The sequence below is a fragment of the Pholcus phalangioides genome, unplaced genomic scaffold (genome assembly GCF_987345545.1).
Source record: "Pholcus phalangioides strain wild (caught in Gottingen) unplaced genomic scaffold, Ppha-v1.0 ptg000028l_1, whole genome shotgun sequence".
Lineage (NCBI taxonomy): Eukaryota > Metazoa > Arthropoda > Arachnida > Araneae > Pholcidae > Pholcus > Pholcus phalangioides.
This window is the reverse complement of record NW_028301618.1, coordinates 2,424,128-2,484,093: the sequence shown is the minus strand read 5'-3', so window position 1 is coordinate 2,484,093 and position 59,966 is coordinate 2,424,128. Positions and strand designations below refer to the sequence as shown.

Genomic DNA, 59,966 nt, shown 5'->3' with positions numbered 1-59,966 from the left:
CATCAGGGAGCTTACACAAGCCCTGGGTGTGGTGAGTGGGTGAGTTGGTCGTATCGCATCTCGTTGAGGGGTTTCGGATTACACCAGCATAAAATGTTGACCGGTGGAGCGTGATCTGGTAACTGGCGGGTCAAGATCATCCGTATTTTCGCTGTCAGAGTCGCTAGACGGGGGGTCAGACATGGTATCTTGACGTAGAAGGTGCGAAAAAGCTTCCAAGAAGTTAATTAGTGCAGCAATTTTGTTGTAGTTGAAGGGGCTGCGCATCATACGTCGTTTCCATGCATATTGGTGCACGCTCCAGTCTCCCAAGAAGAAGGAATGGTACGATTCCGTAAGGGTACATATGGAAACGTAGTGATGGAGATCGCCGATTCCCCCGCAGGCGCAGAAGTGGTTATTCGAGGCCTTAAACCTCTTCAAGTACGTCGGGAAGGGACCATGTTCCGTGTAAAAGATGATTTTCGTCCTTGACCACACCTCCCGACCACGTGAGACCGTTGGGACAATGAGGTTAACGTTGGTGGAAGTCTCCTCCGCATTCCATATGAGTTGCCACCTGCGGAGGACCAGCGAAGCAAAATGTGACTTCGCGTGCGAAGCTGGCAGCGGGAGAGTGATGGCAGAAGTGGCTGTCGTGGCGCTTTTTGCTAGGGTGTCGGCCTCCTCGTTGCCTTTAAATCCTTGGTGGGCTTTAATCCATGAAAGGCGTATGCGTGGGTGCAGGAGGAGGGTATTGCGAGTGTCGTTCACCAGTTGGGTTCGGTTGAACGGGTTTGATATAGCGTGGAGGGAAGAGAGGCTGTCAGTGAAGATCATAGAAGGTTCAGAGCATGATGAAGCGAAGCGGACCGCTTGGAGAATGGCAAAGATCTCGGCTTGGAAGATCGAGTTGAAATTGTTGAGTCGGGAGCTCCAGTCTTGTACTCGGACATGGTTGCGGAATGCCACGAATGCAGAGGCCACGCCGTCGGAGTTCTTGGAGCCATCTGTGAAGATCTGCCACTGTTGTTCGTTGAATGGCGCCTGGAAAAGAGCAATTTGGTTCGTGGGCAGCTCCTTTGACGGGTGCTGGGGAACGCTGGGGACCGGGCGTTCAAACCTGTCGGCCAGGAATCTCGCGTTAAAAAACGTGACGTCTTCCCTGAACCTAAGCAGCCGAACCTGGCGATTCTCCGCTTGCAGAACGAGGCCCAGAGGAGGGTTGTGGGTGGCCAGCTGGAGTACCTTGTTCGACGTGGACCTGTATGCTCGAGTGATGAACAGGAGGTGCGGGCGCTGAAGAGCCTGAACCGCCCTTGAGAGCCTGACGCCGGGGTCGGAATACCATGTGGATGCACCGTAGGCCACTTGCCTGACAATTATCTGACGATAGAGGGTATTCCGGAACTCCTTGCCGTAGCCCCAGTTCGAGCCTGAGAGGCGCCTGAAGTCTTTGAGCATCTTTGCCGTCTTCTTCTGCAAGTACGACACGTGCGAGAGGAAGTTAAAGTTCTTATCAATAATTATCCCTAGAACCTTAATTGATGAGGCATGCTTTAGCCTGACGTTGTTCAGTTTGAATGAGGGCTTCTTCAGGCGCTTGTTTGGCCACAGGACCAGTGATTTGGATGGTTCCACCTGAAGGTCGTTTTCCTGGAGCCATCTGGAGATCGTAGGAAGAACGATGCGTCCCAGTGACGTGACATTCTCCGGTTGGCGAGCGGCTAGGACTAGCACCAGGTCGTCGGCATAGGCTTGAAGGAACGCCTTTGTGCCAGGGGGAAGGGGGAACGATGAGTGAAGAAGAGGATCGAATGCGAGGTTCCAGAAGGCCGGACCGGTGCATGAACCTTGCGGGCAGCCACGCACTAAAGTGCGTGATACCTCGCCCATGTCCGTAGACAGGGTGACCTCTCTGTCCGGCAGGATATCCTCTAGTAGCGCACTAAATGGGGCTGGGACATCAAGGTTACGGATGGCGCTGATGACTTTCTCGTGGCGTACGTTATTAAAGGCTCCCTTGATGTCCAGCGATATGACTGCCGTAAGGAGATTCTCCCTGCGGTTTGCCTCGATCGAAGTCAGCAGGTGGCGAAGGGCGTCGTCTGCTGATCTTCCTGCCCTGAAGCCGAATTGCATCGGATGAAGCGCCTCTCCTTGCTCCAAGTAAAACGTCAGCCTCTGTGCGATTAGTTTTTCCAGTATCTTGCCCAGATTCGAGGTCAGCGTGATAGGGCGGGATGACGTTGTTAGTGCGGAACCAGGTTTAGGTACAAGTACCAGGCGGCCCTTTTTGAAGATGGATGGGAACAGGGAAAAATCCAGGCACTTGTTGCACACTCCTGTCCAGTAGTCCAACATTGTCTGGACAAACGTCTGTACAATTCTGTTGGAGAGCCCGTCTGGACCGTACGCCTTGTTGAGTTTCAGTGCCTTTGCTATGCGGAGGACCTCCTGTGGGTGGAAAGGCGGCTCATGGTGTTTGATCATTTGATCATTTGATCATTTTTGTCGCACCACGGTCATTTTCTGCACACGAGGGCTAATTAGACCGGGACCTACAATTTATTGCCGATTCCGAACGGCAGGCTTGTTTTTTATACTCGTCGAGAGGTTGGTGCGCTAACCCCTCGATGGGGGACTCCCTGCGGTAGCAATTTTTTGCTGCGGTCAAGTCGCCGTTTTTTTGTTGTACCCCTGTGTCATGAAAGTTTTCTGACGAGGACGAACCGGGTATCGAACTCGCGACACCTCTAAACATCCTTTGGTACTTTAGGCGAGTATCTTATCGACCGGGCTACCGCGCCCCCGGCTCATGGTGTGTATTGATTGTCGATGCTTGGATGTGTATGTTTGTCTCCACGTCGGGAAAAAAGTCCCTGAGCTGCATGGCTGCCAGTTCTTTTGCTGAGAGATGGGGATGAGCCGTAGGAGGCGATGGCGGCGGTTTCTTTGAACGAAAGATAGCTTTGTAAGGTGTTCCGAATGTTGTGTTTGTCGTCGTGCAGAGCTTTCTCCAGGATTCGATCCGAGTACGTTTAACCAACCGTTTGAAATTGGCGCGAAGTTGTCGCAGGGAGAGAGTTTCTTCCGTCGTGTCTTGTTGGCGCCTTTTGCATCTGGAGATGCGCCTCTCCAGGGCTCTGATGGCCCTTTTCTCTGTCGAAAGTTGGGGGGACCACCAGCGTATGCCCTGCGTGAAGGTTGGGGGTAACTTGACTCCGAGAGTGGATGCGCAGGACGCTTGAAGAGCAGAAACCAGCGTGGTAACGTGCGTGTCGAGATCCGCTTTTGTGGAGATGAAGGGCAATTCCCGGCAGAGTTGATTGAGTGCTGCAGGGAGATGAGCGCGGAGTCTGAGCAGGCATCGTTGCGTGTCTCTATACCGGATAGGTCCTGGCAGGTTGTGTTGAAGATGGCGATCGTGGACGTGAATGTCGATGTACTTGTGGCTGGAAAGGGATTTATTTCTTGTGTCCACGGCCCACTTCGTGCGATCAAAGATATGCTTGGAACTTGTGAATGCGATATCTGGCCAGCCGGAGCCCGTTCCATGCGTGTATGTGGCAGGTGAAGAGGGGTCATTCAGCAGGAAAAGGTCAAAAGACGACAGGAAATCCAAGACTTTTCTGCCCCTGTCATCTTGATTTCTATAACCCCAGACAGGGCTGTGGGCGTTGAGGTCTGTAGCAAAGATAGTGTCTGCCGGGCCTGCTGCCTGGATGAGAGAGTCCAGTTCGGCAATGGACGCGTCAATGTCCGCTAATGGCGAACAGTATGCCGAGCAGAGGACCACCGTAGAGGATGGGAGGGACAACTTGATGGCAACTGCCCCTTGGCTGTGGAACAGGAAAATGGGGGAAAAGGACTGGTTGATTTGGATGATTGCCGCTTTTGCGTTTCGGGACTGCCAGTAACGCCAGTTATTGGGGCAGTCCACTCTGTGGTGCAGTAGGGCTGGCTCTTGCACAAGGAGGAAGTCGTATTCATGTTTCCTGGCGTGGACGTAGGCGTTGGAGGTGGCGGCATGTGCCTTGTCCAGATTGATCTGTAGGATCTTAAGGCCTCTCCCAGAAAGCGAGGAAGGGTCCAGTAGGGAGTCTGAGTCAGAGTTTGAGGAAGAAGTTGTTGATGAAGACATATAATGGCTGGGAGGAGAACAGAAAAAAGTTAGGCAATGTAGATGTTATGCTTAAGCTTAAAGTTGTTTGATATCTCCTGTACCACTTGGCGACGGAATGTTGTGGTCTGTCCCGTGATGGTGATGCCACTTGAGGTAAGTTTAGCAGCGACTAGTGGTTTGGCTTCCAGCGAAATGATGTTGGAAAGGAGGATTTGCTCCATGAGGTCGTCGTAAACCTTCCTATTGGTGCCCTGTTCCGGGGAGAAAAAGTATGCGTGGAGGGCCCACTGCCTGGAGAAGTGCGAGGTTTGATAGGCGTTGCCCACTGCCCTTGCATACGTGGTATAGCGAGGAGGATCCATTGTAAAAGACTGTTGGGGGCGGCTGTTCAGATGCGGGGCGCTGGAGGGGTGGTCAGTAATGCGAGGGCGGTCCCTCTGGAATTGCGTCGCTCTGGTTGGTTTCGGGCGCTGCCCATGCGTGGGTGTTGTTCGGGCCCAGTCGTTGCCTCTCACCATGTTGGGGCGCCGGTTGGGGTCAATAGTCCGCTCCTGTTGCTGACGCCTTCGGTCAGGGTGCTGACGAAGGTTCTGTTCTTGATGAGGGGTTGCCGTGTATCTATTGCGAATGGGGGGGTTCCGAGGGCAGGTCGAGGGGTGTTCCTTCAGGTATCTGGGCGTTTCGAAGTGGACGTGGCGGGATCGCTTTGGCGCATGACGCTGTCGACGACGGAACTTTTGGCTGGTGACCTCGGTCCAAGGGTTCTCCCTTCGGTATTGTAAATCCGGTGCCGATCTGTCGGCCAGTTCCAAAAGTCTCAGTTGAAAGGCGGTCGGCTGAGGTAACACATGGCCCTGTGTACTCGCTGGGGGATTGTCCTGTCTTGTCGTGTCCGCGGCTCTGTTGGAGGTCTCGTCCGCTGCTGTCGCTTGCATGATTGTCGGCCCTCTAGTGGTGTCCGCAAATTCCGGGGGGGGGGAGGGATGGGTGCATCGTCCTCGTACGCCACTGGCGAGTCCGCTGGAGGGTTTAAGGCGTCCTGTGGAGGCGTGCCAGTTTTCTCCAGAAGTCCCAGGGCCCGGTTTTCTCGCAAGGGGGGCGTAGGGTGCATAGTTGATACGTTGCGGCCCCTAATGCGATTTCGTTGCAGTCTCTGAGGCCTGGGTGATGGAACGTTTTCCTTGAGGGTGTTATCCTGTAGGCGGGTGGCAGCACTGAAGATTCCATCTCCTTCCATGATGTCCTGGATAGTTCTTTCCCTTATTTCGTCTGTCTGGGTCTGTTGGTTGCGCTTGTACTCTTTCGGGCGGGCGCCAGAGTTCATTGACGTTGGCGAGGTGGCGTAGTACCCTGTTCCGGCAGGCGGTGTCGCTGAGCTCGTGGGGACAGGCATCTGGTCCGCCTTGTCGGCCCACAGAGCGAGGGTATCTAAGTGCCGGAGGGCAGTCTTCCTATGGGCTGAGGGGACGCCGTAGCGGAGATTCTTCCCCTTCCCTGAAGCGTGCAAGACAATCTCCCTGACTTCTTGGATGATATCCGAGACGTTGATCAGCGTACGGCGCGTAGGGGAGGTCGCAATCTGATCTGGGCCCGGCTTGGGAGCGTCAGAGTTCGCAGTGATTTTCGATTGCCCATTATGCCTTTCCAGGGGGGTAATTGGGTCAGCTGGCAGCGTTGTCCGGCGTGTTCGTGCCATATCTCTGGGGCTGGGGGCGTTCGCTGCAGGGGGATCTATGTGGGGGAGCGTGTGACGACGAGGGGGGGGGAGTCCGCCGGGGGGGATCAAAGTCTTCTCCGGAGTCCGTAGCGGAGTACGGGATTCCCAGATTGTTGTCCAGGGCTCTCCTTCTCTTGGCTTTCTTGCCTAGACTCTCGCCCCTTAGACTCCCGGCGGCGGGGGAGCATGACGGGTCTTCGTGTATCTTTGCTGCCAGGAAGTCCGATGACGAGGCTTCCTGCGGGGGGGCAGACACATGCTTGGCTGTGCGAACGCACAATGTGGGCGGGGGGAAAGATGACGAGTGTTCGTGAGTTTCTCCTTCTGATCGTTCTTCGTCGTGAATGTCGAGCGGCGAAACGAAGAACGAGCTCACATCCCCAGTGGGCGTTGTTGGTGAAGCTGATTCCTTCTGGGGTCCGCCCCTTGGGTCGTTCGACGACTCCCGAGGCTCGTGAGACCGGGCCTCGACCTTCCTCTGGGTCTCGGAGGTCGCAGGTGCTTGGGAAGTGTTGGGGGGCCGGGACAGGATGTCCTCCATGGCTGTTGAGACAACGGCGGCCACGTCTTCGGTGTGTAATCTTGTTTTCTGACTCTCCGGGAGAATCGGGGAGGATGCCAGGGTTGGTGAAGTGCGTTTCGAGGGTAGCTTACCCCCGGGCGAAAGGGGGGTTGAGCAGAAGAATTGTTGCAGGCCAGGCTCGTCCAGCTCTCGCGAGAGATCCAGTGATCCGCTGCTATTGTCTTTCGGGGAGGCCTGGCACGGCCGGGCGTCCGTAGAGACTGGGGAAAGCACGATCTCAGCGATTGTATTGGTTGGTGGTGCGTCTAGGAGGAGGGATCCATTGGAGCTCGAGATCGATGAAATGGAGACGACAGTAGCAGTTGATGACTCACTTCCACTGTCATCCTCGTAGGCTGTGGGGATGTGAAGGGAGTCCTTCAGCTCACTGGGCCACACCTGTGATCGGATGCGTGCCCGCATGCGCTTCTTCATCATCCTATAGTCCTGATTTTGCTTGTTATCCGCGGGGGCAGGGGTCTTCCCCTCAACAATGCTCAAGAAGCGCTTAGGGTACATGCCGTTCGGGCAAGAGGAAACTTATCGAGCAGAGCAAAACGGGGGTGGAGAAAATACGGGCTCGAAAACAAGGGGGCGGGTACACAGAAATGCACAGAATGATAGGTGTGGGGCACTAGAAAATTATCACAATGCAAAAATACCCAATGCAAAATATACACTGCAAAAAGACACGATGCAAAATATACACTGCAAAAAGACACGATGCAAAAACACAGAAATATGTACAATATCACAAAAAAAAAAAAAGAAAAAAATAAAAAAAAAAAAAAATCCAGATAACTCAGGAGCGGGACGAGCAATCTGAATGGGACAACTTTGACAGTCCCTTATACGATGTGAGCAGTCTCCTCACCAAGTACAGGGATGATCGGATCAGCCGGAGAGAAGTTAGCTCCTACAGCCCCAGGCGGAGGGGGAGGAGTAGACCATGTCAAACAAAAAAACAAAACAAAAAAAGAAAGAAAAAAATGTTCGTATAATACCCAACTATCCGATGAATACACACGCACAATGTAGACACTATGATGACACTTACTCACAATGGCCGAGAAGAGACGCTACGAAACTGGTGATATCCGGAGAGGGGACAATACAGTCTTTGTGTGAAGAGAGCGAAGTGGCGTGGGTGGCCGATGCGCACAGGATTCCAAAGCGGAATATTTGACGAACCATTGGTCGCAGCAGGAAACGGAGAACGGTAAAAAATACGGGAGCAAATTTTTTACCTTCAGTAGGAATCACAGGGGCGGTCGTTCTCGGGAAGGGACGCAGGCGGAGGGCAAACTTCATCGTCCATAGGAAAACATTGAAATCCGCTGAAAAGAGGCGATCCGGGAAAATACACGTAGCTTTTTCCACGTTGAACGCAGGATCACAAACTTCGACACGAAGATGGTCGGAGGATCACTTTACACACTCGCGAAGGAAGAACGAGGAAATATCCAATTGGCGACGAGTTATTACGTTAAAAAAATCACTTCGCGAAAGAAGGAAATTTATCCTTTCGTTGTCGAGTAGTTCACGACGAAGTTAGGCCAATGCCTTAACACCACACGTCGGCAGAGTTAAAAAGGAAGCCCACGTCGGCGGGAGCTCATTTTAGCATGACCTCACTCCTCAAAGGTCCGAGTCGTTGCGGTCACTCCGACAAAAGTTTTTCGAAAATATTCTTTGTTAAGCTGCTCTGGGGAGCCGCTGGAGCTCGCGGATAAACATTGAATAGGAAACAGGCGCCGCGAGTGGAAAAAGTTTGAGAACCCCTCTGCCATGGAGAAATGTGTACGAGGTGCATGTACGGTAGGGTAGTAGTAGTAGTCTTCGAGTAAATACTCTATTCGACTTCTAAGATGGTCCGCGTCACCACTTATATTGTTACGTGTGTGGTTACTGAAGGAGTTACGCCCCGAACATCAAGCCGATAAGATGTCTAGATCTTCTGCTCCTGCTATAAGACACGACATAATGACCATTTTCATCGCGTCAATTTTGAGACAAATTATGACTTGCCAAAAACGTTTTATTCACGCTAGGCGAATACTGGAGATCTCAGCACTACCGAAACACAAAGCATCAAGTTTGGGCGAGATATCTTCTAAATGCCGAAAAGACGGCTAACAAAAGTTTAAAGACGTTGCGAAACTTTTCAAGCTATTTACAGTTTAACCTCCATTATAGCGCCCTCGATGTCATACCAGGCAGCCCCACTTATCGCTGGAAATTTTAAGTGAACAGATAGAAATAAGTGACCGTATTACATGGGACTATTTTTTACCTTACCCCCTCCTCCATACCCATTCCCTGGCATTTTGTAAGTGTGATTGAAAAGGTTTTATAGCACCAAACTAGAATTTTTATTCACCTCAGCTTAGAAATACACGGAGCATTAAAAAAATCATCCATTTCCTGTCAGTTTTGAAACTGTTCAACATCATCAACCCACACGATAGTGGAGCAGCTAAATTTCAGTTACGAGCACAGTGACCATATTTAAAAAAAAAGCGGGTAATTTCATTGACCCACAACTAAGGTGACCATACATCCCGTATTTCCGAGGACAGTCCCGGTTTTTTTCCTTTTCCTAGCCGTCCCGACTTTTTGACAAAAGTGTCCCAGTTTTTCCCGTTTTTTACATGACGCCTACTTGGAATTTTTATTCTTTATTGAAGTCAAAGATTGAAAAATTTTTTGAACTCATAAATTTTATTATGATAATTACAACTACAAATAACAACATTATTCTCCCACATTTGCCTTGGTTTACGTTTATTTCGTGGAATCCACAGCAATTTGCAACGTTTCCCGCCAGCGTAATTCCATACCGTACATAGGATTTTTAACATGGAATGTGCCTCATTGGCTAAGACCACTATTACGTCACTAAATCGTCACACCCAATCAAAGCCGCTTGAAAGACTCTTATGCAGCTTTGCACCCGATCGTGACTTCGGAACTCGATGTAATGCGCATGCGCGACATAGTTATTGGCGTGCGTTTTACCGGCGACTGTTGGTTGGCGCCAATGTACTTCCTGGCAACGTTTAATAATACATATACCTAATTTTAGCTGCAATCGGCGTGTGCTAGTCGTGTAATGGTTAGAGTACAGGGTTGGTGTATCGAAGGTTGTGGGTTCGAATTGCAATGTAAACCCACTCGAATTCTGTTTTTAATAGTGTTACCCGCGGTCTGTTTTTGGAATATCTTGTTTCAACTTACAAGTTTCGCCATATTTCCGGTTGTGGTGACAACATAGTTGATAGTTTCAGTCCGGGTTCAGGGGCCCCCTGTAACGGCCGGAGGAGCGAAGCAACGTCTGAGCGCAGCGAGGCGGCAGAGCCAAACGTAACAGCCATAGCTTGGAATCGGTAATGTTCGGCTAGTACGTCACGAGAAAGTTTCGGAGTTAGAATTTCCTAAGACGCCTTCATTTTCCCTCATTAGAGGGAATTTAGAGTTCTAGAATTTCCCTCGATCTTAAATGACGCCATTGTGATCTTCGCCAATGAGCGTATCCCATGTTAAAACCTATGTACATAATGGAATTGTGCTTCCCACCATTACGATTGTTCCGAAATTTCAATATTGCAATATTTGGCAACATTGTTCATTTTTGGCGTCGTTCTTTGCGATAATTGGCGATGTCCCGTATTTGGAATTCCAATTTCCCGTATGTTTTCGAGGAAATATGGTCAGCCTACCCACAATCAGCATGAGTTATTCCGAATTCATGCTTGAAAATTTTAAAAGTGAACATTTTCTCATTATACTTGATAAAGTTAGCGTTGGCACAAAAACGATGAGTTGACAAGAATACCACGAAATAAATTATTTTGTCCCGGAAAATACGGGATGTATGGTCAATAGAGCATGTTCGCGAATTTTTATTTTACATCCGAAATTTAAATCTTTGATCGAAACTTAAAGTAATGAAAATGATTTGATTTTATTAAAATATTTACCATCAAAATCATTTTTAATCAAGGCAAATAAAGAGCCTGAATAAAAATAATAATAATGATGATGATGTGAAAATTTTATCGAAGTTCAAACCGTCCTCACTCTCAACAAATAAACAAAGAGGAGATTATTTTAGCTTCTGAACTTATGGGATCCAGTGGGAAGTTTCCACAAGAAACCGTCGCAGAGACGAAATTCTCGAATTTGATTGGTTCTCCGGTTCTTCTGTGAAGTTCAAATTTTACACGTGGTTCTTCCGAAGTATCAGCTTCATCCAAGCTCTTCAATACTCTCCTCACCTAGTATTTCTCGATGAAGTAAGAGTCTGCAATATTTTTCGATATAATAGCTGGGTTAATTCTCTGAAATTCGGTAAAGCTTTTTGGTGCCAAGTTTTCGACTAATACCCAGGGAACAGCTTTGATATAAGGTGCAACTTGGCGATTTTTGGTGACATTTTTCGGCGCTAAATATGTCTGAGGACTCGACCAAAACCAAAGTCGCCAAAGCCGTTAGACATTACCGGTGCCGAAAACAAAAAAACCGCCAGCATATAATAGTATTAACCCAAGTATGAAAAATATCATGAAACACAAGAAAAATATAATAGTATAAAAGATAAATATAAGCTCTGGATTATGATAATATCTGGATTATAACTATGATCTAGATCATAGTTTTCCAACCTTTTTTGTCCCATCGCCCCCTTCTTCAGAAATCTTTCTCCCATCGCCCCGAATGCAATCTAACCCATAGAATCCTATGCTATACCTGTAGCTTCTACCCCCCCCCCCCCGGAACATTCCATCACCCACGTTGGGGGGAATCCCTGCTCTAGATGCTTGTGGGCCTTCCAGCAATCAAAATGACTAGTTGTGCTCTTCTCTATCCATGTCTCGATAAGCCCAACAAGCTTTTCCGCAGATCTGTCATGAACAGCTACCAAAAAACATCTCCTGATCTAATGTATATATGAATTGAATTGACATCATCGTGCCCCTCCCCGACTTTCAAGTCTATCTCCGCCTATGCTTTTCCTACTTTCTCGGTTTTGTCTTACTTTTTAGTTTTTGTCCCACTCTTTTTACCAAATCCTGAGTCTTTCTCCGCCTATGGCTTAGTTTGAGGTTTCAAGACGTAGTGAAGTGATTAGAAACTTCGACCTGGTTGAAAAAAAAGTAATTCTGTATTTACTACTTCATTGTCTTGGACAGTAACATTCATCATGCAGAATTATGGTGCACTTTTTGTGTCTCAGTGAAACAACAGTTTGCATTACAAATTCAAATACAACGCCACAACAGCAGGAAAAATACCGAACGAGGTGGCTGAAGAATGGCCAACGAGGCGTACTTACAAAGTAGTTGGATACATAGGCCTATACTACATTTGTAGCATTCAGTTGTCTTCGGTATTTTAGGGCATGCAGAAGCATAAACAATGTATACAATACTCAGCAAAGAACTAGAAATGAAAGTGCTTCAAAAATGTATCGAACAGTGAAATGTAAAAAAAAAGGATGGACAACGGAGTAGAACCATCTGGTTCACCTTGAGTTATTTACATTGGACTTTGTAATTTATATATTTTGCTGGCACTGTGCTTTCGAAAGTGGTCTCGAAAGAGCATCATTCTTAAAAAACGTGCATGTCTTTATAATTTTCTGTCTGCATTGAAGAGAGCTGACAGACTTTGTACTTTGGAAGAATCCAAAAAATATATATATATATATTGTGACGAGAGACAGAAAAGATATATCTGGTTGATAGTACACTGTTTTCGCCAAAAATTGTTTTTGTAACCAAGTCATTTCTGTCATTCCGCTTTGGCGTGAGTAAATCCTATAGGACAGTGGTTCTTAACCTCTTCCAGCCCGCGGCCTGATTTCATTCATTTTTGTGAGTCAAAGGTCCGGTCAAACATATGACCAACGGAAAATGAATGAGGAAAAACGAAATGGCTAATCACTCGCAGCTCGGTATGAATGATATCAGGGCCCGGCGGTTAAAAACACTGCTATAGAAAACTATGAAAAAAATAAACTTTGTTTTTTAAATATTTATATGTTTTAAATGCTATGATTATGTTGTCTGGGGGGGGGGGGGCGGTGGCTCCCCCGTCCTACTTTTCTGTCTTGCTTTTTACTACTTTTTATAATTTTTTTGAGTGGGAGCCCTGAAGTCCATATTTTGAGGAAAAAATTTTTTGCTGAATTTTTCAAGATTAATGTAATTTGCAGTAATCAAAATGGTCTCATGTAAAATCTTCTGTCGTTTTCAGGTACTTTATTCGCCGATGTACCATCCTATCCTTGGTTCTACATATCAAGCAATTCGGAGTGAAATAAAGTGAAGGTTGTGTTTTCAAATGCCAATGTGAGGGACGAGAAATGGGAATGATTTTTATAAGAATTTTGAATAATATTCATGGGGATAAGCGCCGTTTATTTTGGACAAGGAAATTTTACCGAACTGTAAGTACTCTGCTTCCCCAAACCACTTAAGTATCTGCATTGGACGCTGTTAAATTTTGTTGTTGTTTTTTTTTTAATTATTACGCGGCAGAGAATTGTAAAAATGAATAATTTACAGACTATTTCCGTCAAAACAAATTTTCAAAGCAATTGCTATGAGGATAAGTTTCAGAAAAGAGTTAAAAATGTTAAAATTTCCATGAAAATCCTACCAAAACTGAAAACGCTACCTGTGAAACTGTCGCCTATCTGGAAAGAAATTCCCATCAACGAAGAGACCCTGCCAGTCTATGGCAAAGACAGTTCCGTTTTAGGTAAACCATACATATGTGAACTCTGCCTCACTTCTCTCTCGAACGAGTCTAATTTCACTTTGTACAAGAGCGTGAAATGCTCTGGATTAAGTGGCACAACCCAAGACCCTTCCATGTGCAAGTTCTGTAAGAAACCGATAACTTATGAGCAGATGTCTTTGAATGCTACCAGAGTGACTACTTATAACTGTGAGATCTGCCAAAAGTCTTTCTGTAGGAATGAGAGGCTCAGAAGGCACAGGAGAGTTCACACCGGCGAGAAACCGTATGAGTGTGAAGTTTGCCACGAACTTTTCTCTCACGTCACAAAGTTAGCCAATCACAGGAAGAAACATGTTCTCACTAGTGGTGGAATATCGAAATTGATATTGAGCTCGCGAGATTCTTAAGATATTCTGCATTCGGTACTGAATAATATTTACACATGCATGTGCGTCTATTGTTCTGTGAATTGTTTATTTCATTCCGACTGTATTTCATTTTACGAATAATGAGTATATTGGTGAATTGTGAAGCCTGGTGGTGTCATTGTAAAAAAATTGTCTTAAAACTTGCTTCATGAAACTCATTCTTTGAATTTTTTTTCGTTTACTCTTGGTTTTGCCTGCATCATTAACTCTTTATCAATTAAATGCAGTAGCATCTAAATATTGAGCGATGATTATTCATTATTATCATTGACCGTTAAATCCCCATAAACAACCATTACTTTACCATGAATGTTGATAGCTTGAATTTTTTTTTTACACCAAGGAATTGAGTTACACACGTCTGTCTAGATTACAATGTTCTATATTTCACTGAGTGTGTGGGACTGCATACAATGCAGCCATGTATTGCATATCAATTACACCTGCTGTAATTTTATCACCAATGTTTCTTGGAAAAGCCGAAAGAACTTTCAAATGTTTAGTATTATAGTAAAACTCTCTTTGGATTATGAGTGTTTCACGAAACAGCAAAAATGTTTTAACAGATTTTGACTCGATAAACAATGAATTTCTTGCAATACAATTGTTTGTTTATCAGAATTCTATGCCAGTAATGAGTAACCAAAGCCACCTAGATAAGGACCAGTCTATAAAAGGCTTCGTGTATTGGCATTGTTTGTAGAGGGTCACATGATCAATATTGTCTGAAGGAGTTGGGGCCTAAGCATTCTGCAGAACTGGTTTCATTACTTCAATGAAAGACAAAATTAATAATATATATATTATACGACATATTCATATGCACCTTACTAGAAACCCTAAAATAGTTTTGGGTTCCTTGTTTGACTTGGACTCTCAGAGCCCATTTAACAAGTTGCCATTGACTATGTATACAACATTCATAGCACAAACCCTGTCTCACCCTCTTGTGTGTTGATGCAGACTGGGATATCATAGTAAAAACCTGCCGCTCTTTTGCATCATTGGGAAGTTTCTATGCACATTCTTTTAAATACCTATGAGGTCCAAAAAATTTGTTTTACTTTGACAAGAAAGGTTCAGGTTCATAATTATTACAAATAATCAAGAATGTTTTTTTTTTGTTTCGATTTTAACCCCTTTCATGCATAGGCTTTTGGCAACAAATTCTCATGTTCTATAGTTGACGTATCAGTGATAAAACTAGTTTGCATGTTAGAAATACAAGTTGGGGGGGGGGGTGCGTAAAGTAGTTTTCTTTCTCACCCTCTCATGTGCTCTCTCTCATATATATAAAGTGGAAAGATACGTTGTATGTGGGGGGGGGGGGGGATCAGTCAACAGGAGTATTAAAAGAATGGGGAGGACAACTTCCATCCATAGGGTTGCAATAACATTTCACGGTGATAAAAAGAGAACAAAACTGGATATCTTGAATGAATTTCTTCTGTGTTACGATGACATATATCGTCTGTGATCGTTGAAGGGGATTGAAGAAAACAGCTTTATCATCCTACATGAGTAGGATGACCATACATCCCGTATTTCCCGGGACAGTCTTGGTTTTTTTCTTTTTTCCGGCCGTTTCGATTTTTTTGCCAAAATGTCCCAGTTTTTTTTACACGACGTCTACTTGAAATTTTTATTCTCTATTGAAATAAAAGATGGAAATCATTTTTCAACTCATGAATTATATTATGATAATTACGACTGTTAATCGAAGAATGATTAATCATCTCACATATTTGCCGTGTTGAACGTTTTATTTCAAAGAATTCTTTTTGTTCACTGCCAATTGCAATAGTATAAGGGGACGTCGCGTTGAAGGTGCGTCTCTTTTCCGGGAGATGGCGGAATATTTCTAAACCCTTGATATTGGAGGGGTGTCCAATTAAAGCACGAAACTGCGGAACTTAAAGAAGAAGCCTTTATTTCGAAGCACACTCAAAACAGACAACCGTACAGAACGGAAGCCACATTCCAACTCACGTTCTCTTCTCTCGGAAGATAGATTTTCTCTTCTCACCTTCTTTAACAACGTATAAACAAACAAAACGCATTAGGTGCTGTAAGGCCACAGAGAGTTAGTAAAAATATCCATACTGGGAAAATAGATTCGTTACAATCTCCCCCTCTGGCTCCGACGACGTCTCGGCGAGGAGCCAGTAACAGCCATCTTTCCTTTGGGAGTAGTTCCGGACGGACACAGCGGGAAGTTTCGGGCAACCGCCGACACTCCCGTCTCAGGTCGAAGTTCAGTTTTCGAGTCACACCGGTTCTGGGGACGTCGACTAGGGTTCGGATGCACTTTTGAAGGACGCCACTCTCCTGGGGTCCGGGCAACCACGGCCGTGGTCTCAGCATCTCGTAATGGAGTCAACTCTCTTTGTAATCGGTACTGCTTTACGGGATTCAAGACGAGTTCTTGTTTCCTCCCGTTCAGGAAATCTTCAGCTTCCGGAGTAGATTCAACGTTTTCACTGATCTTATCCAAAACATCATTCCCATGTTGGGAGTCGTGGAGAGTCCGTGAACTCTTCTCCACTACAATGAAGTTCAACAGCTCACACTGCTCGGCTCCCTTACCAATTGGGCTGGATAGTTACGGGCAATATGACCACGATTTTCACACTGGTAACACACTATCTGATCCCAACATCTTCGAGCAACGTGTCCACGTCGACCGCAGTTATAGCAAGCATCCCTTCCTCGCAAGGTCGAGCGAGAATTTGAAACACGACATTTTTCGTAGCCTTCTCCAGGGCCACCTTTACAGCGGTATACCCTGTCATCACCACTCTTGTTGATCTGGTGCTTGAGGAAAGGTCTTCCTCCCCCTAACTTGGAACATCTATGAGATTCTTCTGAGAAGGAATAAAGTTCTCGTTGCTCGATGAAAGATATCGGGCCTCCCCCTGGCTTGAAGCATCGCTTGAACTCCGCCGGGGATGAATCAAGTTCTCGTTGCTGAGAAGTAAGGTGGGTACCTTTATCTTCACGAAGTCGACACGATTGTGACTCAGCAGGTAGTGCCAGGAGGGCACTGCTTTCAGATGGGCCTTCGACGAACGGATGTCGCTTCTCAGGAGCTTCAGAGAAGTACCACTTTCCTTGCTGAACATCCAGGACGATACCAGCATCACTGAGAAAGTCGGTACCGAGAAGGGTTCGGTTTTCTCTGGCCTGTGGTAGCACCATCATCTCGGTGGGAATCACTTTACCTTGGACGTTAATGTCCACAGTCGTAGTTAGGACTTCGGCTCTACGAGCATATCCATCGGCTAGTCTCATAACGATAGTCTTGCGGGAAAAGGGCAAACCATGTTCTTGTAGGAGATGATATAGCTTCTCCCCTGCCACCGAATGTGTGGCACCCGTGTCAGCACACACTGCTCCGCGCCTGTTACAAATCATCACTTCGATAGCATTTTTTTTGACGTCTCTCAGTTGAGAAACTGTAAAAGTCCAACTCGTCGACACTAACTTCTGGGGTGTTCGTGGCAGGATTGCACGTTCGACATCGGGACTTGACGACACCAGGTTCTCCGCACCCGTAACATCTTAGGATATGACTGCTACTGTCATCTTTCGATTCCGTATTAGGATGGGATGATAAACTGTATAACTCCAAAGCGTTGACACTGGGTCCTGGTCTATCCGTTGGAGGATTACACGTTCGGCATCGGGACTTGGTAACACCAGGTTCCCCGCAACCATAACATCTTAAGACAGGATGACGTCCTGCATCTTCCGATTCCGGATTCGCACGTTGATTAGAATGAAAGTCTCTTTGTCGCACTGGGGACCTAAGGGGTTCATGTTGCTTTGACTGCAACTTCTTCCTCTCACATTGGATCTCGCTCTTTTTGTTTCGAAGGTTATCATAAGCATCCAGCTTCTCCACGATCTCTTCAGGGGTAGCCCACTCGCTCCAAACATCCAGAAAATGTTCTTTAACTTCAGGTGGGATCCTCTTCTTCATCTGATCCGAAATCATCAAATCTTTCAGCTCGTCAAAGTTTCCAATGTTCAGTTCGGACAGCCAGCCTTCAAAGTAACTTTGGATCTCAAAGTGATAGTCCTTCCAGGTACTTTCAGGTGCTTTTCTGTGAGTAGAGAAGAGCTGCCGGAACCTTTCCGCACTCAGCTTGAAACGACGTAAGAGAACCTCCCGGATGTGGTCGTAATCATGGGCCTTATCTTCAGGTTCTCGAGCAATGAGCTTAGCAACTTCATTCGGCAAAACTCCCAGCAGATACGCAACCCAGTTCACCTTCTCCACTTTCAAGAATTTTAGCTGTCTTTCAAACAACTTTAGGAATAGCGACATATCATCTTCATTCGGATTGAAATTCGGGATCAACCTCTTCACATCGAACTTGGGCTGATGGATGAGAGCGACGGATGGCTCTTCTGCCGGTTGTGAGAGTCGTTGAAACTCAAGCTGCAACCGCATCTTTTCAAGTTCAAACGAACGTTCTCGTTCCTTTTCTTCGGCGATCCTAGATTGTTCCTCAGCTATTCTAGATCGTTCTTTTTCTTCGTCGATTCTAGCTCTTTCCTCAACTATTCTAGCTCGTTCTTCTTCTCCCTCTCTTTCTCCGATAATAGTAGCCAGCAGGGCTTTCACGAATTCTTCCTCATAACCGGAGGACTTTGTTATTATATGCTTGAGATCTACTACACGCGAATCATTCGGAACTTCCTCTCCTAATTCTAGAGCGAGTAGGATCAAATCACGTTTCTTACCTTTGGCCAAGTACGCCATTTCGATTTTAGGAGCTATCAGGAACCTCACAGTTGAGATCGAATGTCCGTTTCGTACTGCCTTGAGTTCGAGCCACGACGTTGGGCGCCAGTTTTATAAGGGGACGTCGCGTTGAAGGTGCGTCTCTTTTCCGGGAGATGGCGGAATATTTCTAAACCCTTGATATTGGAGGGGTGTCCAATTAAAGCACGAAACTGCGGAACTTAAAGAAGAAGCCTTTATTTCGAAGCACACTCAAAACAGACAACCGTACAGAACGGAAGCCACATTCCAACTCACGTTCTCTTCTCTCGGAAGATAGATTTTCTCTTCTCACCTTCTTTAACAACGTATAAACAAACAAAACGCATTAGGTGCTGTAAGGCCACAGAGAGTTAGTAAAAATATCCATACTGGGAAAATAGATTCGTTACAATAGTACTTCATTTTCCGCCATTGTTGGTTCCCCCGTGATTAAAACTTTGCGTGCTTTTGGCAGCATTTTTGGAGATAATTGGTTCCCGTGTTTCTTTTGGGGAAATATAGTCATCTATAACCCCTTTACGATTAGGGATGTCCGAATGTAATATTTCATCCAAATGCGTAGAATAAATTCATTCCAGCTGACTGTTTCCCCTCCACGCATATACAATGTATCGTTCTCATAACTAATCTTTCTATTACTTACTGTACGTGGGGCGAGTGAGAAAGAGACGTGTAGGTGAGGGCAAAAAAGCAAGGTCCTGTTCAAGGTAAATTCATTTCTCTTATCTAATTATCTACTGTCTCCACTGTTCCTCCCCACCCTTATTGCTTTTTATCCTTTCTTTTAATCTTTTTTGACGTTCGAACAAGGCTACCGTATATATCGCCTACACGTCTAATACATTCAAATCTATCACCAACAGCTTGTACGCGGAGGGGTTAATTTTAAAGGCCTCCGCTCACGAAGATACTAAATTCTGGCGACTGATAGTAGACTCCGTATCCAGAAAATAGAACATGTATATTGCGACGATCTCTGATCCTAGATTGTACGTCTCCTGGGGGTGACGTCATCCTCCTTACGTCAACGGACATGTTTTTCGGCTACGCCGCTGCACTAGTATGCAGAGGGAAATTCTTCCTACTATGCAAATTGGCCTGGACGGCGCTTGGAGTGCTTTAACTTGTCTAAGAAGGCATAGTTCCAGCATTTGTGAATTCGCTGAGCGTGAGTGCTGCTGGCAGGGGCGTAGCCAGAAATTTCGTTCGGGGGGGACCACTTTCATTTCGGGGGGGGGGGACCAAAGTGACAGAACAATGGATTTGGCCATCTTTTTCCCTTTTTTCGGTCATTTTCTCACATTTCGGGGGGGGGACCAGACCCCCCAAGTCCCCCCCCCCCCCTGGCTACGCCCTTGGCTGCTGGTATGTTAGGAGTTCTCCATCCCTAGAAGCGATCTGCCAAGTCATTGACGAGATCTCTGAAAAAACATGGTTAGAACTCTCTCTTCTTTGAGGACCACCTCCACCAGAAGTTACCTATGCTGAGTTGTCAGATAGACTCATTATATCGATCTACTTCGTTAGACTAATCTACCGTTCCTGAACACCCTTGCCTCGTCATCAGGTGGACTAACCAAATCAGCGGGAGCCTACGCATCCATCGCCGCCGACTGGACCCTACGAGCTGCTTCAGTCGACTGTAACAAGATCATTAACATATTTGCTGCAAAAAAAAACTCGCAATGTGACTTTTTGGGTACAACCAAAATCATTTGTTTCTATTACTTTCTGTCACGTTACAGTTTATATTTTTTGTGTTTTTTATTTACTGTTAATAATTTTGTGTGTGTTGTTTTGCTCCGATTATTCCATTTAACTTATTTCAATTGTAAGTATTAAGTATCATGGTGCAATGTTTTGTACATTAAAAAAAAAATTAATTCATAATATAAATGATGACTTTTACTCCAAAAGATAATGGGAAAAGAAGCACTTTATTACAAAACTATTTTTCAAATTGAGGGGACAGCAAAATTCAGTTTCACTTCCCCCCCACACACACGCGCGCCCGAGAAAGCCGTAGTTCCGGCCTGCAGCGGTGGCAGTGTCGTCTTAACGCATAGGCCTACCCGGACACGGCCCTCAAGAGAAGAAGGGAGCCTTACAAAAATAACTGGTTGAAATTCTCGAGAGTTTGCCAGGTAGGGCCTCAGAAAAATCAGTTGGCCCGGGCCGCCCCCCCCCCCCCGATGCTCTTAAGACGGCCCTGAGTGATGGTCGGCTGAAGTTGGTTTTCTGAGGTTTTTCAACTTTGAAGTGGAATGCTAGCCTGTCTTTCCGCAGACCTACAATACGATACTTACATTAGGGCCGAAACTAAAGGGAGGCAGCAAATTTTTTAGTTAGGAACAAAAAAACTGTGATAAAATTAGCGAATTTCAAAGTTGTAGGGGCGGCGAACATCCTAGTTACGGCCCAGTTGGAAAGAATAATGAATGAGCAATTTAGTAGTGAATGAGTAATTTAGTGAGCACAGTAGTAGTGAATGAGCAATTTGGTGAGCAAGTGAACACAGAAATAGTGAATGGGCAAGTTAGTTAACACAAAAGTAGTGAATGAGAAAGTTAGTTAACACAAAAGTAGTGAATGAGAAAGTTAGCGAGCACAGAAGTGTGAATGAACAAGTTAGTGAGCATAGAACTATTGAATGAGCAAATTAGTGAGCATAGAACTATTGAATGAGCAATTTGATGAGCACGGAAGTAGTGAGCACAGTAGTAGTGAATGAGCAATTTGGTGAGCATGTGAGCACAGTAGTAGTGAATGAGCAATTTGGTGAGCAAGTGAACACGGAAGCAGTGAATGAGCTAGCTTCTGGTGAACACGGAAGTAGTAAATGAGCACGTTGGTGAGCAAGTGAACACAGAAATAGTGAATGAGCAAGTCAGTGAACACAAAAGTAGTAAATGAGCACGTTGGTGACCAAGTGAACACAGCAATAGTGAATGAGCAAATCAGTGAACACAAAAGTAGTAAATGAGCACGTTGGTGACCAAGTGAACACAGCAATAGTGAATGAGCACGTTGGTGACCAAGTGAACACAGCAATAGTGAATGAGCAAGTCAGTGAACACAAAAGTAGTGAATGAGTAAGTTAGTGAGCATAGAACTATTGAATGATCGATTTGGTGAACAAGTGAGCACGGAATTAGTGAATGAGTAAGTTAGTGAGCACAGAAGTAGTGAATGAGCAAGTTAGTGAGCATAGAACTATTGAATGATCGATTTGGTGAACAAGTGAGCACGGAATTAGTGAATGAGCAAGTTAGTGAGCAGAGAAGTAGTGAATGAGCAATTTGGTGTGCAAGTGAACACAGAAGTAGTTAATGAGCAAGTTAGTGAGCGCAGAAGTATCGAATGAGCAAGTTAGTAAGCACATAACTAGTGAATGGGCAATTAGTAAGCACAGAACTAGTGAATAAAAAATTTGCTGAGCAAGTGAGCACAAAAGTGGTGAATTAACTTGCTCATTCGCTGGTTCTGTACTCACTATAGTGAATGCAAGTTAGTAGCTCACTATATAGTGAGCACAGAACTATCGAATGAGTAAGTTAGTGAGCACAGAAGTAGTGAATGAGCAAATTAGTGAGCATAGAAATATTTAATGAGCAATTTGGTGAGCACAAAACTATTGAATGAGCAATTTGGTGATCACGGAAGTCGTGAATGAGCAGTTTGGTGAGCAAGTGAACACAGATGTAGTGAATGATCAAGCTGGTGAGCACAGAAGTAGTGAGTGAGCACGTTGGTGACCAAGTGAACACAGAACTATTGAATGATCGATTTGGTGAGCAAGTGAGCACAGAACTATTGAAATAGCAATTCTGTGAGCACGGAAGTAGTGAATGAGCAGTAAATGAGCAAGTTAGTGAGCATAGGAGTTAGAAATAAACAAAAACATAAATTCGACTCGAAATATGGAAATCTCGAAATCCAGGGAGGCAGGGCCGTCCCCTGAGAGTATCATGTGCCCCCGGGCCAAGTGGTTTTTCGGAGGCCCTACCTGGTAAATCCTAGAAAATTTCAACCGGATCTCATTTTTGTGAGGCCCCTCTTCTCCTGAGGTACCCGGGTGGGCCCATGCGTTAAGACGGCACTGCAGGGAGGTCGTCCGATTTGTCAAAAATGTCCTCGCAATTTAACCGAAACATGACGGTAATCAGACTGACGAGTTGGATTCTTCACTGCGCCTGATGAGTGTGAATCAAAAGGCTAGCAGAGGCAACATCTTTTTCATCTGAGACGAGGCGGGAGCAGGGCCGTCTTAAGAGTATCATGGACCCCCGGGCCAAGTGGTTTTTCGGAGGCCCTATCTGGTAAATCCTAGAAAATTTCAACTGGATTTCATTTTTATGAGGCCCCTCTTCTCTTGAGGCGGCCGGGCCCCGGTGGGCCCATGCGTTAAGACGGCACTGGGCGGGAGCCGTGACGGACGTGTGTGTGTGACACAGAAGTATAGTCCTCCGACCACGAGATGAATTTTCGCTGCGTCATGTCACGTCGGATGATTTTATTCAATTTTTTTTTTTGGTAAAACGATTGCACATCGAGAAAAGTTCATCAGTGACTGAGCTTTCACGATTGCATGTCCTTCTGGGATAAAATGGAATCGTTTGACGTGACATGACGTTCCGTAGCCAAATCTCATCTCGTGGTAGAAGAACTATATATTGTAGTATATGGATTTGGCATCAGTTACGCTGTCGTCTGCATGCTCCGGTTTAAAGAGAAGGGAAAGAAAACAACAAAAATATATGAAGGGAAAATCAGTGAAACGCGTGGCGCACGACGCATTTGACTCCTCCAGAAGCAGTCAGCCAATAACGCCCGACGTAAAGCGCTGTCGTGAGCCGCGTTGCGCTCTGTAGGAAAACAGTCATACTGATTTTCTTATTGGTGGGTGGACGGATCGTGCGGCACAGGAAACCTGCTCCTAGGAAAACCCGGCTTCATACTGCTTGGTGGACGGCGTGTCGCGATGGGTGATTCACGTTGCACGCGGCATAGAAAACCTCCTAGGATTCCCACGTTTTTCTATAGAGATATAAGGCCATACGGTTCAAAAAGTGGCGTCATTTGTACTCTCTCTCTCACATCTGAACCACGATCAAAATCGTAAAGTCATCCGGAAATCTCGCATCTTTTACGACGATATTGGTTCGTGCGGTTTTTGTTCCAACGTTGTTAACTTCTGAGTATTGCTAGGTATGTTGACGTTAGGAGGGGAAAGTATCGCAAACTTTCGATCCCGATGACGTTAAATAGTGACCTCCGTTGGTCAGAATCACTCTTATTATTCTAGTCTAGAGCGAACATAAGTGAAGTATAGAGCAACACTTCTCCCCCCCCCCGTTTCATCTTTCTCGAGGTATCATTTCAAGGTATTTTATTTCATCAATTCAATCTCAATAAATAAAATTTATTTTATAAAATGTCTTTTCGAGTATTTATAACACAAAGCCGCTGGTGTCGTGTTATCAAATACAAGTTCTAAGACCATGTCCTCCCTAAAACCACACTTTTAATTTGCTCTTCTTTGTGAATTTATAGCGTAAAAAAAAACAAAAAATTATGGGAATCGTCTTTGGTCCCACTAGGGCTGGAGCTTTGACAGCCCCACCCTTGTGGGGACCATGTCCAAGTGATAGCCTGGGGTTCCTAGTTGAGGCTCAATTACATTGAGGAGAGTTTACTAGCTGTTTTCCGCGAGTAAAGTAGCTGGCAAGGGAACCGGTTTCAACTGCAGCACAACAAATTTCGATTACACAGGACTATGTATAGTAAAATCGCTCACTAGTTGAGCGAGCTACTTGTTTTATTTCCCTTTTTGCGTATCTTTTGCTGAGAGGTAAAAAAGTAGCCACACCCATATTCCACCCGAGACAACAAAAACACCTGTGAGTAGTAAAAAAAAAAAGTAGCCTACCCTTCAACTTTCCTTGCACAAGCAGAACGAGCGGTGAGTTTGCGTGATAAATTGTAATAACACAGAATGACTCTTCGGTATCGGCAAGTAGCTAGTAAACTCACCCAATGTAATTGAGCCTCTGTGGGGTTGAAGTTACTGCCCTCTCAAATAATCATGATGCAAACTCTCATTCCCACGAGGGCTTGGGTGGGCTCATGTATCATAGCCCTATCTATATGAGAAAATGACTCGTAATTTATGTAATTAAATTGGTAGCTAAAGTACAACATTAATTTTATTTTTGTTCATCTCCAAGTAAATTTGCATAATTTACCGCAACTAGATTAATTAACACAACCGCAACTAGGTGAGGGCAGGGCCATCTAAGGAAATCGTGGGCACTCAGGTAAAGTGATTTTTCTGAGGGCCCCTACCTGCTTAGAAATGCCTGCTCACAATTTACATGCTTACTGTTGAAAGTTATGAACAGAACTCACACATTTTATAAGCTTCACTCAAGGGCCTCCCGGGGCATGATGGACCTGGGTTGGCAGGGATCTTGTTCCCTGGACACTGGAAGGATGCCCAGTTCACTCTTTTTGGTAGTTAAAAATTACTGGGGGAAAGGTAGGGGGCTGAAGACTAGGTACTGGTCTTGAATGACAGAGTTAATTTTTTAATTTATAGTAGCAACTCTTAAAGTGGACTGCTACTAAACCAGACATGCACCTCATCCATATTCCTCTAAACGGAACTTAACAGAAAGGGAACTACAACTTTAATATTTTACAAGTTGACCACAGAGGCGTATTTACAGGAGGGGCTATGGTCCAGGTCGGTAAATTTTAGCAATTGGTGGTCAATCCCATTGGTAGCAAAGCCGTAAATCTGCCACTGTGTTACCAGGCAGTGCAGTCAGGGCTGCAACTAGTTGCTTGGTTTCCCTTGTAATGTTGAAGAGGCTAAACACTGAAATTTGCACCCACTCTGGTCAGGTGCCCGGGGTACCAGACCTGCCAGCTCATACCTAGTTGCAGCCCTGAGTGCAGTGGGCATTCATATAGTTGCTCCTTTGCTAAGAAAAGAAAAATAATGGTATCACCAATAATGGTAAATTATGCCGTAGCTGCCAAGTCTCCCGGATTTCTACTCTATCTCCAGGAATCCCAAAACAATTCTGACGTTGCCCAATTTTTGGCCATGATTTTAGAAAAAAAATCCCCAATTTTAAGGAAAAATTATTCCCAAAGAATTTACTTGGAAGAAAGACATGCTTTCATTTTTAATCCTCCGAAATGACATCACAAGCGTAATGTAAATTGTCACACCATTGCATCAAATAGCAAAGAAAGTATTTCATTTTCAGAAGGGGAGAAAAGACAAAGTTTGCCAAACAGCCAGCGTCAGTTCGACCTTGTGACATTCAAAATTGGTGAAATGACTTGTATTTGCTTTGACACTGTGTCCTGTTGAGTCTGTATGTCCCTGTTTGGAGCCGATGACATTTTTTTTTTTTTTTTGGCGTGATTTGATTGCAAAATAGTAAAGACGGGTAATTTAACTTACTGGTTGGCGCCTTAGCGCTCTTGGGTGATGTTTTAGTACAATGTCATGTTTTTACACAAGGGGAAAATCCCTTCATTAATAAAAATTCCCCACATTATTTTCCTAAAAATCCCTTTTATATTAATTTTTATACAGAATTTGGATCTGCGTAAAAACCTCTGTAATTCTAATTCTCCAAAGTTAGCATATGCTAAGTCATGCTTTTTCTCATCCACCTTGGGAATTTTGCCTGTTGTGGCCTTGTATTTGTATTTTGCGGGAGGGACGGGGTACACATTTTGAATGGTACAGGGAGCCAGACTGCCAAAATCTACATTAGCTCGCAGCTGGGAACACCTATCTCGAGAATTAATCGGCATGTTCGAAAGATACCGACAGTAATAATAGCACTCGTTCTTGACAATGCTGTGGTGGCGTAACATTATAAGGTTTAATTCTAAATTGATTGCATGAGAGATTGTTCTTCCTTTAGGCCCCAGGGATGTTCTATCCTCTCTCCGATATTCTTCTGACTAACGGGACAGAATGGGGCCAGAGGTTGGATAGCCGAACATGCCTGAAGGAAAAATGATCTCCCACGTAATTAATTTAGAATTAAACCTGATAATGTTACAGCAGTTGAGTGGTCAGTGATGGACTCTCATCACTAGGTCCTGGGTCAAAACCCCACTGGGGCCACAGTTAGTGCAGAAGTTGGTTTTCTGTCATTCCCAACTTCAAGGCGAGAATGCGAGCTGGTCACCCCATTAAAAAGTCTAGCCACAGACAGCAACAATCCTACAAATGGTGCAAATATTCAATCATTGCACTTCACTTCTGAAATATAGATGGCAGCATAGAAAAATCAGACACAACACTGGGTATGCGCTCAGACTGTTAGGTGAAACCCACTCTGTAGTAAATTGCCTATGGCGATAGACCTGAGTTTTGCTTGGTTTCAAAGAAAGAAGGAAAGAAAGATCTTGACAAAAACCAAAAAAGAATTTTGGTGGCAGCAAAAATTTCATGGATGCCCAGCATTTCATCCCCCCCACAACAAAGTCGGTCCAAAATAATGTATTGGACCTGATATCACGTACACCCTTTTCATGCTAGCAGACACTTTGACGTAACTTCTAGTAATTTTGTGCTGTCTTCAGACTTCAATCCAGTCACTATACACTGAAAAAATTAGGCGGCAATTTTCCAGTCGCGAGGAATTTGTCATGCAAATAACGGGGCAGTCATTATTTGAAATGAACACCTAATTGCAGTAAAAATTATCTTTTCTCCCCACTCGTCCCTGCCAAACTGAAAATTAAAAAAAGATCACAAATACAGTTTGAATATTTTTTGGACCAACCCTCGAAAACGCTGCAGAAACGGAAGGAAAAAAAAGATTTTTCCCTCACTTTGCTTGCGACCATCTGTACATGCATTTATGAAGGCATCTAAATGAAAATGCATTGCAAAAATATCATACTTGATCCAATATGCACTCAGTGGCCAAAAAATTAGGAACCTCACCTTTCACTCAAACTTCAACTCGTGCCAGGGGTGACTGTGTGCTGCAACAGAAGAGCTGCAAATGCTACAAATTGTAGTGCAATACAACTCAGGATCATCGCAAAGCATATATCCATATGCTCTACAGGACGGATCTTAAAACGAATCGGTTTTAATAGCCAGCGACCGACAAGAGTCCCTTTGATTTCGCTGCAAAACCAAAGAAAGCATCTCCGAAGAAAGCATCTTTTGGGGGCTAGAGAATGCCGAAATTGTGACACTTGATGAACGGAAGAAGGTTGTCTAATCTGATGATTCAAGTTTTTTCCCCATGGCGTTGATGGCAGGATCCATGTGTGGCACAAGTGGCACGAAGCCATGGATACGGCACGTGACATGAGAACTATTCAAGCTGGTGGCGGCCGAATCACTATCTGGGGAGCATTTTTCTGGTATACTCTTGGTCCCTCATTTCCTTTGGGAAAATCTGCCACTGCCAGCGCTTACCTTCACGTCGTTGCTGAGCACGTGCTGATGACCTTTCCAACAGGATGATGCACCCTCCCACGGGGCTGGAATTATCTCAGATTGGTTAGAAGAGGGACACGATTCAGAGTTTCAATCACTTTGATGCCCCCCCTCTCCGTCACCCAATCTCAACCCAATTGAGTATTTGTGGGACAAGGTTGAATGTCTGTTAAAAGCTCTGAAACACCACCTTCTCTAATCTGAGGGAATTAACAGCTGCCATTTCATGAGCATGGGGTAATATTCCTCCTCAATGGTCTTAGCAACGTGCAGAGTCCATTCCTAGAAGAATATCTGCTGCCATCAAAGCCAGAGAAGGTCGAGTAGCAGGGTGTTCCTCAGGGTGTTCTGTGCAACAGTTTTTGAGAAAACCTGCAAATTAACTGGAAAAGTGACCTTTTTTTGGCATTTGTGCGAGAGAATCACTTTTTTTTTTGTGTTGAAAGTGGTCTAAGAGTGACCAAAAAGTAGCCAAAGAGCAACCATTTAGTATCAAAAATGGCGAATGTACATGATGTACATTGGTACTGTGATATACTGTGATGAAAGAGTGACCATTTAGTGTCAAAAGTTGCCAAAGATTGATGAAAGTAACCATTTAGTGTCAAAACTGGTCAGATGGTGACCATTTTGTGATGAAAAAATGTCCTTTATATGTCAAAAGGGGGAACTCGATAAGTGAGCATTGTTTGATTTCAGCCGTTTTTTGGGACCAATGTGGTGATTTGGTGTCAAAAGTTACCCATAAGGGCTATATTGTTATGGCCTAAAAACGAAAATCTTGTGACAAATGTCATTTAAAAGTGACCATTTTGTGACATAAACGTGGGCTCGCGGACAGGCAAGCGGTCAATGTATTACATGTCGCGTCCTCCCCAATTTGTTCCTGTAGAACCAAACGAATGGCATAGGAATAGAATCGTATCACACAATGTATAAATTTTTGTGTTAATGAAAAAAATTAAATGCAAGCGAATTTTTGATAGAACAGGCTTAAAGCCTGGAATTGCTGAAGAGAAGTACAAAAACATCTATAGCAACTCCGCACAATCTTTCCCCCCTTCGTTAATATGTAAACAAAGAAAACGAGGCTGCCGCTTTTCAGGAACTTTCTGCCAGGAAAGAAAATATACAGAAAATAATCTTTTATCGTTAGAGCTGATGATGATGGAGCGAAACGAGTGTCTAGTTAGAGGGTGTCATTTTTGGCTACTTTCTGAAGGGTTGTAATGCACGCGCAACCCCTTTAATAACTATATTTGCCATGTGTTTTGCGTTTCCTAATGCTATGAAAATTAGATTCTTGTTTGCAAAATGTTCGTTTATTTATTCTCTGTTATTAATTCATTGCAGTATGAAGGGAGGAGATCGGTGTTCATCAAAGGAGCAAGGTGACTCTATCTGCCGCTTCTTTAGGCAATCAAAATCTGTCACATCAAGCAGCCTGGTTCTTCAGGATTGATTAGAGGCATGAAAACGAGGAAAGAAACCATGGCATCTTCGAGCAATTTTTCTTCGATGACGTCGTGGCTGTCGAGCAACTCTGACGAGGACCCTCTACCGGACGTTTCTTTCCTGACTGATTGCTCCGTGCTCGACTTCATCAAAACTAAACTTGAACCCGATGAAGAGATAAAACCACAACAGAGCTCAACGTGCAAATCGCCTTTTATAGTGAAAATCGAAGTTAGTTCCCCGGAACAGTCTTCTAGTAATTCGGATTTATATTCAGATGAAATAACTATCGAGAATGTTCCTGATGATTGCATCGACGATCAATTACTTTTGGATGATGAGGAAAAGCCAAATGTGGACAGCTCTGGAGTGGCGTTGAGTATAGGCAAGTCAGCGATCCAAGAGAAGGTTCCAAAGAAATTGTGTGAAATCAAGTGTGAACCTCACTCCGACACTGAGGACGCAAAGCAGCAAAATAATCATTCATATTGTACCAAAGAGTTGCTTGACGAGAAATTCGTCCCCGCTGAAATCAAAAAGGAACCCTCTCCTACTTCCTTCAAATGTGAGATCTGTCATAAAACTTACTCGAAACTATCCTATTTAGTGTGCCACATTAGAATCCATTCTAGGCCGAAGCCATTCAAGTGCGATATCTGCAACCGGAAGTTCCCTTGGTTGTCTCGCATGATCAACCACAAAAAGAAGATCCATTCTGGTGAGAAGCCTTACAAATGCGGAATCTGCAATCAGTCATTCAACGATAAGTATAACATGACCAGGCACGAGAGCAACCATTCCAAGAGGTTGCAGTGCGACCTGTGCGACGAGTCTTTCTCGCTCAAGAGTGACTGGCTAGAACACAAGAGGAACAACCACGTAGAACATTGTACCTGCGAACTTTGTGGCCGAGTGTTCTCCAAGAAAAACAATTTGACGTATCACAAAAAGGTGATGCACGATTTGAGCGACATCAATAAGTGTAAATTTTGTGATGAAACTTTCCAAGACAGATTCTGCCTATACGAGCACAATAGGATGAGGCATGTGAACGACGGAAAGTTCAGGTGTCAAATCTGCAAGCGCGGGTTTCCTGACTTGTGGAGCTTAAACAAACACAGAGCAGCGAGGCACACGGTCGGCTTCGCCTACGGTTGTGATTTGTGTGATATGACATTCTACGAGCAAGGTCACTTGATGAATCACAAGCGATACCACTTGTCGAGAAATCTGTCGGAATGATTTATTTTTGCATGACATTAAAAATCATCATGCGAATTGAGAATCTGCGATACTCTAGGAATTCCCCCCCACCATGTCCTGGGTTCATTCGTTCCTGAAATTCGTTACATGACACAAATCTTGTATCACAGATTATGTTTATTATGATTCCCATCAATTCCTTCAACATCACCGAAAAATTAGCTTTATACAGTGAACAGTTGTCTGCTTGAACACCCAAAGTTTTTATGCACGAAAGCTACTCAGTTGTCACAAGTTTTTCTAGCACGTCTCATACTCGTTAATTGTATATGTACTGGATCGAGTTGGAGTGTTTCCAGCAATTATTGTCCTCTCTTGGATCACTTGTCAAAATTCTCTTCTCTGCAAGAAAATTGTCCCGCACTATAAATGTTGGATCTGTTATGCCTAGTCCGTTGGAAATTATCGCAGCAGCTGCACTCTTGTGTGGCAGTGAAATTTTGGAAATTAACTTACCTAGCTAACATTCGTTATGAAGCTGAGGGATGGATGCCAAGGAAACAGTGAAAACGCTCTATCATTAATGATCCATTTGAGTGATAAGGAATGAATGGTTACAGGTGTACGATTAACAGTGTTTCAACTAGGTTTATCCTTGAATATCTTTTTTTCCAGTAACAGCCAATCATTGGGTCAAATTGGCATGGTTTAGACCACTGTTTCTCAACCTCCAAGTCGCAGCCAGGTGTTGGGCCATGGGTGATTCACCGTTTCATTTTCCCCAATTACTTCTTATAGGGTTGAGTGTATGACCAGGCAGGACCGCAGCTAGATTCTTCTTCAGCCAGAGAAGTATCACTCATTTTGGTAACCCCCTTGTAATGTAGAAGAATCAGTTAAAGCAGTGATCCTTAAATTATGGGTCCCAACCAAAACTTTGGTCGCAGGGGCTTCAGCGGTAGGTCATTCGAATCTACTTAAAGTCAGAGATGAAATGAGTCATACAAATCCACTTACTGTCTTGTTATAAATGCACCTATTTCTTCACTTGTTTCAATAATCTTGTGAAAAACTAACAGTTTCATTGATTTCGAAGCTGATATTGTTGCTGATTTTGGGTTGCAGCTGAAAAAGTCAAGAACCCCTGAGTTGAAGGGTGAATTCGGTGCCCCCTCGGGTCCAGGGGGCACCAGACCCATCTGCTTCAGCCTAGTTGCAGCCTAATAAAACCGGGCCGCGAGCTTCTAAAGGTTGAGAACCAGTAGTTTGATCACTTGATGACAGCACCTTGTTATTCTTATTTGTGATTAAAGCTACAACCTTTTTTTTCCCACAGTCAAAACTAATCCCAAGGCTTGGCTGTCCCGATAACCGCCGATCAGTGACTAATTTCCTGACATGAATGACTTTTTCCTTCCTCTTGAGGGAAAAAAACGTGTGTCGGATGTTTCTAATAATAGTAATATAATTCGGCACATTATACAGCTCCATCTCTTGGAAATCAGCATAAATTTTGGAAAATAAAATATTTAGGAATGTTTTTCTTTTCTTTTGCTGCGCTTTGTTCATTTCAATTTTCCTAAATATTGCCAACATTGATGTCGAAAATGGAGCTTTATGGAAAAAGACGTGTATAGATAGACAGCTTTTTTTCAACCTCATATATCAAGGAAACATACTCGAAACCAGGCCCTCTTGCAAACCTGGGAATCATGCTGTTATTCTTATCTCTGTTGCGTTACACGGAACCCTACCTTCGTTATTTCAATGCAAGACGCTGAAGTAGAGGCGTTAGTAGCCTCTCTTAACTTCAGGGAAAAAGCTGTTTATCTCATTTCTACCATCCCACCTGGGGGCCATTTGCTGAAATTAAGAGAGGCTACTGATGCCTCTACTTCATTGCCTCGTTCCACAGTGCGTGAAATAAGGAAGGCAGGGTCATATCTCCAGTGGTGTAGATGGTGTTAGTGGTGGTAATGATGTTAATGAGATGGGTTGGAAAAGAAGGCGCTGTCTCTCGGCGAAAATGAGCTTGAGGTGACCACCGATAGAAAAAAACAGCACGTTCATTTCCAACCCATCTCATTAATGGCAGTAAATTGCAATATATAGCAATATGGCCAAAGTTGTTGAAGTTTATGGTAGCATGCTTGCCCGGTTCGCAAGAGGGCTTTGGTTCGAGTCCCAGAAGAGACCAAATGACTTATCTTTCCGGGCTCACCTCGGCATATAATATCCAGGAAAGTATCTGTTTCCCAGTGTTGTATGTATGTATGTTCTTGATATTGTTTGAAAACAATGTCGAGTGTGATTGCCTCATATATAGTGATACCTCGGCTAACAAAGATGATCCATTCCGGAATTGCATTTGTTAGCGGAAACGTGATTTTTCCTATGGGAAATTGTTTAATTCGTTCGAAACACTGCTCAAAATTTGAAGATAAGTCTTTTAAAACACCCAAGAAGCCCTATAAGAAAACCGACCAAGTCTGAAAGGAGCAGCTTCAGAATTAGATTTAAGGAGGATAAGGTACAGTCAACGCTTGTTATAACGTTCCCCCCCCCCCAACGTTTTCCGCAGAGGTCATTATATCGGAAGGAAAACGTATATATCAGTCTATATAAGAAAACATTTGGAACTTTTCCTGGCGATTTTTGTAATGGAGTAGTAGCTATAACATGGGGTGTTCGTTATAACAAGCGCAGACTGTATTCTGCACTAACCAACACCAGCTTTAGCTTACTAATACCATATAGCGAAGATGAATTTAGGAAAGAAAATTCAACTACCTGTGCAGGAAATCGAATCCACATGCTCTCACTTGCCGGATGAGTGTGCTAAACCACTATGCTACAAAAGGAACGAACCTTTTTCCTTAGAGCTTGTGTGTGTATGCTGAACAGAACTGTACATGGAACAGCCAGACCTAACCAAGGGCGATTCTAGAGAGACTGTGTGGAGTGGGGGGGGGGGGGAAATGGTAATTTTTTTTTCCAGAGAGGAGCTTTGTAATCCCGGGGTGGTCGAGAGCCATGTTTTATGAAGTTTTATTTTAGTGTGGGGTTTTCTTTCTCTATCCCCCTGGCAATTGCCCTTCTTCCCATGAAACTGCTACTTGACCTAACTCAAGCCAAAGTTCACGATTGCTGTTGCTCTCCCCTATTCATATAAAGGGTTCAACAAACAGCTGGCCGATGCGAAGACGAATTCGGGAATGAAAATTCAACTGTCTCTTAGGGAGAATCGGACCCACATCCTGAGTTAATTCTGACTGTCCATGTATGGTCCCATTCGGTGCGCACCAGCTGTAAAGAAAGGTTCTCTTCCTTTGTAGTGTCTAGTGAAGCGTTTTTTAACCTTTTTCAGCCCTTGGCCTTTTTTCAGCAATATTTTTTTGCTCGTGACCCACCCTCCCCTCTCCTTATTCCAAGAGCAAGACCCTTTCTACTTATTAAATGGAATTTATCGAAACTAAATTTGTAATGAAGAAAAAATTTATAAATAATCTATATCTGGAACCTTGAGCTGGGGGCACAGATTCTCCCAAAGCAGAATGTTTTGCATTGCACAAACGGATAAGGCGCCAACTAACACTTTGGGATCTATAAAAGATATAAGGTGGGATGTATCTGGTCTATTGGTAAAAATTCACGTATACAGTTGACGCTCGTTATAACAAACCTCCCCCATCATTCCGTTGGAAACTGACATTATATCGAAAGGAAAAATATATAGAATATTTCTTAAGTGAGGACTTCATTCAGGCCTTATCCTGCCAGTCGTTGTAGTGGAATGGTCGTTATAACGAGTGTCGACTATAATAGGCTTTTCTTCAGATTCTTCCAGCAGCACTGATTGTTCTACGACCAGGGCCGTCTTAAGAGCATAATGGGCACCCTTGGGCCAAGTGATTTTTCCCGAGGCCCCACCTGGCAAATTCCTGAAAAATTCAACTACTTCTAGTTTCTTTAGGTTCCCTGGGCCATGCAATTTAAGACGGCGCTGTCTACGATGTGAGTGGTCACAGTTTTTGTCACGTTCTGCTTCTGCGGTAAGAAACCATGGTACCTTTTGCTAGTATCACACAGACTTATGTACAACACTGAAGCGTTTTTTCTTTTCATCTGACTGCAAAATGGGAGAAAAAATATTCAAAAATTCACAATAACAATACCGGTGATAAGAACTGAAAATGGTGCTAATAGATAAGGGTACAGAGTTGGCTTGAGAAGCATTCTCGTCAACAACGAGAAATTTCTGACAAAGCCTCAAGGTAATCTGTTGGTGACAGAAAAAAATTGCCGAACTCGCCACAACCTCGCTTAAGGAATGAGCGCACGTCACATCACAGTTAAAGCCCAAAAACTGGCGAAACCTAGGTTATAGCAAGACGAGTTGTCGAAAGACCAATATACGCTTCTGTCTCTGACTTTAACCAAGTCAAAGCCCCGCTTTCAATGCATCAATTAACCATCACGAACCTGTAGATTATTAATTATTTAATGATGAAAATAATTCATTAACACTCATGAACTTATTTGTTCCTGATGCTAAGTAAATAATTATCATTTAATTTATATGGGGTCATTCAAGTATTATGTCAGCATCGATGGGGGTTTCCAGTTTGATGACAAGAGGGAGAGTTGGATAATGTTTACGCCATCAACCACACCCTTTATGAAAATATGAAATATTCTTAATGGCATCTTACTCGATGTGCCAGAAATGAGAAAAAACTTTTTTACGATAGTTTGTGGGCAACAACCTGAACTAACATTCTCGCTATTGATAAATCGCCTGCAGAGCCACTTTAGCGATCTCTAAATATTACGCGTACCCAAGTGATCTGGAAATGTGTCCGGGCCGCTTAAGTGCTATGTGGATCGCTGAAGTGTACTGGATTTGTGACCATATTTGACCCGTGGGCCAAGGGTTTATCTTATACGAATTAGAGGATGGGTTGAATTTGCTGATGTAAAAACTTGAACGGCCGCTATGAAGTTTATGCTGTTCAGAGTTGACTACCTCGAACAGTAAAAGCTTGTTATTAATGAAGTTAAAATGAATAATTATCATAATTTATTAATAATTAATGGTTAAGTAATTATAATTTTTTACAAAGTATAATTAACTAATAAATTAACCATCATTTGCCAATTACATTAATGCTAATTAAGTATAGATTTGGGGGGTTCATGATGTGATTCAAGGGCGTAGCGAGGGGGGGGGGGACTTGGGGGTCTGGTCCCCCCCCCCCGAAATGTGAGAAAATGACCGAAAAAAGATGGCCAAATCCATTGTTCTGTCACTTTGGTCCCCCCCCAAAATGAAAGTGGTCCCCTCCCCCGAACGAAATTTCTGGCTACGCCCCTGATGTGATTGTTGCGGGAGATAATTATAATTGTCAAAAAAATAAATTATAATTAAGGTACCTTTAATTATCAAATTATTTTCATTGGTTAAAAAATTATTAATAAGCATTAGGAAGTAATACATTTGGTTCATTGAAAAAAAACGATGCTTTTACAATCGAATCCTGTTGTAACGAACTCTAATAGACAGGAGAAATCACTTCGTTATATACAACAGAGTTATGGAATTTCCATTAAGAAGGGGATAAGAAAAGTTTTTGTTAAAATGGGATTTTTTTTTTTGTTATAATGGTGTCGCTTAAAACAGGAATCGACTATTTATTGTTCGGAGTAACTTAATTGAAGTTAATTAGCATAATCATGGTGGTCAGAGGCACAGACATGAAGAAAACATTGGAAGGGCTGAAAAAGTTTCTGGTTGTCCCGCATATACGGGACTCGAGTGTGTACGCAAGCGAGGGAAGGTGCATTGCATTGTTTTTTCAGAAAGTATTGGAGCTCGGCCCCTACACAAAATTTATTGGGGGGGACCTCAAATGACCTCAGCCCCTAGGTTGCTGCGCCTATGATGGTGGTTAATCAATTTGTAAATTAATTATATTAACTAAATTTTTTATTATCAATTAATTTAGCGGCAGGAAGTATGACAAGATTATGTTCATGATTTTTCATTGAAAACGGGCTTTGACAGGTTTTACATCTGGCTTTTATCTATATATATAAAATTGATTTTCTGTCTGTGTGTGTATGTTCTCTATTCGAATCTCCAATTTTAGATCGATTGTCGTCAAATTTTGCATATATACCAAATGGGACCCGACTTGAACGATAGGCTACTTAAAAATTTCGTCAGAGTAGGGAAAATACCCCAAACGGACAAAAAACTGTCGGGCAACAATGGTTTTTGGCCTCAACAATCACTTTCGGAACGTTTACTTTGGTTAAAGTGGTTCCCTAGCAATGTGCTTCAGACGTGTTTTATGCCTTTACAATGGTTTGATTTACAGGATTACTCTAATCCTATTACTATATTAATTTATGCCTTTATAATGCTTCCCAACATTTTCAATACTCTCAGTAATCAGGCTTTTTGAATAGACGTCGTAATCATCACTTTGAGGGTCAGGAAAAGGGTGATCCTCATAGAAATCAGTGTTAAAATTGCCAATTTTACTGTAGAAATGCGAAAATTTGGTGTTTTCTGTCACATCAATAATTTTAAAAATTGTATTAAATACTCCATTTTTGAAATATTGAGTTCGCTTAGAGATATACGAAGCCCAGAAGATTAAATATGAAGTAATTTGACGGACGTACTTTTGAGTTGGATATCCATGCAAAATAACATTGATTTCAACTTTTTATTTACATCTTCTCAAGCATGAAAATTCAGTTCTCCGTATTGTCTTTTTATTATTCAACTGCATAAATTGATATAGTTTAGGTTGTTTTAAAATCAATTATGGGTCCGTAAAGTACATAGAATAAATTCCACAGCTTTAAGCATTTTTGGAATCAGAAACAGATAACTTGAAGTTCGGGAGGGGGATCGAAATACCTAGCGCCCCCTTAAAAAAAAGGGAAAAAAAATATTTGTTTCTATGTATCTTTAAATCTAGATTTGTTTCTCTCACGAGTCGAACAGGAAGTCGCCATATTGGTTAACTTACACACGGTTTGCATTTCCCTCAAAGAAAGAGGGAGATATCACTTGATCCAAACAGCCTCATTGAAGAAAACCCGGTCAGCGCCGGGTATTATAGCTAGTATACTATAAAACATATGCCAAGGCAAGTCTTTTTCTCTAGGTGGCGTACATAAAACAGTACAGTACAATACGTGTGTGATAAACATTCACATTATGTATACTTTATATATATATATAGGCCTGCCTAAGGCAGAAGTTGGCAGCTTCGCAAACTGGCCGGCACAGTTGATCCAGCCAATGTCCAAATTTCATGCTTTGACACACTCCTATATATGAATCACCAAGCTATCGATATTCAGATTCCTTTGGTCATTAGGGTTGCTGCGGCTAATTTTAAATTGCTATAATTACCACGTAAAAAAATATGCCAATGACCCCCGAAATTATAAGGATGTATAGGTTTCTGTCAAAAGACCAAATTTCGGGCACTGGCAGGGTCACTTTGCGAAGTTGCCCACTTCAGCATTAATGTATAAAGTACTGACCAGTACCAAGAGATCACAAAATATAAATAGGAGCAGTTTTTGGTATTAAAACTGGTGGGGAGGGGTAGGAAGTGAGCATTTATAGAACTCCTTCTGCTGTAGTTGCACAGTTTTCTGTGAGTTGATAATTTGAAGGTAAAAGACAAACATTTTGTCAAATACAAGTTCAACAAGTTATTTATTGTGCACCATTGGCAGATGTGAAAACGGGTAACATGAAATTGGCAAATATTTTTGTACATATTTTACAACACTTGTTAGTATAAGCATGTGTCACGAAATTGGCGACGGCCTCAACAAATCGGTTATTCTCACAGCGTCTCTCAAACCGCTCATGACAGCACCAAAAAGCGTGTTTGGCATGTCCCGAAAAGTCCCCTCTCCGGCAAAGAAAAGTGTTCCGCCGATCGGCTCTGCCACATCATCAAATGCTTTGGGCGTGGATCCTTGTCTCTGAAAAGTGCCGGATGTTAGAAAGTTTGGGTCTTCTGACCAATGGGTGACACAGTACTGGGAAGGCGGGACAGCATTGGGGAAAATTTTTTTCAACCCACGTAAACACAGCAGAACGATTTCGCCATCCGTTTTCCCTTTCACTTCATCTTCGTTGGACTTTGTTATGAACGTGACTAATGTAGGCATTTTGTTAGTCATCGTTTCTGTGATATCTACGAAAATAGTAAATGGACCCAAATATTCATCCGGATTCTCGCTGATGATGGCGCGCTTACGATGCCCGTCATTCGGTGTGTCCCAAAATTTGACTTCAAAATTCAATATGACTTTCTCAAACCGAATATCACCCAACTTTCTCAAGCTCTCTGTTTTAAAGTCCGGCAACTTTGGTTTGAATTCTATTTTGCCGCGTAGTATCGGGATAGGGACTGTAATTAGAGCCTTTTGAGCAACCAGAGAATCTCCCCGACAATTGATTCTAACACCTTCTCCACTTTTATATTCTATCTGTTCCACTTTTGTGTCGTATTTGATCATCAATCCCTCTTTGAACTTATCAATGAAACGATTCAGACCTCCTATGACATGCAGGTCTTCTTCGTAAGCTTTCGGTAACACAAAATGTTTAAGAGAATGTTGGACGATATTAGTCCTCGCAGAAATCTCATACAGTCTCAGCAGCAGGTCAAACACGGCCGTGTCTTCATTATTGGTCTTCAACATGAAACCCAACTGATGGCAATATACTCTTTGGTAATCTCTAATGATGCTTGCAAGAGGAGAATCGCCCTTCGGGAATAATTTCTTCAGCAAAATATCTCCGACGACCAAATTTTTTATCGGGCCTTTCTGAGCAAAGGCGACAGCTGCCTTCAACGTGCCTCTCAACTGACAGGCCATACTATGCAAGCACTCGGTGGGAACAATGGACTTAGAACTCAAATTGATTATCCTGGGATCGGAGGGTATGCTCAGCATCTCCAAGCAATCATTGGCCGAATGACACATGATGATCAACGGGTTACACATATTTTTAAATACGTTCAATGCTTGAGCTCCTTTGTAGAAAGGACCGTCATCCCATATTCTTCCGCCAGCTCTCTTGGAAGCCTCAAGCACAACATAACTTATACCCATGTTATGAAAATGCTTCGCAGCAACCAATCCAGCGATGCCTCCCCCGATAACTATCACATCAGGTATGTTAGAAATAATAGGCAGTTCCATGCGAGCTGGACACCCGTAGTTTATCACACTCCTCGCAGTCAGAAACGTGAAATACTTCTCAATCATCCAGCACAGGTGGACTCTGGCGAGCCCGCGGCAACACACATATCTCGACACCTTTTCGATCGTGTAGGTCTGATCAGCCGTATAGTAATACACCGAAACAATCAGGTTACGCAGTCCCAAGAAGGTAGGCTTGTGACCGAAAGTCTGGGCGTTCAGCGCTTCCTCTCTGGCGTCAAGCACTTCATTCGGGTTGACATACACTGCGACGTTCCTGCTGAGGCCCCTGCAGAACGGGTTCATCTGGGGCAGCATGTGGCACTCGCTGCTGAGGATGGGATACACCCCGACGGCTTCGAAGTCCCAGCTGTTCAGCAGGTTCATGCCAGGGAAGTTATGGAGGAGCGGCTTGTGCGTCATGTCGCTGATCATGTTCGGAGTCCGCCTCAAGACTTCCACGGTGTGGTCCTGGGCTATCTTGCAGGGGTCGCAGCCCGTGATGACGCCGGCGTTGGAGCACTCGAAGGCATCGAAATCAGGCGGGAAGAGGGGAACGCGGCAGTGCAACTCCCTCCACTTGCCGCAGAGATTGCATTTGACCCAGTAAGGGATCAACTCCGAAGCCATGTAGAGCGTCACGGAGGGTTTCGTTTTCGACACTTTGGTCCACTCCCTTTCGAACAGCCTGTACTCGGCGGAGTCCTTGACGCAGGCGTGACAATCGCCGCACACATGCTCCAGCGGCGACAAGTGGAAGACCTTCACTGCGTGGCTGCCGTCCAACACGGGACATCCGCGGATCGCGCTGAACACGCATTTCAAGCTGTTCGAGTCGCATTTGTTGCAGGGACGTTCAGCATCATTCGTCAGACGATGATCGCTCATCATCTGTCGATCAACACCCGACGATACGGCCGACTTTTTACGGTGTTAGATCAATATGTGTGGACAATGCTAATTTTTCTGTCCATTTATTTAAAAACATACTTTCCTAGTTCAGTTCGAAAGCTTGAGGGTCTGCTACCTATATGATCAATATATCATCACAAATACTCTGCTGACCATATTTCTTTACAATTATATAGGATATTTATGAATTGACCATATTTTCTCTGAAAAAAAAATGCAAACATTTCCGCATTCCAACCACAACAAACTTTCATTACTTAGGGGTCATTCAAGTATGACGTCAGCTTCAAGGGAGAAAGGGGGGGGGGGAATTTTGGAATTGATGACTTTCGATGACAGGGGGGGGGGAAGCGTTTGAAGGTTGCTTACGTCATCAACCACCCCGTATTGAAGATATGAAATATTCTAAGCTGCTGACGAAATTTTGCTGACAGAGGGAAATGGGGGGGTTCAGTGTTTTGCTGACAAGAGAGGGGGGGAGGGTCAAAAATGGCTGAAAATCTGTTTACGTAATACTTGAATGGCCCCTTATATCTCAGTGGTGATTCCAACAAAAAATGTAGGTTAAGACGCCTCCATAATAAGTGTATCAAGGAGTTCTAATGTAGGTGTGTACTCAAACTAACCATATTTGAGCTTCAAAATACGGGACATTGCTAATTATCGCCAAAAATGATGACAAAAACGCCAACTCGTGCTGAAATCACAAAAAAGTGGCCAATCACGGAAATGAAGCGCCACTTCAAATTTCAGTGAATTAAAAAGAAAAAAAGATGTGTGATAAATGAATTGTCTAGTGTATGTATTCGTAATTATAGTAATGTAATTTCTGAGTTGGAAAGGTAATTTTAATCGTTGATTTGAAGAATATAAGTCAAGTTGGCTTCGTTGAAAATACGTGGAAAAAAAAGAGGCATATTGTGGCCCACATTTGGTGCTGTGGGACCAACTATTGAATTTTTTTTTTTTGTCGTACATGCATAAGCAGCGAACGAATTGGTATTGTACCTGTCTTGATGTAACACACGTGCATTTTTCTGCACGACTCTTGGACAATTGTAACCATGACTATCGCACCCGCACGTAACTCCTCAGGGAAAAGAAGCAGATAGGCCCACAGGCGCTATTGAATTGATAGAGAGAAACGATGTCACTCTCCTCTGTTCATACGAAGTACGAAAGTCACCAAGCGGAGATCGAGATGTAGTTCGGAAAGAAAATCCACGTGCAGTCCCGTTCAGCATTCATACATATGCTCTAAGGAATGAAAATGTCTGTCCTCTGTAGTTTTTTGGTTAGAACACTCTCCCGGACAGTGAGAGATTGGTGGTTCGACTCCCCACACAGAGGAATGTGAATTTTCTTTCCGTACTACATCTCAATCTCCGCTTGGTTATCCAGGCTTTCGTACTTCGTAACTATTGAATTGTTATCGCAAAAGTAACAGAGCCTGGCGTGCTCGGTTCTAAACTAAACTATTGAACAGTTATGTCGTACGTGCATAAGCGGGGCACGATTTAGTATTGGTTGTTACAATATTGTTCTCTCATTTGCACAATCAATGTTCTCGGGGGGGGGGGACGATTGGGGTGGCTTCTCTTCGGGTGCAGTGGGACGATGGCAACGGAGCCTTGTCACGGATGTCGAGACGGAAGAGGAGTAGTACTTGCAATACCACCCTGACTTTGCCGAGTGGTGATGTGGCCGGGAGGTGGGGTGGGTGCCCCGGGAGTGTTGTCTGGCAGGGTTATCTTTTCCAGCCAGTATACCGGTCTGAGTTCTATCCGGAGCGCCCACGATCAATGAGCTTATATCGCAGTAGCGACAGAGCCTGGGTGCGCTCGGTTTTAAAATGGTAACCAATATTTTTTCTAATTTAAAAATTTTAAACGATTAAACATCGGTTCAAAACGATATTTTTTCAGTATTTTTTTTCAAAACCATAGAAAAAATTGAAATATTCTGCATAAAGGATCACCGTAAACCTCCGATGTATGGGAACTATATTTTGCGGCGAAGGAATACACTCTCTACCTTTCTCTTCACTGCAAAGTTAACCTGAAACGAACTATAGATGGGTATTTTTCCCATCCGAATGGCCAAGAAAAAGGCCTGATCTAGTTAGAAAAATAGCCAAGTTGTCAACACCATTCTAGCTTGAGCAGGCACTAAAGCAACACATGCAAACACAAAAATTTTAGAAAATAAAAACAAGAAGAAAAATTCTACCCTTTTTTCGATGTTAAAGTGTAAATTTTGATTTCTATCTTTTTCAATTATAACAAGAAAATAATCAAAAAAGAACACGAGAGATAAAAAAACAAATATTCAATTTAAAAAAAAAATCTGAAAAATAATAATTTTACGCAAGAATCCGCATTTGCGAATAATAAATTCTCAACATGACATTCCCGGTTATAATCATCTCAGATTTTATCTTACACACACACACGTACTCCGAAAAAAGCGTTGATATAATATTTAAATTATATGACAATATCATATTATGATACCCCAGGTCTTGATTGGTTATTACTGTATGGCCCCGCTTGAGAGTGGCCATTGGCTAGCTTCATCACAAAGAGATACTGTCACCAACACATCCCCTAAAGACAGACGACATGCCACTCTCTCCTTCCCCCACCCCTTTAATTTTTACAAACATTTGAGAATCAATAGTGACGTAATCACTCTTCAAGTATTGTATACTCACATAGTGGGGATAAGTATACACAGAAACACTCATAAAACCTCGATACAGTGGAACACTCGTTAATACGACTCTCACTTATACGGCATTCACTCATTCATTATACACGTTTGGCTTAGGTCGCAGTTTATTCCTATACATATTAACGTTGAAATATTAAATTTATCAGACGCACAACATCAATTACAGTGCGTTTTCATTTCAACTGGAACCCCCGAAAGACGGTAAAAATTTCATTTCTGTCAATAGAATTTCAATTTTTCTTTTGCAGGTAGCAAAAGACGTCACTAATATTAAGAGAATGTATGTGAGTGAATGAATGTACTATAATATTGTGAGAATGAATGTTATACATTCACCATATTGCGAGAAATGTAAGAGGAGATATAATTTTCGACAAACTTTTCATTACATGTTTAATTCGTGATATCCATTCGAAACAAAGTATTGAATTAATAATTTTCGACATAATTCCCATTCCTTACATATTTATAATTAAAGCGTTTCTATTTCCATTCGTTCCTTTACTATTTCACTCGCTCGCACGCTCACGCACTCTGTAGCTCGCTCGCCCACCCACTCACTCGCTCACGGACTCAGTAGCTCGCTCGATGAATCACGCACTCACCCTCTCTCCCATTCACTCGCTCCCTCACTCATCCGCTCAAGGACTCGGTACCTCTCTAACCCACCCGCCCACTCACTCACTCTCCCACTCAAACGCTCACTCACCCGCTCACCCACTCACTATTTCAATCCCTCACGGACTCAGTAGTTCGCTCTGTCCCTCCCTCACTCACCCACTCGTCCACTCACTCGCTTGTTCACTCTTCCACTCTCAAATCTGCTCACGGATTCAGTAGATCGCTCACCAACTCATTCACCCACCCACTCGCTCATTTACCCATTCACTCGCCCACTCGCTCGCACCCTCACTTACCCATTCACTCGCCAACTCACTCGCACCCTCACTTACCCATTCACTCGCTCACTCACTAGCACGCTCACTCACCCCTTCACTCGCCCACTCACTCACTCGCTCCCTCACTCACCCATTCACGGACTCAGTAGCTCTCTCTCCCACTCATTCGCCCACAAACTCGCCCGTTCACTCATTCAGTCACTCATCCACTCACTCGCACCCTCACTCACCCATTCACGGACTCAGTAGCTCTCTCTCCCACTCATTCGCCCACAAACTCGCCCGTTCACTCATTCAGTCACTCATCCACTCACTCACTAAGTCACTCACTCGTTCGCCCCCTCACTCACGGACTCAGTAGCTCGCTCACTCGCTGCCTCACTCAAAATTTCGCTCGCTCACGGACTCGGTAGCTTCGCGACGAACTGTCGTCAGTGAATTGTTGTCGGTGAATTTTCCGTAAACCATTCGGCTCGGCCAGTGCCCCGGTTGCCCCAGACCAGTTACGGCCCAGGGTCTTATAAATGTCTGATATCAAATCAAACTTCTTCACAGCCATTCAACCCGTGTTTTAATTTTCGTCAATAGATAACAGCAGCAGCGGCATTTTGATTTCATTTAATTACTCAGGGGCTCTTCCTCCTGTGGCGGCCACTGTGGCGGCTCTTTATTATTGCTTTCAGATTCTATTTAAGCTCGAGATCAGAAATCAACATGTGGTGCTATCGTCTCTTTATTGGACTATGCGGCGGAACTGAAATACAAGTTCACAAAAATAAATAAAAACAAATAGGTGAACAAACATCCGAATACATACCCAGCTGGCCAGAATTCCAGGGTCAATATGAAATTTGATCAATTGAGCCAATATTTAGCTGAGACGAGTGCGACGCCACAGCAGGATCAGAGCGGTAACACAGATGCCCCCAGTGCCAGCGTTTCAAGACTTATGGAGGCATTAGACTTACCCAATGTACCCGGGGAATCCTCTTCTGATGAACGATGCCACCGGCGATCGATAAAGGTTTCCATTCCTCTCTACAAGATGGTCCTGAGGAGAAATTTTCTTAAAGCAACAAGCAAATTGTCCGATGTCTTCACTCCAACACTGCCTTCTCTCGTTCAAGCAAACACCAAACCGATCTGTATGAAGACAACTGTTCCGGCCAGCCCCGATACGGAAGAGACTCCTGTCAGGGGTCCATACACTTACGACGCAGCTCTACACATCTGGACACTTTTGACCGATCCGAGAAGAGATTCATTGAACCGACCCCATTATCGTCTTCCTGTCAGTGAGCACACCAACCTACAAAGCTTACTCAAAGATACAATAGATGCTGTTAAGTCGACTTGGGAAATTCTCAGTGCCACAAAAAAGGTCACTGCAAAGAAAGTGCGACACAATGTGCCGTTGAAAGATCAGAGCACCGTCAGACATTTGTTAATTGAACTTGTTAGGGAAATTGTTGGTCTTCCAGATGGTACTCGAACGAGAACTGAGCAGGTTCCACAGCCCCCATTGACAAACGGTGCGGAAGACAAACAACCTATATTCAACTCTGTGATTGCGAGTAATTCAACCAACCAAACCCACAGTTCTACACAAAGACACAGTTCGGTCGACACCGAAACTAGTACGTTCTATACGAACGCTATGAGTTCTTTTCGAATTGCGCACAAGTGTACGCAAGTGGATCTCTCTTTGCAAGATCCTTCATCTACTCAAAAACGGCAGCGGAATCATAGGAAAAAAAGGAATCAATCTAACAACAACGAGGGCAATAAGACAAGTTTGGTAGTGATGTCGAGCAAGAAAACCGAGTTGAATCTCTCATCTGTGGTGCCTCCGCTGATCCTTGATACAAACTTATACGGTCAGGACAGAGTAGAACCAGAAAAGCAAGAAGTTTCTAAAGCTCTGGTGCCTGAGCGACAGAAAAAATGTTTCCGGGAGGCGAACAACAACGACTTGAGGGATCAGAGTTCCCTAAACGGGTACGTAATAACGGACGCCTGGCCACAGCTACAGTGTGAGACGGAATCAACCGTAAACCAAGAAAAAGTAACCGAAAACCCAGTATCGAACAAAGTGCTACCCGAATCTAATGCACAAAAGCGATCCTGGTCGGAAGTGGCCAAAACCAGAACCCCTAATAAAAGACAGTACGGCTATCGCGTGCTATTGGGTTATAAGAGCGCCCAAAAGATGGCCAAGAATTCACGTGAGCCTCCTAGGTCCGGTCAGCCAATATGCGACGACGTTGAGTCAAATATGAACGGATTGACTCCATCAGACTATAATATCGTTGATGTATGGCCAACGCATATAAAGAACTGGGCCGACAGATGCGGCGATTTTGAACGCAACCTAACTAGAAATACTTCTGCCAATCCGGTCCACAGGAGCAGGCGAACTGTGGATGCTGGTAAAGAACCTGCTAAATATCATCTAAATAAAGCAGAGGAACGGGAAGAACGAGAGCGCAGCGTGATCAGAAATACTTGGATTAATTCTATACGCAGGAGTAAACGACCTGATGATGTTGGTAAGCAGTCTGCCAAGAGTTATGTGAACACCCTGAGTAAACGGAATTATTGCGAGCGCAGGTCCCACAGAAATTCTTCGGACAACTGGACAATCAGGAGCAGGCAGTCAGTCACGACTGGTAAACAACCTGCTAGACACTACGTGCATAATATGGAAGGAAGGGATTACGGTAGATTGAATGGCTCAATGCAGGCACAACGGAAAGAGTATGCACAACACAATTACGGAGCATTTCATTGCTCGGAGCGCATATGGGGCGAGAAATAACACATTGAGGATACAGGATGGAATAACCGTAGAAGAAGAGGTAACCCACGAAACACCTGGAACAGACAAGAACGACAGACGCACCCAGTATATACTAGGACAATCCATTGGGGTACGACTGATACCACTCATGAGGCGGCGGGGACTCATCCGAGACCTGATAGAAGATCAAGGAATCGCTGTATCAATTGCGTACTGTATCAATTGCGTACAGGGACTGAATTTAAGCACTAATCACTGTAAAACCAGCGGAGAGTGCCACAGCAACCTCTTCATTCAAGGCTTGCGATATCAGAAAACTGCTTATGGGAGACCAGATAGGTTTCCAGGACCCCAGTGACGACAGTACCCTGCGGCTCCTTCAGCTCAATATGGATAAATCAAAGGACTGCACATATCATTTGGTGAAGTTTTCCATAGAGAATAAAGTAGATATCGTGCTTGTTCAAGAGCCGTGGAGCAACAAAGGTTCCTTGTGCGGCTTGCCACAACGATGGTCCACCTGGACATCCTTGGACGGTAAGAGCGCTATCTTAGTTCCATCAACACGCATTCACCCGGCTACTTTTCGAGTAGGGAGGCATTTCGTGGCTGTGCAAATCAGTACAGTGAGCAAAGCGCTCATTCTGGTTAGTGCGTACAAGTCACCTTACGAAGACATAGAAGAGGCCATCAGAGAACTGGAAGACGTCTGCCAATCCTCCCCAGAAGTCGAAAAACTGTTTTGCACAGATCTAAATTGTCATTCATCTCTCTGGGGCTATAAAGACACAAACGACAGAGGAAGAAAACTGCAAAACTTCCTCAGTGAATGTAATATGTTCCTTTTTAATACTAGCCGCACAGGATCTACATATGAGTTGGCAAATGGCCGCGGCTGGCCGGACCTGACTTTCACGACCTCTCCGTCGCTATTTCAGAATGTCACTTGGTCCATTGGCGAGGAAGATTCCCACAGTTCGCATGAGTATATTCACTTGTCCTTGCGTGCGGAGTGCGGTTCAATCACACAAAGTCGTTATAGAACAACAACTAGGAGGCTGGCAGCAGTCACAAGGCCGCTGTTCAATGTGCTCCTTAAGCAAATTGGGACGGTTTCAACGGAAGACGGTGTAAATAATACCATCGACAATTTTATGTTGGAATTACAGAGAAAATGCGCAGATACTCTTGGGTACGGTCCAAATGAGACCAAACCGTCTTCCAAGCTGGTGGACCCAGCAGTTGGCCATTGAAAGAAAAAAGGTTCGGGCACTGGAACGGAGATTCATAAAGGCCAAAGAGGACAAAAATATAGCTAGAGCGCAATACAAGAAAGCAAGGGCGGTATACAAGCGTTCTGTTGAGAAGGCTAATATCACCAGTTGGACGAAGTTTTGTGCCGAGGAAAGCAGTCCTTACGGTGGAGCATATCGTTCAGTATTTAAATGCAAACGTATACCGCCTCAAGTGAGGATGAGTTTCAATGGTATGTTCAACTCAACCATTCTTGAGGCAGCAGAATACCAGCTGAACCTTATATATCCGGATACAGTAGAACGAATTGCTCTAGCGCAGAGACGAAGCGACGTATTCGAACATGATTTACCAATTACGACGTCAGAGATAGCTCACATAGTGAATAACCTCAAAAACAGAAGCGCACCAGGCTGGGACAATATCAACCTCCCAATTCTGAAGAAACTTTTTGAAGAATATGCTGAAGTCTTTACCTTCGTTTTCAATAAACTGCTAGACATATCGGTGTTTCCTCACCATTTAAAAAAAGGGAAGATTCTTCTTTTTCTGAAAAAGGATCGTGACCAAGAGTCCTTGCGATCATATCGTCCAATATGTCTTCCATCCACAATAGGAAAAGTTTTTGAAAAGGTTCTGGTCCAGCGTACTGTGTATTATTTAGAACAGGCTAATTGGTTAAGTCCTCTCCAGTTTGGTTTCCGCGCTGGAAGATCAGCGGAAAAGGCCATTGAGGCTCTTCTTCGTGTCATCAGACACAAACACGCCCATGGTCTTCAAACAGCTGTCGTGTCGGTGGACATACGTGGTGCTTTCGACTCCCTACGCCACGAACTCATTATAAACCAGTTATGTCGAACGCCACTTCCGTGGTCTTTGGTAAGAATCGTGGAGAATATGTTGCGAGACCGTTACATAACAATGACTACTGATGGAGGTGTAGGAAAAGAGCAGCGTCAAGGATCCTGCAGTGGTCCTTTACTGTGGACGCTGGTGCTTGATACGCTGTTAAAACTTAACTGGGGTCCTCATGTCTACATACAAGCATTCGCAGATGATCTCATATTTGTAATATCAGGGGACGACCACGACGACATAACTCTGACAGCACAAAATGCATTCATGTCTCTGTCGAAATGGTTGAGTAATAATAAGCTGCAGATGGAAGTGGAGAAAACCACGTTTCTTTGGCTTCATCCCAAGAAGCAGAAGCCGAGGATCGTTATCAATGGATTACGGATTTCGCCTTCCAAAGTAATTAAATATCTAGGGGTGTACATAGATGACAAGCTCAGTTTTATGACACATATCGCTAAGCAAGCAATATTTTATACAGATCAGTTGTGCAGCGCCAGCTTTCCTTTGGATGCGCCTCTTGGTTTCGGTATCCTAGGCAAACGCAAAGGAGAATTCTGGACATAGTCCACCGCCCGTTCCTGTTGTATGTATCCGGGGCCTACTCCACCACTGCAAATGAAGTCTTATATGTCGCCACAGGGAATCGCGGCTGAGCAGTTATATTGAATATGAAGCCCGCAAGACCAGCATTCTTCATTTGGATGAAGACGTTGTCATTAGTACTCAATCACTGCAAGCGCAGGCTTTTGAAAAGCAACACAAGCTATGGCTCATGCATCCCAGCATGGACATTGACGCAAATCAGGTCGTGCTGAATGCATTAAGCTGGCTCCTGGAACAGTAAAGATCTATACAGATGGCTCGAAGTCTTCTGACGGTACAGGGTGCGCTTATGTAGTTATAAAAGAAGATGGATCCATCGAGGAACAATGGAGCAGGCGGCTCGCAAAAGAAAACGGTGTTTTTCAAGCTGAAATATATGCCATTCTGAATGCCGTTTCAAGGGCACACGCCTTATCGAAACCAGTGCTGATCCTCTCAGACAGCGCTTCGGGCCTGTTATCAATCAAAAACCCACGTTCTGTGCATCATAATGTACGGGAGATTCGCCGAATTTTATGCGCCAACACGAGAATCCGATTGGCCTGGGTTAAAGTCCACGCAGGCATCTTTGGCAATGAAATAGCCGACAAACTTGCCAAGGAGGCCACAAAACTTCCGTCTCAAGACGACCACCTTTGGCCAAGGAGTTTGGTCCATCGGGTGCTTAAAGAGGACGTGTTGCAGGAGTGGCAGACAAATTGGAATACATGTGCAGCAAAGGACGCATACAAGATACAACGACGAGTTCATTGGCGTTTGAACGTATGGCCTAGAGAGAAAACGATCGCTATCACCGAGCATGGCCCTTTTCCGGTGTATCTTCTGCGTTTTAAACGTTCTAGTAACAGCGTATGCATCTGCGGTTCAAATGGTTCCCTATGGCACTATATAACCACGTGTCCCCAGACGAGAGACTTCCACTTTGGCCAACTGCCAGAGTCCAGAATGCTTGCTTGGAAGATGAGAATTCTAGACAGCCCTCTGAACTTTCAACGTTTGCAGAGGTTGATTCGATTCCTGGACCGCAACCTACATCTACTCCACAATAAGACACGAGCTGCGGGATCAAGGGGACGGCATTCGCGCTCGGAGGACCCGTCTTACGAGCCAACAAGAGAGGTAACACGGTTACCTATTAAAAAGTATAATTTACGGCCAAGAAGACATGCATCGGTTGTTTCACCAACACCTAATAATCGATGCAATTTACGCCAAGAAGACAAGTGTCAACTGGTTCATCCTTTTCCGGCGGGTGGGAATGAAATGGAGATGCCGGACATATAGACGTCAATTTCTATCTTATTACAGCCTGATTGATGAGATTGGTACATTCTAGATTGGATAAACTCACTTCCACATTCTATCACATACAAGACAAAAATTATTCTTTGATTATTTATATAAGGACTATTACGATTACGGACTGATTATCTGTGGATGATGCTATATGATCACAATTTGTACGATTATTTATTCCAGATTATTTATTGTATATATGTATATCATTGTTATTTTCACATAAATTAATAAATTTCCGGATACACCCATCCACCGGGAAAGCTTCGATATCTCTCTGAGATGGGAAACGGGGTGTGTCCGGTCCTTCAATGTTCAATGTGGCGGCCACGGCCCCTACCCCTCATATTTTCTCTTCACAACATATCTTGCTTATTTCGCCTCACCTTATCAGAGTGCTATGGAAAGCGACATGTCAAAGCACCAGCTTACTGACGAATTTTAAAATAATAAACGGGGAAAAAAAAGCAAATGTGATTCATCAGGTACCCCCAGAAAACTTCTCCATGAGACTTCCCCAGACTGGAGCTCTGTTGGACCAAGAAAAATTTTCATTTCACCACCATATAAATTTTAAGGTTCCCAATCGAGGACCCGGGACCCGATTCGCAAATTTTAGCGGAGCCCAGATTGAATTTATCTCGGTCTTCTTCTCTTGTTGCAAATTTTACAGTGTAAAAAAAAAAAACCAATGCGATTCATTCAAGGGCCCCAAAATGAAATCTGTCAAATACCACATGGGGTCCCCGACCTGGAAGCTTGTAGGACATCTCCTCCGTGAAGGCCACGAAAAATTTTCACTTTTGTATTCAATTTACCAACAAATAAATTCCAGGGCCCCCAATCAAGGACCCGGGACCCAATTCGCAGAATTTTAGAATGCAATTCATCCATAGCCCCCAAAATGAAACCTATCAACTTTCACATGGGGCCTCCGACCTGGAAGCTTGACGGACATCCCCTCTGTGAGGGTCACGAAAAATTTTCATTTATATACATTTTTAACAACAAATGAAATCCAGGGCCAACCAATTACCCGGGACCCAATACGCAGATTTTTAATTGGGGGAGCCAAACTGGATTTATCTCGGGCTACCGCTGTCGTAAATTTTACAATGTTAAACAACAAAAATCCTTGAGATTCATCCAAGGTCCCCCGAAATTAAACCTGTCAACTTTTCCATGGGAGGGAACGACCTAGAGACTTCTCAGACATCCCCCCCCCCCCCGTGAGGGCCACGAAAAACTTTTATTTGTATTTATTTTACCAATCAATAAAATCCAGGTCCGCCCAATCGAGGAGCCGGACCCAATTCGCAGATTTTTATGGGTGCCCACAGACTGGATATATAATATCTTGGGCTTCCGCTATTATAAATTTTTCAATGTTTAAGCAGCAAGAAAACATTTAGATCCATCAAAGGCCCTTGGAAATGAAACCTTTTACTTTCCCCATGAAGTTATATGTGCAATGCCACGCCCTGGGTACCCCGACCTTGTGTGCTGCGAGCGCAGGTGATATATGTATACTATACATATACATACCTCTCGACATGGCCCCCACAAGGGCAGGGCTGACAGAAGCCGGAACGATTCTTAGAACTTTTTGATTTATCACACCATAAATTAACCACAGAGGAGCCCCGTGAAAAAACTGGTTTGGGGGCCCGCCAACTATCCCAGCCTAGGGGTCTTGCTGCAAGATGGTGGGAGTGCAAGCCTCTCGGTACATACACATAATTTGGTCCCGATGAGTCATACGGTTCCCTTTATACTCAAGAGTTAAATGAAAACTTCACCAAAAAACGTAGCTGATTTCTGTTGCATAAAAGCCGAGTTTTCCTAGGTAATAGGTTTTTTACGCTGCGTCAACCGAACTGGATCATTTCGCGTCGGCAGAAACGTGTTACATAATCACTCTACGCGTTTGTGTTTTCCTAGCGGGGAGTATCAGATTCAGGGCGGCTATATTATAGTATATGGCCTTGGCATCAGCTAGGGAAGGAAAATACACAAGAGTGAAGAGAACATCTGCAAAACGCGCGACGCATTTGACTCCTCCAGAAGCAGTCGGCCAATAACGCCCAACGTAAAGCGCTGTCGTGAGCCGTATTGCGCTCTGTAGGAAAACAGTCATCCTGCTTTTCTTACTGGGATAATCACGTTGCGCGTGACACAGGAAACCTGCTCCTAGGAAAACCCGCCTTTTAGGTGCGTATACACTAGCGCGCGGATCGTGCAATGCAAGCGTTCGCAATCGGTTGTTCAGTAATTTGTACGGTGTTGTGAACGATTAACGAATCATTCTTGATCTGTTTGAACTGATTCAGTAGGAGTCGGTTTCCAGACCAGACCAGAATGAACTTTCTTTTCCCGGGCCTGACCCTTTCGGGCCATCTGCGGGCTTAAAAATTGCAGCCTCGGGGGCTACGTGTGAAGAGAAATACAAGAGAGTATGTGTTTTTTTTTTTTTATGCATGTGTGAAGGAAAGTTTGTCAAATTCGGGATGGTCAGTTAACTTGAGTGACTGGTCTTGTAACACGATTGCAGGTAAATTGCGCCACAACCTTCTGCTAGTAGTTTTAAAAGTTGAAGAAGACAGAGAAAATAAGCTGCGAAGAAGAATTTCTTTTTGTTTTCCATTTTCCGCCGTACAATGCGACAAGTTTTGTGATATTTGGGGGGGGGAGAAGAAAGGGCGGGGGGGATAGCAGAAAAAGGTTAGTACTGTTAGGGGAGGAGAATGTGACAAAGGAAAGGGGGGGGGGGAAAGGAGGCATGACATTACACAGTAACAACAACACAAGTAATATTCTCTTGCTCTGTTTGCCAGTACAAAATAATGATCGAGAAAATTTGAAAATTTGCCATGGAGCGAGATTGATTTCCGCCCAGAGGGCAAACTTAAGAAAACACTATACAAAAAATTTTCTCGGATAATATCGCTACTGGGTTAAATAAATGGGAATAGAATACGTTTCAACTTGGTTATGATATAAATACTGGGTTAAGATATATTATGTACACAAGACAGATGCTGCCATGAAGGTTCCCAAGGGCCTAGGGGGCTACGCTCCTTAGAACGAGTCGTGAGCTGGTCGTCTCCCCGAGCCGCTTGCAGCGAGCGGTTCTGCTCGAGATGGGGAAATTCTGCAGGGAGACCGACTTTACACACTAAGCCTTTTCCGCTAATAAGCCGGGTTTTCCTAGAGTTTGTTGCGCAGCGTGAACCGAATTAGACTATTTCCCGCCGACAGAAACGAGTTACATAATCACCCTACGCGTTTGTGTTTTTCCTAGCGAGGCGCATCAGATCAGGGAGGCTATATTATAGTATATGGCTTTGGCATCAGCTACTCTGTTGTCTGCATGCTCCGGTTTGAATGGAAGGGAAAATAACACGTACAAGAGTGAAGAGAATATCGGCAAAACCGCGGCGCACGACGCATTTGACTCCTCCAGAAGCAGTCGGCTAATCACGCCCGGCGCTGTCGTGAGGCGTATTGCGATCTGTAGGAAAACAGTCATGCTGCTTTTCTTACTGGTGAGTGGACGCCCTGTCGCGCTGAGCGAATCACGTTGCGCGCGGCACGGGAAACCTGCTCCTAGGAAAACCCAGCTTAAGCCTTTTCCGCTAAGCCTTTTTTGGTGTAAGTGAGGGAAGCCCTTCGCAACTATAATAGTAATAACAAACTTTCTTTTTTTCCCCCCGCAGCGCCCTCTGACGAGGAAGAGGAGGAGTGGGAGATTCGCGATGGCGGTTCGTGACGTCAGGGGAAGAGACTCGGTCTCTTTAACTGGGGCTACTCTCCTTTATTTATGTATGTTTCTCAACGAAATGCTTAAGGATTGTGTTATGTCAGGTTTCTGTGTTATTTTACAGCTCGTGCCGCTAAAGAGAGCAGATTTGTTTTGGTCTCCGGTATTTCCACACTTCGTCAGTGGCGTAGTCTACAATATTTCTGATGTGTGTGTGGGTACTTACATTCGCTCATCCTGTCGAACTGGCTTTGGTTGAGTTCTAATATATATGGCCAGAGGTGCGAAATTCGGAGATCGGTGCGGATGTTGATGTTACGAAGGTACCAGGGGGATTTCATGAGTTGCCTAAGTATTTTGTTTTAACGAACTTGTAGGCCCTTGATGCTTAGATTACGGGCGTGGGCCCAGACTGATGAAGCGTACAGCATTGTGGGGCGAAGTATTGATTTGTAGAGAATGGCCTTATTTTGTGTTGACAACTTGGCTTGTGGGAAAGTGATTTTATTTAACATGCCCATGATGTTGGACTGTTTTATTCCGGGCCATTTGTACGTGCTCTCTAATAAAGAGTAGCTTCTTGTCCAGAATGACACCGAGATATCTGACTATCGGCACGGGGGAGAGGAGCCTATGTCCTCCAAAGCGAAGAGGGTGCCTTGGGAGTTTCGTTTTCCGGGAAAACCACATGAACTAACACTTGTTGAAGTTCGCGCGGACATCAGAATCGGTACACCACTCTTCAATGTCCAGGGCAGCGTCCTGAAGGTTCCAGAGGGCGTAGGCGGGCTGTCTGTGGCTGCAGAGGACAGCGGTGTCATCCGAAAATAATGCAAGGATGCCGTTTCTTGGGGTGGGAAAGTCGTTTATGTACAGTAGAAAAAGTTGTGGGCCAAGAACACTTCCCTGGGGGACTGAAGCCCTTACGGGTCTTGTAGAGGAAAGGCTCTGGACAATTTTGACCTGGAACGTTCGGCCCATGAGGTAGTTGAAGAAGAATAAGATATAGAATGGTGGGAAGTTCATATTTATGAGTTTGCCAAGGAGTGTCGCATATTCACATTTGTCAAAGGCCTTTGAGATGTCACAGAATAAGGCGGCGACAGAATCCTTGTAGTTGAAAGCGTTTGTGATGAACTCTGTGACCCGCAGCAACTGTGTAACACAAGAGTGTTATGGGCGGAACCCATGTTGCTCGGGGCGTAGTATGTTGTTTGTTTCTGTGTGGTGCGTAATCCTAGAGGCTACAACTCTCTCAAAAAGTTTCGAGAAATTATTGAGAAGCGATATTGGGCGATAAGAGGGGGCTACATCTGGGTCCGTCCCAGGTTTATGAATGGCCCGGATGACCGCATGCTTCCAGGGGGCCGGAAAGGGATTTGCATTAATGGATGCATTATAAAGATGTTTGCTGCGAGAGTGGTCAAGCGCCATGAGCTTAAGGGCCTTGGTACTAATACCATCTGCACACGGTGCTTTTTTGGGGTCCAATTTTTTAATCAGGGTCATAATTTCGTCTTCGTTAGTATTTTCCATATGGCCTGGGAAATTTTCTCTGTAGTGTCGAATGTAGGCTGTAACTCGTTGGCATGTGTTTATAGTCATGTCTCGTGGTTGCGACCTATTCGGGGAGAATTGTCTTTCGTATGAGTCGGCAAATGTTTCTGCAATATCTGTTTCAGAGAAAACGAAGCCATTTCTTTTCTTAATTTGGTGAGACGTGGTTGGGGGGGGAGTCTACAGATTTTCCAGGCTCACCATAGGTTGCCGTTTTCCGCAGTGTCGTTCCCGACGAAATCAGAGAAACGGTCGTTTGTGAAGTCGGCAACGTCGCGTTTAATTTCGCTCTATAGGGATCATTGTAGAGGTATTTCTTATCGATTGTCGTTATTTCTTATCGATTGTCATTGTAGCAAGGTTTTACTGCATATACAAACTCTGCCGGGTATGATAATCTCGGGGAGGGGGCGGGGAGGGAAAAAATCCTGGCCTAGGCCGGCCCGGCGTATGAAAGCTACTTGGTAGTTTAATATCGGCTGACCATATTTCCTCCTGAAAAATACGGGAAATTAAGATTTCAAATACGGAACATTTGCCACCTGTCGGTCGAGTGGTTATCGAGTTAGCCTTCGCTTATGCAAGTCTGGGTTCGGTTCCCGGTTTGGGATAATCATGCTCATTCCGGCATCTTCAACACTGCAGCGAGCCGCTTCTCAATTTCAGAATACCAAAAATAGGTTACTACTCTCAAATTGGCACCGACTAGCGAATGTTTAAATTTTATATAGGCCTACTTCACATTATGGCTCTACTTGCAGTGTTGAACGTAGAGCATGTGTTTTGATTAGCAACTTGTCGCCAAACACGAGAGTTGATTGTATATTTAGGCGAAATCACCAATGTTTTGAATGACACTCTCGGAAAAAAAAAACGATGGGCGATGCGATTTCGCTTTTATTTTCTCATGACGGCTCGCGCGGAACCGCCAGCTCCTCTTACGCTAAATGCAAAACAGTTTGTTTGTTACTGACTCCGCATTTGGTCTAAGGAGAGCTAAACAATAATTTTCATAAAAGGGCGAGTTGCAACTAAAGGTAAACAGTAGCGCTCAAAGGTCTTCTGACAAATTCAATAATGCTTGCAGCGCCAGTTAATTTGCATGTACTGCTCTGACGTTGACATGCAAAGCAGAAGGAAGATATTTATCGACACCCGTAACTGAAATTTGTTTATTTTTGGAATTGTGTGGGGTTTTCGTTTTTGGACGGATCGAAAGTGTTTTGATAAATATAGAAATAATTAATTCTTATTTAATATGAATATATGACAGGATTAGACAGAACACATAATATACACTCTAAAACTTACAAGTCATTCGGTGGGGTTGGAAAAGCGTAATTAAAGCTTTAAGAAAGAGGTGAAGTCAAGCTAAAGAGGCAAATGATTTTGGTACTTAAAGCAGTTCATAAGTGTGTGGAACTACGTTTAATAATCTCAGAAACATGCAAAAAGTAATTTTCTTTCAATATGACCAAAGAAGACAACAGGTACGATAAATAGAACAATCAAAGTGCATTCAAAGAGAGAACCTCGAAATGGCACTTGGCAAAAAACCTGATGAATTTAGTTCAAAACAAGAGCTGAATGTGAGTGTATCACTTGTAAAGCGTTGGCTGTCATCCAAGCGAAAAAAAAATCGTTATCATTCAATTACCGAATGGCATTTTTATTCCCCTTCTCACTTGCCCATCTCCCCATTGACGAAAGAAACAATATATTTAACTTATGAATATGTATAACTCATGCACATATGAAGTGTTGCAGGTTTCTTATAAAGGTAGTTATAAGGTATTATAGGTTTTTTTTCTGTTAAACACGAAGGTGAAAGTGTGAATGCTTTCTCTGCTAAAGATATATATAGGCCCTCTTTAGATTCTGGAGAAAAAAACGATATAAGGGACAAGTTTCGTAATAAAAAGGTATTTCATAACCACATGTCACGTTGTGACACATGTGATTACTAATGTTCCAGAAAGACAACGGCCGTAAATATAGCTAAAAAGTTATTAGATATTACCTGAAAAGCGACAAAATAAGTGTTTTATGGGTGTTGAGGTCAGAAATTATGTAAATTCAATCGTTTCTTCAATTGAGAAAAGAATGGAAAAAATACCCACTGAGATCATAGGACAAATTAATGGGTCCATATCAAAACATGGCAAGTAGCTGCACAATCCAAAAGTTTTCTAGTGAAGAGTTGGACATTATAAGGTAGAACGAGTCATGATATGACGGATTTGTTATTCGCATTCTTGTTTTCAAAACTCTTTTGACCCACTCTATACAAGTGATTAATTTTCTTTTCTGATTTTACAAAGTGTAGATAAGCAATTTTTTGGTCAAAATAGTTGGTAATGAAATTCGGTGTTTGTTTTATAGGATAGATTTCATGAAAATAAAATTCAAATAGAAAATTCGTAGATAAATTTATTGTTGTCAAAAGACTTTTGAGCAATACTGTAAACCAGCGTTTCTCAACTGGTGCTCCTTGTGCACTCTCCAGCGAGTTGCACCGGTTGAGACTTACTACTTGATATAAAAAAGGGGAGGTCAGCGCGAACGCTAACCCCGCTACCAAAAATTATGCGCCCCAAGCAATCGCAATTTGCGAATGTGGCGGGATTCAGCCAACCGAAGTGCAATGGAAGGCCTCGTCCCGGGAGAGCCGCCTTCTTGATCACGGCATCTCCAGCGCCAGGTAAGTATGCTTCACTTGGATTCGCACAATTACTCATACACTATTACCTTCATAAACTTTCAAAAGATAATTATTTCTCCATAAAATACTCTCTGTTATGTTTTTTTAAATCAAATTTTAATTTTCTAGCTGTAAATTCAGAAAATATAAAATAAACACTCTTCAACTAAAAATTGTTTTCATGGTTGTTTATCGCAGTCAGCTTTTTTTACGATGGTTTGCTTGTGTAGATGGCGCTAAAAGTCATTCCATTTTCTTGGTTCCCAGCACGTAGTATATAGTGTGAGGTAGGAATTAAATCATGTCTCTTTAACACTTTAGCAGAGTCACGATAATCCGAGATAAGCGGGACTAAAGCTCCTCGGATTATCCGAAAAGCAATAGAAAACTACTTTTTGAGTGGTTGCGTGTTTTGTTTAGTTATCTTGCCTGTTTTGTTCTTAAGGGAAGTTGATACCTCTAACATGATGAAAACTATGCTCGGATAGAAATATCATTCAAAATACTATTTAACCATTGATTTATTTCAAATTATTTACACATGTTATTTATTGTATGTGCTATCTTATGCTGGTAAAAAGTTTTACATATATTGATATTTAATTTTTAGTATCAAGTAGTTATATTTAACACCAATAGATAGAGCTGAAGTTCAAGCTTAGTTTTAAGTGCCATCTGTTGCTCAGAAATGCAACTATTTCAGCAATTCAATTTCTCGTATATTGAAGAAATTTAGGTGTTTTTGTAAAAAATTCCGACAGGTATTACGACCATACTGTGCAATGGATGTCGGACAAATACTGTATTTATGTTTTTCGGTATGCTATAACAGAATAGTTGTGAAT

The 59,966-nt window shown here is 43.7% G+C and overlaps 3 protein-coding genes and 1 non-coding gene across 5 annotated transcripts; 2 read left to right on the top strand and 2 right to left on the bottom strand.

Annotated features, from left to right (window-relative positions):
* The first annotated feature begins 10,461 nt into the window (after window positions 1-10,461).
* LOC149067745 (uncharacterized) lies at window positions 10,462-13,717 on the top strand. The gene is made up of 2 exons (XM_089252098.1): window positions 10,462-10,679; window positions 12,643-13,717. Exon 2 carries the CDS (start codon window positions 12,939-12,941, stop codon window positions 13,536-13,538), a length of 600 nt encoding a protein of 199 aa, XP_089108224.1. The 5' UTR covers window positions 10,462-10,679; window positions 12,643-12,938; the 3' UTR covers window positions 13,539-13,717.
* Window positions 13,718-23,551: 9,834 nt separating this feature from the next.
* LOC149067744 (uncharacterized) lies at window positions 23,552-32,040 on the top strand. Of its 2 annotated transcripts, XM_089252096.1 has the most exons (3): window positions 23,561-23,735; window positions 25,629-25,694; window positions 29,195-32,040. In XM_089252096.1, exon 3 carries the CDS (start codon window positions 29,312-29,314, stop codon window positions 30,536-30,538), a length of 1,227 nt encoding a protein of 408 aa, XP_089108222.1. In that variant the 5' UTR covers window positions 23,561-23,735; window positions 25,629-25,694; window positions 29,195-29,311; the 3' UTR covers window positions 30,539-32,040. The 2 variants fall into 2 exon arrangements, with proteins under 2 accessions (XP_089108223.1, XP_089108222.1); XM_089252097.1 differs by lacking the exon at window positions 25,629-25,694 and having other exon boundaries at window positions 23,552-23,735.
* A 6,298-nt stretch (window positions 32,041-38,338) lies between these two features.
* LOC149067743 (lysine-specific histone demethylase 2-like) lies at window positions 38,339-40,639 on the bottom strand. The gene has a single exon (XM_089252360.1). It carries the CDS (start codon window positions 40,637-40,639, stop codon window positions 38,339-38,341), a length of 2,301 nt encoding a protein of 766 aa, XP_089108486.1.
* Window positions 40,640-58,968: 18,329 nt separating this feature from the next.
* LOC149067742 (U1 spliceosomal RNA) lies at window positions 58,969-59,129 on the bottom strand. Its single transcript, XR_016195315.1, has one exon. It is a non-coding gene; the product is annotated as a U1 spliceosomal RNA (small nuclear RNA).
* Window positions 59,130-59,966: the final 837 nt, after the last annotated feature.

What these genes read in the sequence shown, in the direction of transcription:
- LOC149067745 (XM_089252098.1), top strand. Translation starts at nt 12,939, where the DNA reads ATGAATAATTTACAGACTATTTCCGTCAAAACAAATTTTCAAAGCAAT.
- LOC149067744 (XM_089252097.1), top strand. Translation starts at nt 29,312, where the DNA reads ATGAAAACGAGGAAAGAAACCATGGCATCTTCGAGCAATTTTTCTTCG.
- LOC149067743 (XM_089252360.1), bottom strand. Translation starts at nt 40,639, where the DNA reads ATGATGAGCGATCATCGTCTGACGAATGATGCTGAACGTCCCTGCAAC.